The sequence below is a fragment of the Crinia signifera genome, chromosome 6, assembly GCF_055691185.1.
Source record: "Crinia signifera chromosome 6, ASM5569118v1, whole genome shotgun sequence".
Classification (NCBI taxonomy): Eukaryota; Metazoa; Chordata; class Amphibia; order Anura; family Myobatrachidae; genus Crinia; species Crinia signifera.
The window spans coordinates 30,011,532-30,083,387 of NC_139222.1; the positions used below are offsets into that span (position 1 = coordinate 30,011,532).

The 71,856-nt window shown below is 48.7% G+C and overlaps 3 protein-coding genes and 1 pseudogene across 7 annotated transcripts in view; 3 read left to right on the top strand and 1 right to left on the bottom strand.

Annotated features, from left to right (window-relative positions):
* The first annotated feature begins 7,757 nt into the window (after positions 1-7,757).
* On the top strand, positions 7,758-17,988 carry LOC146010211 (ornithine decarboxylase antizyme 3-like). 4 transcript variants are annotated; one of them, XM_083151242.1, is made up of 7 exons: positions 7,774-7,886; positions 11,923-12,030; positions 12,171-12,274; positions 15,956-16,074; positions 16,901-17,070; positions 17,589-17,674; positions 17,813-17,988. In XM_083151242.1, the coding sequence occupies exons 3-7, from the start codon at positions 12,268-12,270 to the stop codon at positions 17,962-17,964; spliced, it is 534 nt and encodes a 177-aa protein (XP_083007368.1). In that variant the 5' UTR covers positions 7,774-7,886; positions 11,923-12,030; positions 12,171-12,267; the 3' UTR covers positions 17,965-17,988. The 4 variants fall into 4 exon arrangements, with proteins under 4 accessions (XP_083007366.1, XP_083007368.1, XP_083007369.1 ...); XM_083151243.1 differs by lacking the exon at positions 11,923-12,030 and adding an exon at positions 10,036-10,190 and having other exon boundaries at positions 7,786-7,886; XM_083151240.1 differs by lacking the exon at positions 11,923-12,030 and having other exon boundaries at positions 7,758-7,886.
* A 139-nt stretch (positions 17,989-18,127) lies between these two features.
* LOC146010227 (tudor and KH domain-containing protein-like) lies at positions 18,128-47,679 on the bottom strand (annotated as a pseudogene). The gene is made up of 12 exons (XR_014444740.1): positions 47,575-47,679; positions 31,842-31,942; positions 28,176-28,343; positions 26,152-26,297; positions 25,841-26,052; positions 25,431-25,594; positions 22,773-22,945; positions 22,478-22,542; positions 22,229-22,380; positions 21,750-21,854; positions 21,595-21,670; positions 18,128-20,518 (listed from the first exon to the last, which is right to left on the bottom strand). The product of XR_014444740.1 is annotated as a tudor and KH domain-containing protein-like (transcript).
* LOC146010145 (uncharacterized) lies at positions 47,675-59,637 on the top strand. The gene is made up of 9 exons (XM_083151092.1): positions 47,675-47,785; positions 49,209-49,343; positions 49,464-49,655; positions 50,934-51,012; positions 51,133-51,254; positions 53,095-53,188; positions 53,754-53,845; positions 54,702-54,804; positions 55,720-59,637. Exons 1-9 carry the CDS (start codon positions 47,714-47,716, stop codon positions 57,192-57,194), a joined length of 2,364 nt encoding a protein of 787 aa, XP_083007218.1. The 5' UTR covers positions 47,675-47,713; the 3' UTR covers positions 57,195-59,637.
* Positions 59,638-63,534: 3,897 nt separating this feature from the next.
* LOC146010157 (uncharacterized) overlaps positions 63,535-71,856 on the top strand; it is a 9,695-nt gene continuing 1,373 nt past the window's right edge. The window contains exons 1-7 of the mRNA XM_083151118.1: positions 63,535-63,635; positions 64,484-64,618; positions 65,856-66,047; positions 67,142-67,262; positions 67,791-67,882; positions 69,509-69,611; positions 70,166-71,856. The exon at positions 70,166-71,856 is cut by the window's right edge and continues 1,373 nt beyond it. Of these exons, the coding sequence (XP_083007244.1) occupies positions 63,600-63,635; positions 64,484-64,618; positions 65,856-66,047; positions 67,142-67,262; positions 67,791-67,882; positions 69,509-69,611; positions 70,166-71,472 (1,986 nt within the window). The 5' untranslated portion in view covers positions 63,535-63,599 and the 3' untranslated portion in view covers positions 71,473-71,856. The remainder of the gene's footprint in view (positions 63,636-64,483; positions 64,619-65,855; positions 66,048-67,141; positions 67,263-67,790; positions 67,883-69,508; positions 69,612-70,165) is intronic.

Consider the following 71,856-nt stretch of genomic DNA (forward strand, 5'->3'; position numbering starts at 1 on the left):
AGTCTCACATGTCCCACCAGTCTCACATGTCCCACCAGTCTCACATGTCCCACCAGTCTCACATGTCCCACCAGTCTCACATGTCCCACCAGTCTCACATGTCCCACCAGTCTCACATGTCCCACCAGTCTCACATGTCCCACCAGTCTCACATGTCCCACCAGTCTCACATGTCCCACCAGTCTCACATGTCCCACCAGTCTCACATGTCCCACCAGTCTCACATGTCCCACCAGTCTCACATGTCCCACCAGTCTCACATGTCCCACCAGTCTCACATGTCCCACCAGTCTCACATGTCCCACCAGTCTCACATGTCCCACCAGTCTCACATGTCCCACCAGTCTCACATGTCCCACCAGTCTCACATGTCCCACCAGTCTCACATGTCCCACCAGTCTCACATGTCCCACCAGTCTCACATGTCCCACCAGTCTCACATGTCCCACCAGTCTCACATGTCCCACCAGTCTCACATGTCCCACCAGTCTCACATGTCCCACCAGTCTCACATGTCCCACCAGTCTCACATGTCCCACCAGTCTCACATGTCCCACCAGTCTCACATGTCCCACCAGTCTCACATGTCCCACCAGTCTCACATGTCCCACCAGTCTCACATGTCCCACCAGTCTCACATGTCCCACCAGTCTCACATGTCCCACCAGTCTCACATGTCCCACCAGTCTCACATGTCCCACCAGTCTCACATGTCCCACCAGTCTCACATGTCCCACCAGTCTCACATGTCCCACCAGTCTCACATGTCCCACCAGTCTCACATGTCCCACCAGTCTCACATGTCCCACCAGTCTCACATGTCCCACCAGTCTCACATGTCCCACCAGTCTCACATGTCCCACCAGTCTCACATGTCCCACCAGTCTCACATGTCCCACCAGTCTCACATGTCCCACCAGTCTCACATGTCCCACCAGTCTCACATGTCCCACCAGTCTCACATGTCCCACCAGTCTCACATGTCCCACCAGTCTCACATGTCCCACCAGTCTCACATGTCCCACCAGTCTCACATGTCCCACCAGTCTCACATGTCCCACCAGTCTCACATGTCCCACCAGTCTCACATGTCCCACCAGTCTCACATGTCCCACCAGTCTCACATGTCCCACCAGTCTCACATGTCCCACCAGTCTCACATGTCCCACCAGTCTCACATGTCCCACCAGTCTCACATGTCCCACCAGTCTCACATGTCCCACCAGTCTCACATGTCCCACCAGTCTCACATGTCCCACCAGTCTCACATGTCCCACCAGTCTCACATGTCCCACCAGTCTCACATGTCCCACCAGTCTCACATGTCCCACCAGTCTCACATGTCCCACCAGTCTCACATGTCCCACCAGTCTCACATGTCCCACCAGTCTCACATGTCCCACCAGTCTCACATGTCCCACCAGTCTCACATGTCCCACCAGTCTCACATGTCCCACCAGTCTCACATGTCCCACCAGTCTCACATGTCCCACCAGTCTCACATGTCCCACCAGTCTCACATGTCCCACCAGTCTCACATGTCCCACCAGTCTCACATGTCCCACCAGTCTCACATGTCCCACCAGTCTCACATGTCCCACCAGTCTCACATGTCCCACCAGTCTCACATGTCCCACCAGTCTCACATGTCCCACCAGTCTCACATGTCCCACCAGTCTCACATGTCCCACCAGTCTCACATGTCCCACCAGTCTCACATGTCCCACCAGTCTCACATGTCCCACCAGTCTCACATGTCCCACCAGTCTCACATGTCCCACCAGTCTCACATGTCCCACCAGTCTCACATGTCCCACCAGTCTCACATGTCCCACCAGTCTCACATGTCCCACCAGTCTCACATGTCCCACCAGTCTCACATGTCCCACCAGTCTCACATGTCCCACCAGTCTCACATGTCCCACCAGTCTCACATGTCCCACCAGTCTCACATGTCCCACCAGTCTCACATGTCCCACCAGTCTCACATGTCCCACCAGTCTCACATGTCCCACCAGTCTCACATGTCCCACCAGTCTCACATGTCCCACCAGTCTCACATGTCCCACCAGTCTCACATGTCCCACCAGTCTCACATGTCCCACCAGTCTCACATGTCCCACCAGTCTCACATGTCCCACCAGTCTCACATGTCCCACCAGTCTCACATGTCCCACCAGTCTCACATGTCCCACCAGTCTCACATGTCCCACCAGTCTCACATGTCCCACCAGTCTCACATGTCCCACCAGTCTCACATGTCCCACCAGTCTCACATGTCCCACCAGTCTCACATGTCCCACCAGTCTCACATGTCCCACCAGTCTCACATGTCCCACCAGTCTCACATGTCCCACCAGTCTCACATGTCCCACCAGTCTCACATGTCCCACCAGTCTCACATGTCCCACCAGTCTCACATGTCCCACCAGTCTCACATGTCCCACCAGTCTCACATGTCCCACCAGTCTCACATGTCCCACCAGTCTCACATGTCCCACCAGTCTCACATGTCCCACCAGTCTCACATGTCCCACCAGTCTCACATGTCCCACCAGTCTCACATGTCCCACCAGTCTCACATGTCCCACCAGTCTCACATGTCCCACCAGTCTCACATGTCCCACCAGTCTCACATGTCCCACCAGTCTCACATGTCCCACCAGTCTCACATGTCCCACCAGTCTCACATGTCCCACCAGTCTCACATGTCCCACCAGTCTCACATGTCCCACCAGTCTCACATGTCCCACCAGTCTCACATGTCCCACCAGTCTCACATGTCCCACCAGTCTCACATGTCCCACCAGTCTCACATGTCCCACCAGTCTCACATGTCCCACCAGTCTCACATGTCCCACCAGTCTCACATGTCCCACCAGTCTCACATGTCCCACCAGTCTCACATGTCCCACCAGTCTCACATGTCCCACCAGTCTCACATGTCCCACCAGTCTCACATGTCCCACCAGTCTCACATGTCCCACCAGTCTCACATGTCCCACCAGTCTCACATGTCCCACCAGTCTCACATGTCCCACCAGTCTCACATGTCCCACCAGTCTCACATGTCCCACCAGTCTCACATGTCCCACCAGTCTCACATGTCCCACCAGTCTCACATGTCCCACCAGTCTCACATGTCCCACCAGTCTCACATGTCCCACCAGTCTCACATGTCCCACCAGTCTCACATGTCCCACCAGTCTCACATGTCCCACCAGTCTCACATGTCCCACCAGTCTCACATGTCCCACCAGTCTCACATGTCCCACCAGTCTCACATGTCCCACCAGTCTCACATGTCCCACCAGTCTCACATGTCCCACCAGTCTCACATGTCCCACCAGTCTCACATGTCCCACCAGTCTCACATGTCCCACCAGTCTCACATGTCCCACCAGTCTCACATGTCCCACCAGTCTCACATGTCCCACCAGTCTCACATGTCATTTTTTGGCATCATATATTTCATATACTTCATTTCTTCTGTAATGTATGAGCTGCAAAAGAGAAAGTAAATTACACAAAAATATTGCATAGGCCTGCTTAACTTGTGCATTAATACTTTATGGTTCTTGTCCCAAATTTCTACACGCATATATAAATGGTACGTCAGCTGACCAATCTTTCAGGCAGTGTTCTTCTTTGTGATAGTCCCTTACAGATGGGTGGTTTATTCGCAAGACTGCGAATTCGCAGCCTTGCGAGTCCACCAAACCCCGCCCGGCGAAAGCGCCCCCCACCCCCCTTAAACTGAGTCTTTGTCCGATCAGCTGCGAATTTATGTTTTGCATAGACATCAATTCGCATGGCTCGGGTAATGATAGATGTCAGCTACCCGCCCCCTACACCCGCATCACTGCCTCATTACCATGAGAACGCCCAGCGTTCTCATGGGAACGCCCATGCCCCCGCCCATCACCGACCCCCCCCCCCCCCCCCCCGCATTATACGCCTGCACATGCGCAGATACCCGCAGACGACCATCATTGGTACTGCGTGTGAATGCACGCAGTACCATATTGATCTGAATAAGGCCCATTATCCTGTCTGGCACTAGACACACACCACTGTATTTTAATTTTATCACTGGTTTTAAAAATTAACATTAATTCCCTTATTCAGATCTGATTTGAGTGTTTTGGAAATGCCATCTAAATTTTGGATTAAAAATAATGCAGTCAGCATTTACCCTGCACAGAAACAAAACACCAATATAAATCTATACATGTTACATATGCCCCAACGGCAATGCACATGCTTTTACCCATTTTTGGAAAAATATTGTACTTTGATCAGATCTGAATAAGGCCCTAAATGTGCTCACATTGATATATATATATATATATATATATATGAGAATGGGCTCCCCTGATGACAACTGGCATAAGCCCAGTAGAAACAGCTGTCGGGACAGCTGCTGTTTGTTTCTGATGTACTTGAAATAAACCTTCGTTTTTCTTCACTACTACATTGAGTGCTGGTCTGAACTCCTTCACCCTGGGGGGGTAAGTGTTTATATATATATATATATTAGTAATATTGGCCTAATGTTTTTTACCTTTCTTTTGGGATTAGATAGATAAATTCTGTCCCTGCAGGATCTGGGAACTGGTAGTGGCCACTTATCATCTGTGAATTAGCTTTAGTGCATAGCAGGGATACTGAGAGATGGATGTAATATTAGGTAACATCCTGCCTCAGAGCATTGTCCCCTACAGTCGTGGCTCTGGTAATGGTGGCTTCCACAGGACTGCACTGTGGTTCTGTAGCTTATGCCCCAGGTGGGCCTCAGACCATGTGCAGTAGACGGGTGTATTGGTCAGGGGAGGTCTAACACTCTGCTTCTGTCTCTACAGTCCAGCTGTCTCTGGAGAAGACCCACACAGCAACTCTCGCCCCCCTGTACATTATGGAATAGCTTCCTGTCCTGGCAGCGGTTGGGAAGCGGAAGCTTGGCATCTATGGATATGGCATATACTGACGCAGAACACAAACTATAAGAAACAATCTGCTGTGTAACTAATAAATATGGTCTTGAACTCCTTGTGGTGTCTGGGGTGAGCTTGTATAATAAGATTCTCCTCCATCATACTGGTGTTCTGCACTGTGGTCTCACACCGCTGCAATGTCGGAGCTCCCCACTGTCCAAGAACTATACCTAGCCAAGGTCAATAAGCGTGCAGGAAAGATCGTGTCGGACAAGCTACACCCTGGCCACAACCTGTTTGAACCCCTTCCGTCAGGCAGACGTTTTAGGTCCATCCTAGCAAAGACGACAAGAACTACAAAAGGCTTCTTCCCAATAGCTGTCCACCAACTAAACCGTATTGAACATACCAAATACTAACTCGAACTTTTCTAGATACATGTGAAATGTATGTGATGTATGTTTATGCCTCTCTTCCCACCCCTGATTGATGCTGCACTGTTACCACAAAAAATTCCAAGCATACGCAAGTATACCTGGCCAATAAAGATGATTCTGATTCTTAGTGTAACCTCTGCTACTGGTAAGGGATGTATTAGGCTTCCTCTCAGTGCTCAGATTAATACGGACTCTGTGTCACAATGCCACCAGTACAGAACCACTAAAGGTTCAATCTCACCATCGGGTCCCAGTCTCTAGCATCCTATCTCTAGTACCAGACATGCAGCCTTCATCCTCCTGTACTACTGGTTGTCACTCAGCCCTGAGGACCAAGAATGGGTCATGTTTCCAAGTGGCTTAATGTGTGACAGTGGGTGGTCCAGTGGTGGGATCTGGGAGATGGTTAGAGTCCTGGGGATAGAGGGGCTATAGCCGTAAGATTGCATGGACAATGTTATCTGAAGAGTAGGATCACACTGTAATATGACACCAACAGTGGTATAGATCTCGCTACAGGGGCGCTGAAAACCGGCACATGACGCAGCTGGATGGTGGGGAGTCTGTGCAGGCCTGGTTAGCACTGCCTCGCAGGTGGTGCAGTCTATAGCACATAGACTACAATGGGCTACCACAGTCTCACAATGGTAGTAGCCCAGGGACCTACAATTTAGTGGCAGTAGCGCAGCCCTAAAAAAAAACTATGGGAGGGGGAATGGTAGCAGTTCCCAGACTCCTGCTATGGTCCTCTTGAGACCATTGGGGATTCTTAATATTTGTGGTTAATTTCTGGAAGCCTGTGTTTTGGGGATGTACATATTGGAAGAATCATAATCTAGCTTGATGGTTTGTCATTTTAGATATTTTTGGAGCAAATGACAAGACAGTACGGGGGGGGGGGCAGTACAGATGGTGTAACAGTTAGCATTACTGCCTCACAGCACTGAGGTCATGGGTTCAATTCCCATCATGGCTCAAACTGTGCGGAGTTTGTATATGCTCCCCATACTTGCGTGGGTTTCCTCCCACAATCCAAAAATATACTGGTAGGTTATTTGGCTCCTAACAAAATTAACCCTAGAATGTCTGTGTGTGTGTACATGTGGTAGGGAATATAGTGTGTAAGCTCCACTGGGGCAGGGACTGAGGTGAGTGTTCAAATATTCTCTAAAGCGCTGCAGAATATGTGTGCGCTATAGAAGAAACTGTAAATAATAAATAAATGACTATTTGCTCCTAAACATGTCAAACGGACAAAAAAATAGTCATATACACAAATTGGTAACACACAGGGGCAGATGTATTAAGCCTTAACCAGGGATACACTCAAGTGTGATAAGGAGAGATAAACGTCCAGCCAATCAGCTCCTACCTGACTTTTTACAAACACAGGCTGTAACATGGCAGTTGGCAGGTGATTGGCTGGACGTTTATCTCTCCTTATCACACTTACATTCATCTCTTGTTAAGGGTTAATACATCTGCCCCAATGTTTGTAGATGACTGTTTCTGTCCATTTTCCAGCTGTTGGGAGGAATGGTTGCTTGTCATTTGTTTCAGCAGATTATCATTCCAAAAAGCCATATTGGAAATAATGTAATAGTGTGTATGGGCCGGAGAGTGGGAATTGCTGCTCTGTATGGAAGTCATTCATTATCTAATGCTAAACATATGAACCTGTGGAAGTCTAATGATCAGTGCACCACTGATCATTAACACAGGTGTACAATAACACAGGTGTATCGCACCTGATGAAGGGCTGTATGTATACCCTTACCTGTAGAACCAGTGTTGGGCAGGTAGTACAGAGAGGCGCTTGTGGGGAAAACTGGTGCTTTGAGCACAGAGTACAAAGATATTAATCCTTGTTCTAAGCCCAGCTGTCTGATACTTGTGATGTCATCACTGACCTCACAAAGGGAACTCCCATATATGGAAAAACTATGTGACTTAGCTACCATCTTACCACAGAAATATCAACTGAATCACAACAATGGAATTTTTGGATCCCCCTCCCTCTCAATTTAAAACGGCTTTTCTTTTCTCTTATATTTTCTTTTTTTAAATTATATATATATTTTTATTTTTTTTTCATTTCTTTTTTGTCTCTTTTCACTTATTTTTTATTAAATTTGTTCTTTTTTTTTTTTTTTAAGCCAAAAAAGTGCTGATCCTTGAGAGGGGGATTTAGAAAAAGTATCACTTACCTTCTTCGGACCATGATTTTGGTGGTAACTGCCAATAAAAGAAAATATTGGTCAGCACAGCTTACCTACACATGACTGTCCTGTCTGCCTGTCTGTTCCAACTGATTGTCTGGCTGTCAGGTTCTAGAATGCAAGTGTGCAGCTTGTGATGTCATAGAGGGCAGATTGTGATGAGGTCAGTGATGATATCACAAGTATCAGACAGCTGGGCTTAGAACAAGGATTAATATCTTTGTACTCTGTGCTCAAAGCACCAGTTTTCCCCACAAGCGCCTCTCTGTACTACCTGCCCAACACTGGTTCTACAGGTAAGGGTATACATACAGCCCTTCATCAGGTGTGATACACTGTGTTATTGTACTTTCAACCTCAATACACCACACAGCGCAATATACCTGTGTCAGTGATCTGCAATGCCCCATGTAACTCTGCTACTGCGTATGGTGACTCTCTCTCTCTCTCTCTATATATATATATATATATATATATATATATTATATATATATATATATATATATATATATATATATATATATATATATATATATATATGAAGCTGGATGGGGGTAGATCCCTTGCTGGGGGGAACACTCACAACCACACGGCACTCCAAGGACTGGATAAATAGTACTTCATTTATTTGCAACGTTTCGGAGCACGTAGCCCCGTCGTCAGGCAAAAGGGTTCACACTTCCTTTGAGTATTTCTAACAAGGGCACCCAGGCAGCTGAACCCCATAAGTTTGGGAGTGCCGGATCATTTGCAAGGATACTATTTGTTGATTTCAGCTTGGCATTCAACACTATCATCCCTCACATCCTGGAGCCAAAACTCCGTTCACTAGGAGTCCCAGAACCTACATGCTCCTGGATCACTGACTTCCTGACTGAAAGGAAACAGGCGGTGAAAGCAGGCACATTCATGTCAAACACATGCACAATTAGCACCGGTGCCGCTCAAGGATGTGTCCTCTACCCCCTGCTCTTCTCCCTCTACACAAACGACTGCACCTCAGCAGAACAGTCAGTAAAAATTATAAAATTTGCAGACGACACAACGGTTATCGGAGGGGGAATGGTAGCAGTTCCCAGACTCCTGCTATGGTCCTCTTGAGAACATTGGGGATTCTTAATATTTGTGGTTAATTTCTGGAAGCCTGTGTTTTGGGGATGTATATATTGGAAGAATCATAATCTAGCTTGATGGATTGTCAGTCTAGATATTTTTGGAGCAAATGACAAGACAGTACGGGGGGGGGGGGGGGGTGCGGCAGTACAGATGGTGTAACATCTCTCCTTTATCAATGGTTACAGCATTAAGATCATAATGTAAATGTGAGGCGATTAATATTGCTACCCCTCTTGCTTTTGAGTTAAAAGGAGCAGTTGCCACTACCTTTCTCTTCATCATATTTAACTTCCCTATTTCTTTTTCTGATAAATGAGTTTCTTGCAGGCAAACTATTTCTATATGTAATTTATTCAGATATGTCAGGACTTTTTTTCCTGGGGAGATTATGTAGCAAATTTAAGGCCCGACATATCAGAATTTTTTTGTTGATCTATATCGCCCCGACGCCCATCCTCAGAGCGAGGCTTGGGACGCTGCCCAGCAACGCCCCCCGCCTCCAGCCTCTGAGCCACAACCGCTGTCCGTCTGGGTGCAGCAGATCCCGGACGGCGGCATGTAACAGATGTATGGCATGCGATACAATGAAAAATCATTCGACTAATTATCGTGGGCGCCGTGAGAATACACAAGTAGCGCGGTATATTTACCCAGGTTTGGCAGGAGGAGGAGGGGAGACAGCGGTGTAATTACCCAAGTGTGGCAGGAGGAGGGGAGACAGTGGTGTAGTTACCCACGTGTGGCAGGAGGAGGGGAGACAGGGGAGACAGCGGTGTAATTACCCAGGTGCGGCAGGAGGAGGGGAGAGAGCGGTGTAATTAGCCAGGTGTGGCAGGAGGAGGGGAGACAGTGGTGTAATTACCCAGGTGCGGCAGGAGGAGGGGAGAGAGCGGTGTAATTACCCAGGTGCGGCAGGAGGAGGGGAGAGAGCGGTGTAATTACCCAGGTGTGGCAGGAGGAGGAGAGACTGAGGTGTAATTACGCAGGTGTCAGGGGGGAGGAGGAGAGACAGCGGTGTAATTACCCAGGTGTGGCAGGGGGGAGGAGAGACAGTGGTGTAATTACACAGGTGTGGCAGGGGGGAGGAGGGGAAACAGCAGTGTAATTACCCTGTTGTGGCAGAGGGGAGGAGGAGGAGAGACAGCGGTGTAATTACCCAGGTGTGGCAGAGGGGAGGAGGAGGAGAGACAGCGGTGTAATTACCCAGGTCTGGCAGAGGGGCAGAGGAGGAGAGACAGCGGTGTAATTACCCAGGTGTGGCAGAGGGGAGGAGGGAGTATACAGACTACAAGCTGCCACACTTCTCTAGCTGATCCCCACTCCATCCAGTTTTGTCTGTCCAGTGACTCTGGCAAGGGAACAAGTCACCCAATCTCCTGCCACACATTTCTCATCAGCCCTGACCAGTGACCCACCAACAGGCTTGTACAGTAGTGAGATGAAGCTGCCACCAACAAAGGACTCCAAAGACGTCGGACCCTCATGTGAGTGCTCCCTTCACCTGGCTTTAGTACATGAAAGTGGGACAGCAGTCAAACCTCATACCAGAGTCGTTCAGCCTCTTCCTGGCCTCCGGCTGCGCTTGGCCTGCCTCATCCTCACTGTCTGAGCTTATGATGACGTCCCCTGAGGAGCTGGTAGACACTTTATCCTTCATATAATAGAAGCAGCCACGTGGGGAGTAGACACTGCTGTCCTCACAGGATGAAGACACAAGGCTCAGCTCCACGGAGGCTGTGCAGGTGGAGGATAATGAGGTGGATGATGAGGTGGAGGAGGAACCACAGGCTGGCGGGAAGGTTAGTCAGCATGTAGGTCACAATATATAGAAGAAAACCAACTCTAGATGCCCCGGAGCATAACCGGCCACCCACCCACCCAAGTTGTGCCAACACAGGAGAAATAAAACACATGATAGAAGCTTCTTGCTCCCAATATACACTGCCTACCTCCCCCTATTTACACTGCTCTCCCCCAATATACACTGCCTACCTGCTCCCCTCCCCCAATATACACTGCCTCCCTGCTCCCCTCCCCCAATATACACTGCCTCCCTGCTCCCCTCCCCCAATATACACTGCCTCATTGCCCCCCCCCCCAATATACACTGCCTTCTCGCTCCCCTCCCCCGATATACACTGCCTACCTGCTCCCCTCCCCTGATATACGCTGCCTCCCTGCTCCCCTCCCCCGATATACGCTGCCTCCCTGCTCCCCTCCCCCCAATATACACTGCCTCCCTGCTCCCCTCCCCCAATATACACTGCCTCATTGCCCCCCCCCCAATATACACTGCCTTCTCGCTCCCCTCCCCCGATATACACTGCCTACCTGCTCCCCTCCCCTGATATACGCTGCCTACCTGCTCCCCTCCCCTGATATACACTGCCTCCCTGCTCCCCTCCCCCGATATACGCTGCCTCCCTGCTCCCCTCCCCCCAATATACGCTGCCTCCCTGCTCCCCTCCCCCCAATATACGCTGCCTCCCTGCTCCCCTCCCCACAATATACCCTGCCTCCCTGCTCCCCTCCCCCCAATATACGCTGCCTTCTCGCTCCCCTCCCCCAATATACGCTGCCTCCCTGCTCCCCTCCCCCAATATACGCTGCCTTCTCGCTCCACTCCCCCAATATACGCTGCCTCCCTGCTCCCCTACCACCAATATACACTGCCTCCCTGTTCCCCTAATATACACTGCCTCCCCTAATATACACTGCTCTTCCCCTATATACACTTCCAGCATAAGCTCTCCCATTACTCGGAGTACTGGTGCCGTAGTGTCCATCCAGTGCTACTACCCAAGGTTAGGATGCTTCCTACAGTTGATGGGGTAATCTGGATGTCTATAGGAAGTGTGTCCTGTTTGGCCCAATGCAGACCCAGGCATTGTCCCATTGGGTCACGTGTAACTGCAGAGCACCCAAGACTGGCTGTGTCGGGGTGTTGATTGTAGGTTTCTAGACGTAAGACACTAAATAATTGGTTTGAGGGGCTCATAACCCTGTTATGGGACTGTACACCTTATCCTACCCTCCCTTTGAGCACCAAGCCCCATACATGATGGCGGGGTAGGTGGGCTATGGAAGGCATTTACCACTGAGATGGGATCTCAGGTTTGTACCAACATTACTAAGTTTTAAAGTCATCTAACTCCTGATTTGTAGCAGAACATAATCTCCTTCAGTGTTGTGACATCATTATCTGACTCTGTGTAGTGGCCAGGCCCTGGAGAGAACTTATGGAGGACTAATGGATCATTAGATCTGAATGTGGCAGCTCAGCTGCTACTTGGTAATCTCCCATAAGGTCACCTGAGCATTCCTGTAAGTACAGATAATTGGACTACTGATAATGGTCTCACCACTCAACATCAAGTGATGGGTTTCTCTGCAGTAGATGTAATGTTGTGGGTCCCTTCTCTCCATATTATACTACATAGTAATGAGACTGATTCTTCCTACAGACATGGTAATGTGAGCAGCAAAGCCATCCAGCCAACGTGGATACCCTTCAGCTCCACTGTATCCACAGAGGAGAGGCTGCCATTCCTGTTCCAGATAATGAATGGTAAGGCTGTTCCCATTGGGGTAATACTGGAAGTTCAGGCTCGGACAGATTCCCGGGCCTGTAGTGGTGATGTTCCAGTGCTTGCAGCCCACGTAACCTAGGATGGTCCTTGTCCATCCAGTTCTTAAGCAGTAGAGCTTTTAAAGATGTGTTGATAATAGGCATCCCATTGTCTTTTTTCACATGAGATTAAGGATAGTTGTCCTAATGAATACTGTGACTGATAGGAGGCTGGGATATGCCCCCGGTGAGTCCTGGGGATAGAGGAGCTATAGCCGTAAGATTGCATGGACAATGTTATCTGAAGAGTAGGATCACACTGTAATATGACACCAACAGTGGTATAGATCTCGCTACAGGGGCGCTGAAAACCGGCACATGACGCAGCTGGATGGTGGGGAGTCTGCGCAGGCCTGGTTAGCACTGCCTCGCAGGTGGTGCAGTCTATAGCACATAGACTACAATGGGCTACCACAGTCTCACAATGGTAGTAGCCCAGGGACCTACAATATAGTGGCAGTAGCGCAGCCCTAAAAAAAATCTATGGGAGGGGGAATGGTAGCAGTTCCCAGACTCCTGCTATGGTCCTCTTGAGACCATTGGGGATTCTTAATATTTGTGGTTAATTTCTGGAAGCCTGTGTTTTGGGGATGTACATATTGGAAGAATCATAATCTAGCTTGATGGATTGTCAGTCTCTAGATATTTTTGGAGCAAATGACAAGACAGTACGGGGGGGGGGGCAGTACAGATGGTGTAACAGTTAGCATTACTGCCTCACAGCACTGAGGTCATGGGTTCAATTCCCATCATGGCTCAAACTGTGCAGAGTTTGTATATGCTCCCCATACTTGGGTGGGTTTCCTCCCACAATCCAAAAATATACTGGTAGGTTATTTGGCTCCTAACAAAATTAACCCTAGAATGTCTGTGTGTACATGTGGTAGGGAATATAGTGTAAGCTCCACTGGGGCAGGGACTGAGGTGAGTGTTCAAATATTCTCTAAAGCGCTGCAGAATATGTATGACATGTTTAGGAGCAAATAGTCATTTATTTATTATTTACAGTTTCTAATATAGCGCAAACGGACAAAAAAATAGTCATATACACAAATTGGTAACACACAGGGGCAGATGTATTAAGCCTTAACCAGGGATACACTCAAGTGTGATAAGGAGAGATAAACGTCCAGCCAATCAGCTCCTACCTGACTTTTTACAAACACAGGCTGTAACATGGCAGTTGGCAGGTGATTGGCTGGACGTTTATCTCTCCTTATCACACTTACATTCATCTCTTGTTAAGGGTTAATACATCTGCCCCAATGTTTGTAGATGACTGTTTCTGTCCATTTTCCAGCTGTTGGGAGGAATGGTTGCTTGTCATTTGTTTCAGCAGATTATCATTCCAAAAAGCCATATTGGAAATAATGTAATAGTGTGTATGGGCCGGAGAGTGGGAATTGCTGCTCTGTATGGAAGTCATTCATTATCTAATGCTAAACATATGAACCTGTGGAAGTCTAATGATCAGTGCACCACTGATCATTAACACAGGTGTACAATAACACAGGTGTATCGCACCTGATGAAGGGCTGTATGTATACCCTTACCTGTAGAACCAGTGTTGGGCAGGTAGTACAGAGAGGCGCTTGTGGGGAAAACTGGTGCTTTGAGCACAGAGTATAAAGATATTAATCCTTGTTCTAAGCCCAGCTGTCTGATACTTGTGATGTCATCACTGACCTCACAATGGGAACTCCCAAAATATATGGAAAAACTATGTGACTTACCTACCATCTTACCACAGAAATATCAACTGAATCACAACAATGGAATTTTTGGATCCCCCTCCCTCTCAATTTAAAACGGCTTTTCTTTTCTCTTATATTTTCTTTTTCTTTTTTTAAATTATATATATATATATTTTTTCATTTCTTTTTTGTCTCTTTTCACTTATTTTTTGTTAAATTTGTTCTTTTTTTTTTTTTTCAAGCCAAAAAAGTGCTGATCCTTGAGAGGGGGATTTAGAAAAAGTATCACTTACCTTCTTCGGACCATGATTTTGGTGGTAACTGCCAATAAAAGAAAATATTGGTCAGCACAGCTTACCTACACATGACTGTCCTGTCTGCCTGTCTGTTCCAACTGATTGTCTGGCTGTCAGGTTCTAGAATGCAAGTGTGCAGCTTGTGATGTCATAGAGGGCAGATTGTGATGAGGTCAGTGATGACATCACAAGTATCAGACAGCTGGGCTTAGAACAAGGATTAATATCTTTGTACTCTGTGCTCAAAGCACCAGTTTTCCCCACAAGCGCCTCTCTGTACTACCTGCCCAACACTGGTTCTACAGGTAAGGGTATACATACAGCCTTTCATCAGGTGCGATACACCTGTGTTATTGTACTTTCAGCCTCAATACACCACACTGCGCAATATACCTGTGTCAGTGATCTGCAATGCCCCATGTAACTCTGCTACTGCGTATGGTGACTCTCTCTCTCTCTATATGTATATGTATATATATATATATATATATATATGAAGCTGGATGGGGGTAGATCCCTTGCTGGGGGGAACACTCACAACCACACGGCACTCCAAGGACTGGATAAATAGTACTTCATTTATTTGCAACGTTTCGGAGCACGTAGCCCCGTCGTCAGGCAAAAGGGTTCACACTTCCTTTGTGTATTTCTAACAAGGGCACCCAGGCAGCTGAACCCCATAAGTTTGGGAGTGCTGGATCATTTGGAATATGTGTGTGTGTGTATGGCTGGATGCAAGGGCAGGTGCAGATATCGCTATTCAGTGATTTCCACACTAAAGGTGCTCATACACGGTACAATAATTGTATGCAATTTGGACTAGATGGTATCACATACGTTATACAATGAGATGAGATCTTGTACAAATAGTATGTGCAGCACTTTCTGAGCTGTGAGATGGGAGCGCGCATCTCATCGCAGCCGGCAAGTGTACCGTGTATGGGCACCTTGTCTGTAGTCTTGCTGTGACCACTATATATGTTGTGATGGGGGCGGTAACAGTGGTGTGGGATTGGTCTGGCACATGCAGGCATGTCTGCACCACTTGGGGGAGGGTTATGATGGCTGACATCACATCCGTCGTCACATTGGTAGGCGTGTTCCTCGTCTGCACAGGCCCCTGTGATGTTGCTCACTCCAATACATTACAGTCCAGTGTTTAAGGAGATCAATGTTTGAGAACAGGTGACTGAACGTGACACCTCCGTTAAGGGTCAGGACTCGCTTCTGTTTGGCCACATAGATAATGACTGGCAGGCACCAGCGCTGGTTTTGTCTATTACATTGTCTATAGATAATTTGTACCTGGTACTACCCCAGGTCACCCCTGCACGTGTCCCACCACCCCAGGTGCCACGTAACCCAGTAGGGGACCCACTGACAGAGTACTGTGGTATTTCCACACCACGTACCCCTATGCTGACTGCAATAAGCATGTGACTGGTACAGCACCGGGTATATTACTATGCTAGGGTAACAGTGCGTATAAACCCTTTCTAAGTGCTTGAATCCCCAATTACTGCACCCCGAGGCCCAGATACAGCTTTATAATTCCTGTAGGACTCAGGAAGAGTGCTAGCTCTGCAGCACCATTCGCATGACCGCCGCCTTCCCTTCCTGTCTCCCTACAGCATGTCGTCTGTGGCACCTGCAGTGTGTGCTGCCCAGTGCTGCCCCTGGCATTCATGAGTTGAGGCGCCAGCACCAGAGAGTGGAGACCAGACAGTCGCATCTCACACAGCTGTACGCGGTAAGGAACCTGGGCCTCTGTGGCTAATGGTGGGGTGCTCTGCCTTGGGGATAAGGGGGTACACCCAGCGCTGCAACCATAGAGCACATTTGACGCAATGTCTGATAAATCTGTACACAGCGTATGCTGCAAGGTGATAGGTATACAATGTGACATTGTTATGGACACGTAGGGTACACATAGCAGCCACTGGGAAGCCTGTGGGATATGCGGAGACAATGAGCAGATGCACGAATGCCATCTCTATTACACCACGGAACCATGGCTCCTGTAGTGTGAATAAGATGGCTCTGACCTCCGCATGGGCTGCCTGGGTACCGCAGATGTCATCCTGCCAATGGTGTGCCCACCCCATCAGGGACCCGTAGGTAGTCAGGCTCATAAGTGTTACATTGTTGTCTCTGGGGATTCCGCTCCGTCCTCAGGGCCTGGTCGGTGCCATTACTCGATGTGTAGATGTGAGCGTCCTCTCACTTAGAAGCCAGGGACCAGCTGTGCCACCCTATTATGTGACGTGTGGCTGCTACAGAAGGCACAGCGTTTCCATATGAAAGGATGGGTCCTGGGCAGACAGTAAGATAGTGGAGGATGTATGGGTCAGTATTCCCCTCTGTGGCCCCTCTGGTTACATGTAACGAAGCAGTGTGTGATCCATATCACAATCCAGTGCTACTAGTGAGGAACTAGGGGAAGTACAGCGGCACCTGCTGATTGCCAGGGGGTGCAGGCGGATATTACTAGAAGAGACCCTCCAAGCTCCCTCACTACCCGGAACATCACGGTAATAGAGGATAATTACCTATAAACACTGATGCTGTCCCCACAGGCTGGGAACCTCTCGGTGCTCGCAGACTCATCCCTTTCCGCAGCACCAGCCTTTCTGGAATTCCAGTATAACCGGGGACAGGACATGGTCAGCTGGCACGGACTGCTGACACACCGCCACCTGATGCTGGACTCTGCAACCATTCTCTGGGCGCACGCCAACCAGGAGAGGTGAGAGTTCTGGGGGGTGGGAGCTTCAGACAACCAGGAGAGGCGAGGGCCCGGGGGGAGCTTAAAACAACCAGGAGAGGTGAGGGTTCTTGGTGGGAGCTTCAGACAACCAGGAGAGGTGAGGGTTCTTGGTGGGAGCTTCAGACAACCAGGTGACGCAAGGGCCCAGGTGGGGGGGGAAGCTCCAGCCAACCAAGTGAGGTAAGGGCCCAGGTGGGGGGGGGGGAAGCTCCAGACAACCAGGTGGGGCGAGGGTTCAGGGGGGGGGGAAACTTCAGACAACCAGGCCATTGCACATATCAGAGGCTGCCTCCCTGCTCACAGACAGGCCCACGGACCACCTTCCCCTACACACATGTAGGATGTGCCCACAGACCACCTTCCCCTACACACCAGACGTGTACAGAGCCCCTCGTCCATGTCATGTACAGAGACCAGTCTCCACAGATATCATGTATACATCTACTAACATTTCATTGGATGTTTTATAACCACCCTTGGCTTCTCTCCCCCACCAGTCTCACCGCCACACTGGAGTTTGTGGAACGGAAGATGGACGTAATTTGGGTTCTTGTCGGTATCCCCAAAAAGCAGAAAGACAGAGGTAAGTCTGGGATCCGGCTGTGACCAATCTAATCCTGGGGGTCAGAGGGCAGGGGCGTGTGGGTGGCAGACTGGCAGGGCATAGTGATGGGGTGATAAAGTGACTGCCGCGTAACTGTCCCTGTGCCTTTGTTCACAGGTCAACTGCTCCGGGCATTCAGCTACCTGGGGTTTGAAGTAGTGCGGCCCAATCAGCCCTTCCTTCCGAGCTGCGCTGAGCACATCTTCTTGGTGTATACCATTGACAGACTGGCGACAGACATGGACAAAGATGTGTCAGTAAAACGATAATCAATAAACCACAATCAACCAGAACCTGGCGTTAACAGAAGCATTTAATAACAAGAAAATATATACAACAGGTAAACATACATCTGAGAAACTGTGAAGTAGAGCCAGGTGGCTGATGGCTATGGATCATCATTGCTGGACGGAATCCAAATCACATCTGGGGAGAGAGACAGTGGTGTAATTACCCAGGTGTGGCAGGAGGAGGAGAGAGGGCGGTGTAATTACCCAGGTGTGGCAGGAGGAGGAGAGAGGGCGGTGTAATTACCCAGGTGTGGCAGGAGGAGGAGAGAGGGCGGTGTAATTACCCAGGTGTAGCAGGAGGAGGAGAGAGGGCGGTGTAATTATCCAGGTGTGGCAGGAGGAGGAGAGAGGGCGGTGTAATTACCCAGGTGTGGCAGGAGGAGGAGAGAGGGCGGTGTAATTACCCAGGTGTGGCAGGAGGAGGGGAGAGGGCGGTGTAATTACCCAGGTGTGGCAGGAGGAGGGGAGAGGGCGGTGTAATTACCCAGGTGTGGCAGGAGGAGGGGAGAAGGAGGGGAGACAGCGGTGTAATTACCCAGGTGTGGCAGCAGGAGGAGGGGAGACAGCGGTGTAATTACCCAGGTGTGGCAGCAGGAGGAGGGGAGACAGCGGTGTAATTACCCAGGTGTGGCAGCAGGAGGAGGGGAGACAGCGGTGTAATTACCCAGGTGTGGCAGGAGGAGGGGAGACAGCGGTGTAATGACCAAGGTGCGGCAGAGACAGTGGTGTAATAACCCAGGTGCGGCAGGAGGGGAGACAGCGGTGTAATTACCCAGGTGCGGCAGGAGGAGGAGACAGCGGTGTAATTACCCAGGTGCGGCAGGAGGAGGAGACAGCGGTGTAATTATCCTGTTGTGGCAGGAGGAGACACAGCGGTGTAATTACCCTGTTGTGGCAGGAGGAGACACAGCGGTGTAATTACCCTGTTGTGGCAGGGGGGAGGAGGAGACACAGCGGTGTAATTACCCTGTTGTGGCAGGGGGGAGGAGGAGACACAGCGGTGTAATTACCCAGGTGTGGCAGGAGGAGGAGGAGAGACAGCGGTGTAATTACCCAGGTGTGGCAGGAGGAGGGGAGAGGGCGGTGTAATTACCCAGGTGTGGCAGGAGGAGGGGAGAGGGCGGTGTAATTACCCAGGTGTGGCAGGAGGAGGGGAGACAGCAGTGTAATGACCCAGGTGCGGCAGGGGGAGGAGGAGGGGAGACAACGGTGTAATGACCAAGGTGCGGCAGAGACAGTGGTGTAATGACCCAGGTGCGGCAGGAGGGGAGACAGCGGTGTAATTACCCAGGTGCGGCAGGAGGAGGAGGAGACGCAGCGGTGAAATTATCCTGTTGTGGCAGGAGGAGGAGGAGAGACAGCAGTGTAATTACCCTGTTGTGGCAGGGGGGAGGAGGAGACACAGCGGTGTAATTACCCTGTTGTGGCAGGGGGGAGGAGGAGAAAGCGGTGTAATTACCCAGGTGTGGCAGGAGGAGGAGGAGAGACAGCGGTGTAATTACCCAGGTGTGGCAGGGAGGAGGAGAGACAGCGGTGTAATTACCCTGTTGTGGCAGGGGGGAGGAGGAGACAGCGGTGTAATTATCCTGTTGTGGCAGGAGGAGGAGGAGAGACAGCGGTGTAATTACCCTGTTGTGGCAGGAGGAGGAGGAGAGACAGCGGTGTAATTACCCAGGTGTGACAGGGGTGTAATTACCCTGTTGTGGCAGGGGGGAGGAGGAGGAGGAGGAGGAGAGACAGCGGTGTAATTACCCAGGTGTGGCAGGGAGGAGGAGGAGGAGGAGAGACAGCGGTGTAATTACCCTGTTGTGGCAGCGGGGGAGGAGGTAGTATACAGACTACATGCCACACTTCTCTAGCCGATCCCCACTCCATCCAGTTTTGTCTGTCCAGTGACTCTGGCAGGGGAACAAGTCACCCAATCTCCTGCCACACATTTCTCATCAGCCCTGACCAGTGACCCACCAACAGGCTTGTACAGTAGTGAGATGAAGCTGCCACCAACAAAGGACACCAAAGACGTCAGACCCTCATGTGAGTGCTCCCTTCACCTGGCTTTAGTACATGAAAGTGGGACAGCAGTCAAACCTCATACCAGAGTCGTTAAGCCTCTTCCTGGCCTCCGGCTGCGCTTGGCCTGCCTCATCCTCACTGTCTGAGCTTATGATGATGACGTCCCCTGAGGAGCTGGTGGACACTTCATCCTTCATATAATAGAAGCAGCCACGTAGGGAGTAGACACTGCTGTCCTCACAGGATGAAGACACAAGGCTCAGCTCCTTGGAGGCTGTGCAGGTGGAGGAGGATGTGGTGGAGGAGGAACCACAGCTACTGGTGTTCTGGTCTGAGGAGTCACTTGACAGGCTGGAGGAGGTGGTGGATTGGACTCTGCTCAGCTGGATGTTAGCCATGCTCTGCTCCAAGCTCTCCCCTTCTCCTACAGACTCCAGACAGTATGGCGGGGAGGAGATGGGGGCCGGTTGGTGCTCTGGACTGGGGTCTGCATCTGCTCGCATTATCTCTGTAGACTCCCCTGGCAAGCGGGTAGGTTATATACAGGTTGGGTGTAATTGCACAAGACTCGTGGATTGTAGTAGGAAGATGTGCTATAGGGGTGTGCTACCACTGACAAATGTATTTTATTCAAGGAGAGAAAAGAATTTGTAATGGTGTGGTGCACCAACAAGAAATTACATACATAAAACCTGGCTTTTATTAATTTATGTTTAGAAGCAAGTGAAAAATTATTAAAAAACACAGATGGACAAACAAAAGACAATGAAGTGTGTTAAACACTTAGCACGTGCGGGCGTGTTGTGTGTGTTTAAACCGTACGTATATATAGTCCACTGTCAGACAGGCTCCTGTTTTAATTCAATCTGGGAATTTATAAGATGCTGTTCAAGGGAATCTTATAAATTCCCAGATTGAATTAAAACAGGAGCCTGTCTGACAGTGGACTATATATACGTAGGGTTTAAACACACACAACACGCCCGCACGTGCTAAGTTTTTAACACACTTCATTGTCTTTTGTTTGTCCATCTGTGTTTTTTAATAATTTTTCACTTGCTTCTAAACATAAATTAATAAAAGCTAAGTTGTATGTATGTAATTTCTTGTTGGTGCACCACACCATTACAAATTCTTTTCTCTCCTTATTCTCCTAGGCGGGTAGGGTAGTCAGCATGTAGGTCACAATATATAGAAGAAAACCAACTCTAGGTGCCCCGGAACATAACCGGCCACCCACCCACCCAAGTTGTGCCAACACAGGAGAAATAAAACACATGATAGAAGCTTCTCGCTCCTATCTGGGGAACCAAAGCATTGTGGCCATCACCTGCACTCGTTACCACTAGGCAGCGGTAAAGCCGACACTCGCTAACTCAGCGTCACTGCTGCCATGTCCAGCTTCTCCTGTGTCAGAGCAGTAATCGGTGGAAGTGTGGGGCAGAGAGGTGCACGTGGCTTCACAGCGTACTCACTGACTGCAGGAGTGGGGGCAGCTAACATCCCAGAACAGCCATAATTCCAATACCGACCCCATGACAGTAATAAATCACCAGTGCACGATATAGGTCAGTGTGAGGAGAGACCGTCACTTACCGGACACAAGGAGATTCTCCTGCCGGCTGGCGAAACTGCAAGCTGCCGGGTCCAGGGACAAGTTGGCGACTTCCTCCTGCAGGGACAGTACGATAAGTCATGTCCGGAAACTCCTTGCCGTATGGTTTAAGTGCAGGCCAGGTTCGGTTACTCACCATGAGACGCGACACCAGGGACTCGTCTTCATCCACTCTCTGGGGACTCACCCTGCTCTCCACCGCAAAGCCTCGGCAAATCAGCTCCTTGCCGATGTCCAGCATCTGTTATATGGTGGTGAGAGAGTATGAACAGTGACATTGCCATACTCAGATGACAGCACTGCACCCCAGAGGTTGGTAGAGGAACAGCTGGTGTTCAGAGGGGACCACACATCACCCAAAAATGCATCTGAACTAATGAAACATTAATATGGCTCATAGGCTGGGTAACAGTAGTCAATATGCTTTAAGGCACCAAAGGGAGGGAGCAGTGCTGAGTGGGTGGGAAGGGGAAGGGGGAGGGGGGGTGTACTGTATGGAAATGGAGGGGGAGCAGACCAACACTGAATATTACAGGTGTAAAAAGGAACAGAAGTGTAACCCTTTCTGTAGGGGAGGGCACAGGTAGTACAGGGGGAAGGGCTTCTCAGACGCACCGGTTCGGTGAAGGGATCATACAGCCGGATCTGGTAGTAGCGGGAGATCCCAGGGGAGGGGAAACTAGAGATTTTTGCCTGCAAAACCTTCCATTGAGCACAGTGCGACAAGACGTCAAAGGCGCACAGTGCTGCGTCCGACCATGTTCCTCCTGTTGGAGAGAGAAGTTCATGATTGAGAATTAGTTACTTGGAAGTTGCAATAAAGCTTCTGAAACCGTTTCAAAAGTCCAGTCCTGCATGACGCACCTGCGGGGGAAACTTCGGAGAGGCCGCATTCCACTGCCTGGAACGGGAGGCTCAGGAAATCACTCCTGGGGAGAGACGCGTACATGCAAGATGACATAGGTGTAGCACATATGTACATGACCTGGATACGAGGTACAACATCCCTACCAGTCCCAAGAGAAGCCAACGCTCTCCGTATTACCTTCCTCTGTCATTACATTCTATACATTACATTTACTGGCACAGAATATAGAACCGCAAGAGCCATGTATATCAGACACTGGTCCTCAGGCCAACAGGTGCCATGGTCACTCACCTGAGAAGGAAGAGAGTCTCTTGTGGGGTGTCCCAATTATCACCATAGTCCACATAGTATAGATCCACATCCCCATTCTCCAGAAAGCCCAGTACCTCCGCTCTGTACCAGAACTGATCTTGGTGGAACTGGGCAGCCACAATGTCACCAACCTGAATCTTTGCCATCTCTCCCTGACAACAAACACAAAAAGTATCCTTTACCGACTAATCTCTCCGGTCCATCCCAGACCCCAGAGGAACGTCCACCCTTCTCCGTAATCACCCCTCCTGTCCAAAAGTACCTCCCAGACCACCAAGAAAGTGTCCACCATTCTCCTTTACCACCCGCTCTCCTGTCCTTTTACAGACCTAGGAGTCTCCTTTCCCTCCTTCACCATGGACATGTCCCCAGTAACCACCCCTCCCCTTCATAGACACCACACATCTCCACACATCCCGTAACCACCCCTCGCCTTCACAGACCACCACACATCTCCCATCTACACATCCCGTACGCACCCCCTCCTTCATAGACCACCACAGATCTCCCCTCTACACATCTCCCGTAACCACCCCTCTCCTTCATAGACCACCACAGATCTCCCCCTCTACACATCTCCTGTAACCACCCCCTCCTTCATAGACCACCACAGATCTCCCCTCTACACATCTCCCGTAACCACCCTCTCCTTCATAGACCACCACAGATCTCCCCTCTACACATCTCCCGTAACCACCCCAGATCTCCCCTCTACACATCTCCGTTAACCACCCCCTCCTTCATAGACCACCACAGATCTCCCCTCTACACATCTCCCTTAATCACCTCCTCCTTCATAGACCACCACAGATCTCCCCTCTACACATCTCCCGTAACCACCTCCTCCTTCATAGACCACCACAGATCTCCCCTCTACACATCTCCCGTAACCACCCCCTCCTTCATAGACCACCACAGATCTCCCCTCTACACATCTCCCGTAACCACCTCCTCCTTCATAGACCACCACAGATCTCCCCTCTACACATCTCCCGTAACCACCTCCTCCTTCATAGACCACCACAGATCTCCCCTCTACACATCTCCCTTAATCACCTCCTCCTTCATAGACCACCACAGATCTCCCCTCTACACATCTCCCGTAACCACCCCCTCCTTCATAGACCACCACAGATCTCCCCTCTACACATCTCCTGTAACCACCCCCTCCTTCATAGACCACCACAGATCTCCCCTCTACACATCTCCCGTAACCACCCTCCTCCTTCATAGACCACCACAGATCTCCCCTCTACACATCTCCCGTAACCACCTCCTCCTTCATAGACCACCACAGATCTCCCCTCTACACATCTCCCGTAACCACCCCCTCCTTCATAGACCACCACAGATCTCCCCTCTACACATCTCCCGTAACCACCTCCTCCTTCATAGACCACCACAGGTCCCCCCTCTACACATCTCCCGTAACCACCTCCTCCTTCATAGACCACCACAGATCTCCCCTCTACACATCTCCCGTAACCACCTCCTCCTTCATAGACCACCACAGATCTCCCCTCTACACATCTCCCTTAATCACCTCCTCCTTCATAGACCACTACAGATCTCCCCTCTACACATCTCCCGTAACCACCTCCTCCTTCATAGACCAACACAGATCTCCCCCTCTACACATCTCCCGTAACCACCCCCTCCTTCATAGACCACCACAGATCTCCCCTCTACACATCTCCCGTAATCACCCCTCTCCTTCATAGACCACCACAGATCTCCCCTCTACACATCTCCCGTAACCACCTCCTCCTTCATAGACCACCACAGATCTCCCCTCTACACATCTCCCGTAACCACCTCCTCCTTCATAGACCACCACAGATCTCCCCTCTACACATCTCCCGTAACCACCCTCCTCCTTCATAGACCACCACAGATCTCCCCTCTACACATCTCCCGTAACCACCTCCTCCTTCATAGACCACCACAGATCTCCCCTCTACACATCTCCTGTAACCACCCCCTCCTTCATAGACCACCACAGATCTCCCCTCTACACATCTCCCGTAACCACCTCCTCCTTCATAGACCACCACAGATCTCCCCTCTACACATCTCCCGTAACCACCCCCTCCTTCATAGACCACCACAGATCTCCCCTCTACACATCTCCCGTAACCACCCCCTCCTTCATAGACCACCACAGATCTCCCCTCTACACATCTCCCGTAACCACCCCCTCCTTCATAGACCACCACAGATCTCCCCTCTAAACATCTCCCGTAACCACCTCCTCCTTCATAGACCACCACAGATTTCCCCTCTACACATCCCATAACCACCTCCTCCTTCATAGACCTCCCGTCTACATGTCCCAGTAGCCACCCCCCTCCTTAGGTTATGTACACATTGGAACGATGGTATACGTTAAGATACTGAATTCCCTTGCTCTCCTGGACACACACTATCTTATATATATATATATATATATATATATATATATATATACACACACACACTATACAACATGGCAAAAGATCAGAAGATATCATACGTTGTATACAAAACCAAAACAACCATATAGTAATTAAAGTAAGTTTACTATACCCCTGTCTCTCACTAAAGCAGTGACGTCCCCAGATCGGCCCATGCACCCACCAGATGGGACCATGCCCTTACCGGGGTCTGCCTCTGGTAGTGCTCACTCATCTCCGTGGTCAGTTTGTCCAGCTGGGATGACCTAGAGCCCAGAATCTGTATCCAAAAGTGCTGCGGGTTCTCCACTGCCGACACGTAGACATTGACATACTCGTCAGCATGGAAGTTGAAATCTGGGCTGGGGACTAAAGGACAGGAGGAGGCATAAACAGGCTGGTGGTGGGTGCATTCAGACCCTGTGTACCCTGACATCATGGACAATATGTATTAGCCTGCGACCAGCGAGTCTGCCCATATTTATCAAGCAGCAATAGTTTATAAAGCAAGGCCAGGTTGTTGTTGCCTTGTAAAGGATTGCCGGACAGCCCACACCTCGCAGGCGGTCACATATTGCCCAATGTCTAAGGATCAGGTGGTTTCCAGCTCCTTACCCTCAAATTTACAAATATTGTGAGTGTAGTCAGCAATGTGATCTTTGCCGACTGCACTGTCCCCTGCAGAGTCCTCCGTCTGGGGGCTTGACTGAGAGCCGGGGCTGCTCTTTTCTCTTCACTGCAATAATCTCCTTCCTGCTACAGCGGAAAGTGTTGGAATTCGCTCCTTGCTGGATGGTGACTTCTTCTGATGCTTTCTGGAGGAGGGTCTGTTGTCCGGGAAAGGGAAACAGAGAGAGAAGAGGCAGGGGATAACCATGGGGGTAACACCGTAACTGCCACAGCCAATAAGACAGCATCACAAGCACCTTGGCTGCCTCCACCTGCTCCGGAGACCCGGTTACAGTGATGCGCCTGGTCACTGCCGCTGTATCGCTGGTCACCGGTTTCTCTTCACACTGGATCTTGGCTCCAGAGGTTTTACTGATCTTCCGAATCCGATCTCCACCTTGTCCTGTAGAGGAAATAACCTAATTATGTATGCTGGCAGGAAGCAAGAAGGACCTCCTATGTGCGGCGGCCATACTTCTCTTCCCTCCAGAGAGACTTTGAAAATGAGGTAGGCATTTGTGAGGGTACGGCATAGAAGGTACTTATCTAACGTAATTTACAAGAAAAAAGGGTACTTGTGTATTATCCGGGCACTCATCGCATACCACTAATTAAGGCAGGGGTGTCCAAACTTTTTGCAATGAGGGCCAGATTTGGTGAAGTGTAAATGTGTGTGGGCCAACCATTCAGCCTGAGATTCTTTGAATCATTAATCACATCAGAATGGGCCCCCATTCACTCTATGTCCCCCAGCCTGCCCCCATTCACTGTATGTTCCCCACTCTGCACCCATTCACTCTGTCCCCCAGCCTGTCCCCCCTTCTCTTAATGTCCATCAGTGCCTCCATTCATTGTATGTCCCCAAGCCTGACCCTCCTTCACTGTATGACTCCCATTCACTGTATGACCCCCATTCACTGTATGACCCCCCATTCACTATGTAACCCACTCTGCCCCCATTCACTGTATGTCCTCCAGCCTGCCCCTGCTCCCCCTTTTCTGAATGGCCATCACTGCCTCCATTCACTGTATGTCCCCCAGCCTGACCCTCCTTCACTGTATGTCCCCCACTCTGCCCCCTCCCTTCTCTGTATGTTTCCCAGACCCTTGTGTGAGCCAGAGGAAGGAGAGGCAAAGCAGGCACTGCAAGTACAGGAGATGCTTGGGCTCCCGCTGCTGCCCTCCTCCACTCTGCATGTTACGGGAGCAAGTTTCCCCCTTGCTGCCCCCTCCCCAAATACTGCTGTCACTGTGATTGCGGAGGAGGGTGAAATACGATTGCAGCAGCAGGGGTAGGACGCCAAACACATCTGACACTGGCGGCCGGCACCTCCTCACTGCAGCAGGCAGCAAGGTAAAAGCACGCTCGCCGGGGCCCCACCTTAGCGTCCTGTGCTGTGCTTCCCACATCTGATGCTCTTCCCGCTGGAGGCTGCGGGCCGCTTGAAATGAGAGCCTGACTTTGGACATGCCTGAATTAAGGTATGCAAAGGCATGCGATGGGACCCAATTGAGGGTTTCCAGGACCGACTATACAATTTTAATATCGCGTTGCATCGCATGCCATTATAATTGTACAGGCACCCTGATGCCTGATTCCTATGTTAAATGCACCCACAGACCCGATTGTACACCCACCCTGATGGGTGATGACTATGTGAAATGCCCCCCCCATTGTTAACGCCACCCCAGTACCAACACAGCGAGCCCGCGAGGGGCGGTACACGTCCTCCGACCTTTTCATACCCCCACTATCCACGTCGGTGTGGAGTTGATTCTATATAGTGTGGCGAGCGGACGCGGAATAAATGGTAAGTAATCCGCGTCTGCTCGCCACGCTTCGGGCTCGGTGGCTCGCTGCACTCGCCACACTATCTAAATTCAACTCCACGCCGACGTGGATTGTGGGGGTATGAAAAGGTCGGAGAACGCGTACTGCCGCCCCTCGCGGGCTCGCTGCGCTCGCCACGCTTCGGGTTGGCGTTGATACTGGGGTGACATTAACAATGGGGGGGTTAATTTCACATAGTCATTACCCATCAGGGTGCCTGTACAATTGAAAATCGGGTCTCATCGCATGCAATGCGACGATTTTTGATTGTACAATGCCCTACGATGGAAATCTTGGGCGCCCAGGTAATACACAAGTGCCGAAAAAAGTTGACTATTGAATTTGTTCTTTTTAAATATTGGGAGAAAACTCACCCTTCCAGTATCCTGTATCCCTCAAAATTGCCCCCACACCCAGTACCCTGTGTGCGATGCCCATGCTGCTGCCTACCTATAATGTGACCCATAGACCTGGTTGGCAGGTAGAGCTCCACCTGGAGGATGGTGTGGTCTTGTAAGGCCCCATACAGCAGCTGCTGGGCCTGGTGTACATGTGCGGGGCTGCCTTCGCGCTGGGTGCTGTGCTCACCTCGATATGCCCTTCTGTCTGTGATCCGAGCTGTGTAGAGATGGGTCGTTCGTGAACGATCCGGTTCTTTTGAACGGATCTCTTCAAAGAACGAGGGAGCCGCTGATCCCAAAATGGCGATCCGGATCAGTTTCGTTTTACATTACACACAATACAATGCATTGCTTGAGCTCAGCACTGCCACCTTTGGCAGCTGAGATATTTTCTTCTAATTGGAGACTGTGAGTGAATAGAAAAACAAGGCTGCTTGTGCTGCTGCTGTGTCATGTGCAGATCTAGATTCTTCTTGAAGCCCTGAAGGAGACTCAGCAGAGGCATTGCAAGATTGCTTCTCCATCTTTTACTAGTACAGTATCATAGAAAGTTGTGTAGAAGTATGAACACACATTCTCACAGACACACAGACTTTAGTTAGGCAGTGCACAAGTTTTTTTTTTTTTTTTAAATAAATCTGTGTTTGCTGGGCTGTGTAGTACTTTTAACTTTAATTTGGAGGGGGAGGGGGCCTTCTTTTAACTTTCATTTGGGGGGGGGGGGGGGGGGGGGGGGCTTGGCAATGAACAAATTTAATCCCCCTTGGCAATAAGCAAATTTAGTCTCCCTTGGCAACGAGCAAAATTAATACCCCTTTTACACCGCCGCAAAACCCCGGGTCTTCAGCGGGTCAGACCCCAGTCAGCGGCAGTGTAAATGGGACACGCCGTGTCCCTTTACATGGGACTTCTACCCAGGTCCTGGGAACTGGATTGTTCGTCAGACAAGCGTTGGTCAGACAGTCACTAGGTAGACATGGGAAAATGTCGACATGGGAAGAGGTCGACATGGAACAAGGTCGACGTGGTTTTAGGTCGACATGGACGTTAGGGTGACATGAGGAAGGTCAAAAGGTCAAAAGGTCGACATGGGGTTTTCGCTGTTTTTTTACCCGAATGTCAACACAGTTGGAAGTGAAATCGGACCCTCGCATCGCTCACAATGCTTCGGGCACAGTGGCTCACTTCGCTTGCCACACTATTATAATCTCACTCCATGCCCTAGTGGATGGTAGGGCATGAAATACCGCCTGTCGGCACATGTCGGCTCAAAAAACAGTGAAAATCCCCATGTCGACCTTATGACCTGTCGACCTTCCTCATGTTGACCTATAACCATGTAGACCTTGTTCCATGTCGACGTAACCACGTCGACTTTTTCAACACACCCTGTATGTTACCTTGTCATTTGTTTTTTGTTTGCTATGTACGGCGCTGCGGACACTTTGCGGCGCCTTATAAATAAACGTACTACTACTACTACTAACCACGTCGATCTTGTTCCATGTCGACCTAAAACCATGTTGACCTTTCAGCATGTCGACCTAGTGTTGTTGAACTAATGTCGACCTAGTTCAGTTGACCAAACGACCGTTTCCCCAGGTCCTGACCTGGGTAGAACATGACTATGACCTGGGTAGAGGGCAGTCGGTGTAAATGGGTACACTGGGTCATCCGAACCGGCTCCCATTTACATCAATGGGGGACCGCAGCATCCGCAGGTTGGACAGGGGGGCACAGACAGCCTGCGCTGCTGTCTGCTATATTCAGCAGACAGCAGCGGAGGAGGTGAATGGATGCCGGTGTGAGGCATCCATTCACCTCCAGGACGATGGCTGGAGGGGTGCACGGGGGCTGGGGGCAGCCCAGCAGCTTACCTTGGTGCTGGGCTGTCCCCAGCACGGCGATCAGTGGTCCCGGCGGGGATCACCGCGGGCCTGGCGCTTGGAGATGATGTCATTACATTTCTCTAAAATGTAAGCTCCTCTTCTCCTTCTGACACCCTCCGTGTACTCCCTGGCTAGCAGCTGTACATGTACCAGAGACATGGTATCTTCTACTCTAGTAAGCCAGTATCCCCTAAATGTATCATCGGGGAACCGCAGCAGGAATCTCTGATCCCTGCTGCGATCCCCCTTTCAGCGCCGCCGGCCGCATCCCCATAGGTTTCTATGGGGGATGTGAAGCTGCCCGATGTATCAACATCGGGCAGCCCGGCTTCGCACCACTGGGCTACCGCCATTCTGAGATGGCGATAGCCCATTGTAGTCTATGCCTACACATCGCACTGCCCGGCTCGGATGAGAGGGGTCAGCGGGGGTCTGACCCCACGGCTTCCAGGTTAGGGCTTCGCAGGGACGGGCTCCTTTCGGAGCCCTGTCCCTGCGCCCTCAAAATTGATAAATTGCCCCAATATGATCAATACCCCAGGACACCACCTCACAAAGGATTATTCCCTGTATTTGTCATTGTACAAGTATATAGGTAGGCATGAGGGAAATGGTTGTATTTAATGGGTGAGTAGACACTTTTATTTTTATATCATAGGGACCCCCTCCTCCCTCCCGAAACTGGCAATGAAAAGGGGTCTTCAAGAGGGAGGTCTGATTTGTACAGTGAGCCACAGAATGTCAGACTCCACCTCCCCCTACTGCCGTATCCGGCGGCGTGTATGCCTGAAATGCTGAGGGCCTATTGGGGAGATATTCAAGGGGAGGGGCTACAGGCTAATTGTAGTAGTAGTACAGAGACCGGTAGCCCCACAGGAAGGGACCCTGAAATATATAAGGGGGCAAACCCAACGTATTCAATATTCAATTATCTACTGTGTTTACCACGCAGGGCTATTCAATTATTAGTCAATTTCCCCTGTGTGTAAAACCATAGATTCTACGGGCTAATACTGTGGAGAACAATCTATGTTAAGTGCACCACCTAGGTCAGGGTTAGAGAACCTTTGGCCCCAGCTGTTGTTGGACTACACATCCCAGCATTCTGTGCAACAGTTTTATCATGGCCAAATAGCAAATTCTAGCAGGGCATGCTGGGATATGTAGTCCAACAACAGCTGGAGGGCCAAAGGTTCCCCATCTCTGACCTACGACTTTGCTCTGTTTCTGGACTTCCCTCTTAACGAATGATTGCTATTACCTGTTCTAAACAGGTAAATGGGTAAGAAAGGTGTTTCCACACAGGTAATAACAATCAAACATTAAGAGGGAAGTCCAGAAACAGAGCATTGTGTCCCTCCTGGAAAGGGTCATGTTGGGAGGTATGGTACACTATCTCAAACCATAAACAACTGTCTTTTTTACACAAACTGAGCCGCAGAGCCGTCCAAAGGATCTAGATCTTTTCACTGACCGACCCGGGTCGAACCGGGTCCGCTCAGTGAGCCGTTTTGCCCATCTCTAGAGCTGTGGGAAGGGTAAGGACAGGTTATACCCAAGTATATGTCCTACACCCATAATGCAGCGCTCCGCTTCCCGCCTCATAGCAGGCTTTACTAGGAAGTCCCAGACTTATTGGCTGCCAAGCTGGACAAAGAGGTGGCGCTGAAACAGAGCCGCCCAGATACAGCCCACTGTGATTGCAACCAATAAGAGAACAAGGCAAATTCTTCCACATTAGCTATAGGACACAGGAGGGGGAGGCACGGAACCTGCAACCGCTACAGGTTCACTTACTACTATTGCAAGGAATTAAAGATCCTCACCAGCTTCCTGACTGCCTCATCTTGTTCCATGATCAGCTTCACAGCGTGCTGGGGGATCCTCACTCGTAGCTCACAGCTGTCCTGTCCCGGGGCACTCGGCTCTGCATGGTAGGAGACACGCGTGTTTCATCATTGTCATATTTACATACAGCTTTGTGCATCGCTTAAAGCCAAGGCCGTCCCGATCAGAGTACCTCTGCACAGCAGGCAGCCATGGCGATACTGCTGGCACCTTCCTTGAGCCAATCGTGGATCAAGAGTAGCCACAGCGGTGGCTTCTGATTGGCTGCCGGCATCCCGGTTAATGCTCTTGAGCAGCCAAGGTGTACATGCCAAAGCAGTCAGATCCAGTTGTCCCCTTGGGATTGATACACATTGATAAGTGCGTACCCAGCATAAGATCCCCAGTGGTAGTCATATCCAGGCTTGAGCACAGGTGAACTAATTAGCACCTTATATTGATGTAACCACCTGTGCTGCAGCTGGATATCACACACACCCGAGGTTCCAGCTTGGCAACACCTGAAAATCATATCCCTCCTACTGTATAATCCTATATAATTATATAGGGTCATAAATTAATGATATAATAACACCCACCCCCAGGTAATTTATTTCAAATCCAATCTTTGCACCACTTGATGCCCCACCCACAATGTAGCTGCACCCACAATCTCCACAGTGAGGGGCACCAAAATCTATATTCAATTGCTTAACTGAGCAGACACCTAAATATGTAGTCTGTTACTGTATAATAAATACATCGCATGGTCTGCACCTGCAGCAACAGTGTACTCACAGCCGGTAAGGAACACAAAGTCATATGGTGGAGAGAGAGTGATTAACCGCCAGTCTATAAGCTGCCATGCTACAGACATGGCAAAAACAACAGTTAGGAGCGAATTGGCTGCATACACGCCATTTTAGAATAGTATGGCCGCCATTTTGGTTCGCAGAGTTGCGCAAATAAAGTATAATACCCAAGTTCTGTGTAGCGAAGCGAACCTTAAGCGCCGCCATACTAATACACATAAATTCATATCCCACTCTGACACAAAATAAAATAAAATTAATTAGAGGTTTAGTGCACAACACTAAGTTTAACCCACATTACGCAACTGTTTTTGTACATGTTTAGTATCATTATGTTCCGTGTCCCATGCGCAGCACTCCGGTCGTAGCGAAACGTTCGCAAGTCCAAAGGTTTGATTATTACGGACAAAATCCATAAACCATGTACTTTTTCCATATGAACTGAGGAAGACAAAGGATCCAGTCGTAACCGGTTCTTGTGGTTGATTTACGACCCCTATGACGATGCCAAAGGACACCAAAGTACACTCCCCCTGCACCAATCCACTTTAAGTTCATTCCCTTTGTTCCAATCCACGAGGACCTAACATTTGAACTCTTGACCAATGGAAATCCCCTTTGACTCCCCTTTGTTTGAACACTATAAAGGTAGCAATCCCTGAGCTGGCTGGGTCACTTCGTCACTGCTTCTTTCCCTCCATCCTGACCGGGCTAAGTTCTATTTGAACCTAGCGAGTTTGACTGGACTGCGCTGCGCATTTTAGATGAGACGGTCAACGGTTGCATTCCTTTTTGTTTACTTATATTATTATGGCTTATTGTATTCTGTATCTGTTTTCTTTCTCCTAGTAGCGTTTAATGCATATTTAGTATTGTTAAACTAACTGTATCACGTGTTATACTGTGTTCCTTCTTTCTGTACCCCCCTGCTGTCCGCTAGGGACTAAATACATTATTTGGAGACTCTATCTCCTTACTTTGAGTTAATCCCTTGTCTTGACTCTTATTCGCATATAGCGACAAAGGTGTAATACGGACATTGTCCTTAAAAAGGTGTACACTGTTTTGGGTACTAATTACTGCGAAGGGATACCAAATTATAGGTATCTGTTTAGCGTGTATAATACACGCGTAAGGTTCGCTACGCTTTGTTCGCACGTAGCTAGGAGTAAAAGGTATTAGTTAACGGACACAGTATTTATCGGTATTGATACACCCTATAAACAAGAACGGGAAACTTTAATTGCTCAAGTAGGTCTATGGCTATGCAGACTGGCTGTAACAATAACAACGCAGACTCCATGTATTTATGCTGATGTCAGATGCATGCCCTGAGAACAGAAAAGACACGTCTGCATTTTTTCCAACCACTCCCCGCTAACATCCTCAAATGGTCCCTTTCTTTCATCCGTTTACGGAAGCATTCTTCTTTGTTCCTCGGAAGGCTTCCCCCCAAGCAACAGCCGGTGGGTTAGGCAGCAAGCCTCACGAATTTGCTGAGTGAGAGAAAAGTGAAGAAATTTCACGTACCTCTCCCTGCACAGCTCCAGCGCCACATCAAGTAGCAGGCAGCCTGAAGGTACCCGCTCCCAGTACAGAGGGTCATTCCCATAGGGAACATAGGGGTAGTTGTATGAAGCGGTGATAAGAGAGGAGAAGTGATAAAGTGCCCGGTACTTTATCACCGACCTAACTGTCCTGTTTTAAACCCAGCCTGTAATTTAACAGTCAGAAGCTGATTGGCCGGTGATAAAGTGCCAGGCACGTTATCACTTCTCCTCCCTTAGTACTGCTTCATACATCTACCCCATAGTCTACCACCCTCAGTGGATTGGAAGTCAGAAGAAGTAACCAGAACATCAGCTTATTTTCAGCGTGGCGAATATAGTGGCATACAAATGGCTAGAGTGGGCACTAAAACACAAATCTGAGGTACAAAAGTTTGCCCAGCTAGCATTTAGGGCAACACTGATTAAAGAAGATGAGCTAGTGTTGCGCTCTAATACGTGGCTACCAGATGTACCCACTCTATTTGCGCCTGGTATCGGCCCAGCTTTAACATCCATAGTAGGCGAAAAGAGATCCCACTGACCGTAAAAAAGTAAGTTGGCCCCCTTTTATACATATTGGACAAAGCAGAAAGAGAAGGGGAATCTAGCGTCTCCCTAGATTTACTGGTAGCATCCAAACATGCTTTACTAAGCGTATTATAAGCCAGACATTTAATCATATACTAATACCCGTAGATCCAGATGGCTCACTACCGCAGGCCTAGCAGACTTCGCTCCAAAGTCGCTAGAATTCTCAAACCTAGATAACGCCAACCTTTTTGGTCCCCAATTTATAGAAAAAGGTAAAAACATGTCAAAAAGCCCGTAAATCCTGCAAATCCTTTTCTGACCTCAAAAAAGGGAACAAGCAGTTTAAAAGGCCTATTCCCCAAGGGGGCTAGACTTCGAGAGCCACAGGTCCATCCTGAGAATTTCACGGCACAAGAAGAGCCCAGACTGGAGACTTCGGTAACAGATCAAACATTAATATCCCACCTGCGTCAGCAGAGCATCATCTACCTAGACAACATATTACTGATGCACCAGGACATAGATAGGTTTCTGTGTTTTAGAATGGTATCAATTTCCCTGCTATCCACATTGGGCTTCACTCTAAACACTCATAAGTCCATCCTCAACCCAACCAAAATTCTAACATTTCTGGGGTTCAATCTGGATACCCATTCTTTCTCCCTCGAGGTACCTCCAGAGAAATGGTTAGACGCACAAACCTACATACAGAACATTATAAACAAACGCAGGCTAACCCAATGGGATTTAGCGACAATCATCTGCAAGATGATCGCCATTTCCCCAGGCTTTCGACATGTCCCCCTTGTGCAGAGAGATGCAGGGTCTCCCCAGATCACTAATCCATGCACAATATACTTGGACAGATACAATATTCTTGTCCAGGAAAGCGAAGACAGAATTATCTCAATGGAACAGTCTTCCTATTCCTCCTTCCTCATAGATCTCCCACCATCAATTATAATAACCACAGATGTATCTCTAACAGGATGGGGAGGCTACTCACAAGAGACGGAGTCAAAGGAGTCTGGTTGGCTGAAAAAGCTTAGTTGTTTATAAACATCTTAGAATTATGGGCAGCGAAACTAGCTTTGAAAGCCCTAGTTCCCAAACACATAATGAATACTCGTATACAGCTATGTCTAGACAACTCTAGTGTTCCCGCTAGGCTGTTTTAGCGGTGCGCTGCGCCCTGCCCGATTTTTAAAGGGCAAAATGTGCCCTGCCCCTCTCGAAGCGCCCAGCTAAAACAGCCTCACGGGGAAGCCCAGCGTTGCCGCAGACGGCGATGCCCGGCGCTTCCCCGGCAGCACAGTGGCCTCTTTCATGACGGCGGTGGCCCGGGCACGCCCCTTTCATGGCGTCGACGGCCCGGGCAAGCCCCCTTCATGGCGTCGACGGCCCGGGCAAGCCCCCTTCATGGCGTCGACGGCCCGGGCAAGCCCCCTTCATGGCGTCGACGGCCCGGGCAAGCCCCCAGCTGTGCCATCGGCCTGCCTGGTTCGCCCACCGGCGCCCTGCCCACTGTCACTCCTAGAGTGAACACTAAACTTGACAGCGGTGTCTTACATAAACAGAATGGGAGGCACAAAGTCTATTTCCCTCTGCAGAGAAGCCCTAGAGATTTGGGAATGGGCAACCCAGAGGGATATTATCCTGGTGGCATCCTACATCCCAGGTCAACCAAACAATTTCCCTAGACTTAGTGGCACTAAAAAAGCCAACTTTTCCAAAAAATAATAGAGTCCTTCGGAAATCTAGAAATAGATCTCTTCGCCAGCCCTACAAATGCCCAAACTCCACGCTTCGTATCCAGGATATGGACAGAAGGGGTGTGGAGCATGTCCTTCCCTTGGACATATCTGCCTCACCCGTTTGCCTTTCCTCCTCCAGCACTCCTCCTGATTTCCTCTAGTCAACCAATTACGGATAGGCCCCATGATTCCCCTGGGACTATCCAGGGAATGCTTCCAGGGAACTCCAGACATACTAGAGACCCTTCCCCAGTGCATATGGATGGCAATATTACTGGGTGGCTAACCGGCCTTGCCCTAGCATAACCCAGAAGAGCGATAATTAATGCTGCCTTTAGCCCCCGCACTAGAGCCAAATACTGTGCGATCATTAAAGAATTTGATCTCTGGAGATGCCAACATATATCTAACACTCTGGGTTCACCACTCCATCTATTCTTGGATTTTCTAGCATCCAAATACCAATCAGGGCTAGCCTCAGCTACTATAAGGTAATACGGTTCAGCTTTAGCCATTATGATCCCTAACCTAACAGATAAACTTTTCCTCCACTTACTCAGAGGCATCCACCTCTCCAGGCCCATTATAGCTAAAAATTCCAATACCTGGGACATTGAGCCAATCTTATCTTTCTTGGCCTACCAGCAAACAGATAATTTACAGAAAAGTAAACTGATATCATTATCATCCTTACTAGCCTTGGCTATAGCAGCAAGAGGGGCTGAACTAACCCTCATCCACATCTCAGACCCATGGCTGTCACGCACCTCAACGGGATACCATATCATCCTGAAGGGACATACAAAAATCTCTTCCTTTAATACCCCAATAGTGGAATTAGATATCACAGAAGATCCCACAGAGCCTAATACAGGTGTACCCTCATGCTTAGTGGCTTACCTTACCTTAACGGCACCAGTTAGAGATAATGGGGGAAATTTACTAAAGGAAATTTGTAAAACAAATAGGTGTATTTGTATCCAGAAATACACTTATTTTTGACATTTACTATGCCGAAAATACGGCAATTCGTATTCGTATTGATGTGCTATCAATACGAATTGCCATATTTTCGGGATTGTAAATGTACAAAATAAGTGAATTTCTGAATACAAATACACCTTTTTTTTTTTTTTTACAAATTTCCTTTAGTAAATTTCCCAAAATATCTCACAACTTTTTATCACCTGTAGAAAACCTTATCGTCCCGCTAAACCCTCCCTCAGCAAATTCAGGAGGCTTGCTGCCTAACCCACCTGCTGTTGCTAGGTGGCAATCCTGTTCCCTAGAACAAATCCAGTTTACAGGTCATATATTCCTGCAAACCAGTGTTTGTGGGCAGCGGCACCTTGACACATGCACAATGTGAACGCAGCGCAACTGGGCACACAAATTAGGATCTCACAGCCAGCGGGAGTTGGGCGCACAAACAATTAAATAATGGAAGCAAGAATGTATGTATGTATGTATGTATGTATGTATTCCCGCAGAAACTATGTACAATAAACCATTGTGATATTTTCAAACATACATCCAGCTATGATGGCGATTTGCAACTATTGAAATGTTTTAGGCTACAAAAAAAAAAAAAAAAAACATATTTACATCAGTATTTAGAAATGTTATCAGATAATGTCTAGTAATATAATAATAATAAATAGCAATTGGTACATGTCACGGACTCACCGGTCGCCTGCTCCGATACGTCAATCTGAGCAGCTCCGGCCGTGACTGGGGTACTTAAAAACATACTAATCCAGTGCAAACACCTTTACCATATACAGGCACAGGGCATGCACAGCAGAGACAGGTTGGGTGTCCTGAGCATACCTAACAAATACAGTACAGGGGGTGTGATCCCTTATACATTATAATGTATATAAAGCAGAGCTGAATGTACCGTGCCATCCCCATACATACATACATACATACAGGGTTGCCGACCCTCCCGGAATTTCCGGGAGTCTCCCGAAAATCGGGTACCCCCTCCCGGCCCCCGGAAGGGTGGGCAACCCTCCCGGATTCAGGGGGGACCCCCGCTGACCCCCGGATCGCGGCATTAAAATGCCGCAATCCTCGGGTCTCAGAGGAGGGGGTGGAGCTAAAACGGCAAAATCACGTCATTTTAGCCCCGCCCCCTCCACGGAGATCCATGAATTTGCTGCTGTACCAGCATGGGGGCGGGGCGTAGTGATGTCACTTGTAAGCCCCGCCCCCTGAGTGGCTGCTGAAACTCTCCTCTCCGGGCTTCTCCCGGAGAGGAGAATCTTAAAGTCGGCAACCCTGACATACATACATACATACATACATACATACATACATACATAGATCAACGATGTGTGTTTATTTAACTATTTTTAATACTGTGGAACTACAAGTGCCAGCAGGCCCTTTAATGCCCTGCATGCTGGGACTTGTGGTTCTCCAAGTCACAGCATGCGGTGGAGGCTTGCTGGGACTCATAGTTCCACAGTATTGGACAATAGTTCATTCTATTTTTTTAACACCATTTTATCAGCCTGGGGACAGCACCAGGCTTCAGCCTGGCCAGGTAAGTCCTGGAGGGGGGCACCCCTTTATTGGGGGGGTCCCCACTCCCCCAGGACCCCTGGCCTGGCTGACTGGTCAGTAGGGTTAATGCTTTGGCCGCGGGACCTTATATAATAAATGTCCCCCGGCTGTGGCATTACCCTGCTGGCTGGTGGGGAACCCTACTCATTTTGGCCCCCGTATTTTGGGAACCAGCCCCGGCCCTGGAGCTGGTTTTAAAAAATCAGGGAACCCCTATTTGTCCGGTTTACTGATTTTTTTTTATTACCAGCCCCAGCTCTCTCAGCCTGGTGCTGGTTACGGCTGTGGGGGGGACCCCACGCCATTTTTTTCTTTCTATATTTTTTACACTGAAGCCTGCACGGATTTGACTGATCCGTGCAGGCGAAAGCCAAATATGACAGGAAAATGAAGTGTATTTTCCTGCCGTATTTGGCCGGCAATTCGCGGGCGTTTTACGCTAATTAGCGGACGTATTTTCATTGGTAATTCAGAAGCACCATTCTTTTGAATGGCATACCTCTCAACTCCTGTGCTGATGAAATAGGGACGAGCGCCCGAAAAGGGGGCGGGCGTATGCAAATGAGGGTGCGGCTTATGCTAATTAGCCGCCGCTTCATTTTCATACGAGAATAGACGATGTGTGCATGCGCACAGCGTCTATTCTATTAGATTGGGGGGTCTCCCAATTGCCACTCCCCGCAGCGGGACAATGCCTGCCGCGGGTGGGACAGCAGGACAGGACCCGAAAATCGGGACTGTCCCGCTGTAATCGTGACAGTTGGGAGGTATGGAATGGTGTGGAATGGTGATTCCTATTCGTATTCTATCGATGGTGTATTCATTCGTATTTGTAAGTACAAATACGAATGTCCCATCAATACGAATATGAATTGCCGTACTTTCAGGATAGTAAATCCCGAAAAGACGAATGTGTAAATAATAGGTGTATTTCTGATTCTGATTTAGTATATTTTGATTAGTATTTTTCCCCCAACATGTCTAATGTCCAGCACAAGGTGGTCTAGGGGGTATATTACTCGTGTCCAAGGTTGTCTCCTGCTACGTTGGAAGGGGCTTTAGTGGGGGTGCTTCATTTAGCTCTTTGCTTTGCACCAGCTGAAGCACTCTCCGGCCCACATCTGGATTTGTCCGCCACTGGCCCATTAATGACAGCAGCGACATCTTCAGCTCTTCAGGGGACATCTGCTTCAGATAACCGCTGTCGTCAAACTGAAGGCTCCGCTCATTGGCGTCTAACTTAAAATGCTGAGAGTGGGCGGAGCTTTCATGCAGAAAGCAGTGATTGGCTGCCTGTTTGTGAACTGTGATTCGCTTGGGAACGGCTCCAGATTTAAACCGGCGCTCCCCGCAGCCCAGATCTTACAGTTAATGGTTGCAGTATCGAAAAATCTCAATTACAATGGACACCAAGCTCTGTACTCTGTACAATGGACCCCGCCCGGCGAACGACCGCCCCCCCCCCCCCCCAATCCCCCTCAAAGTGCGGCTTCGCCCGAACAGCTGCGAATGGATGTTTTGCATAAACATCCATTCGCATGGCTCGGGTAACCGCCCACATCTTTCGATGGTCACGACCATCGAATGATGTTTAGCGTGCACGCCTATAAAAATGATTTTTCAGTTGCGTACATCCAGTGACGTCAGCTACCCGCCCCCCCACACATGCGTCACTGCCTCATTACCACCGAAAGGTCGCCGTGGGTGCACGCACCATACACCTGCACATGCGCAGATACCCGCCTGCGCAGACGCGCTACATCGGTACTGTGTGCGAATGCACGCAGCACCGAATTGATCTGAATGAGGCCCATTGTGTGAAGAGCCTACAGAGAAGACCACAGGACAAACACATAAGGCCCCAGGGGAACATCATGCAACTCCTCAGCCACAACATCAACCAACATCGATGGCCAGCACGTATCTGGGCGACTTTGCAAAACTCCAGTTTGAATTCATGCACAAGCAAACCAAACAATTCCAGTGCATCGGCACACATCTCCGCAAACTAACACGGGCCACGGCCGCATCGCAGTTCACAAGAACCAGACAGACCAACACTTTAGAGCGTATTGACAGACGCCTTCATGACCTTACACAGGCCATCCGAGAACAAAGCAGCAGCCAGCTAGTAATAAGCAATCACATTTGTGCTGCAATAGCAAGCCTACACCAGGGCCAAAGCCAAAACTTACACCAAGCAAATACTTTTACAACCAGCGGCCGATCAGCTGGGGCGATTGCACAGCTGATCTTGTGTGGACGTTCCATGTGAGTCTGTTCATGCATTGGACGTCTAATGAATAGGGTCACATGACCGCAAGTTATGTAGTGCCCTATTGGTTGGAATCCACCAAGACGCCTAAATTATGAATGAACTCATAGTCCCTACCTCCGCTCATGTGACCTCTGAGTCACTGCTGGTAATCTGCACACAGACTCACAGGCCCATCCGGTGTTACACTGCTGGTAAACTGCACGCAAACTCACAGGCCCATCCGGTGTTACACAGCTGCTAATCTGCACGCAAACTCACAGGCCCATCCGGTCTTATGCGGGGTACACACCAGGACGACCCGCTCACGATGCACATCGTGAGCGGGTCGTCAGTGTCTCGTCCGACCCGCTCACGATGACGCGGGAGGGCACGACCCGCTCACGATGTGCACCGTGAGCGGGTCCGATCCGATGGCGACCCGCACCCGGTTCTATGGTCGTCATTGAGATCCTACCTGCAGCAGGTAGGATCTCAATAACGACCGACCGACCCGCGGGACCGCGCATCGGATCGGAATCGCTCCACACCAGGTCAGAAAAGGGCCCAATCAGCACACAATCTACATCCGATTGATCGGAATTGGATCTAGATTGTGCTGATCGGGCCCTAGTCGTCCTGGTGTGTACCTAGCATTACACTGCTGGTAATCTGTATGCAGACTCACAGGCCCATCCGGTGTTACACTGCTGGTAATCTGCACACAGACTCACGGGCCCATCCGGTGTTACACTGCTGGTAATCTGCACGCAGACTCACAGGCCCATCTAATGTTACACTGCTGGTAATCTGAACACAGACTCATCTGGTGTTACACTGCTGGTAATCTGCATGCAGACTCACAAACCCATCCGGGGTTACACTGCTGGTAATCTGCACACAGACTCATCTGGTGTTACACTGCTGGTGATCTGCACACAGACTCACAGGCCCATCCGGTGTTACACTGCTGGTAATCTGTACACAGACACAGAGGCCCATCCGGTGTTACTCTGCTGGTAATCTGTACACAGACACAGAGGCCCATCCGGTGTTACTCTGCTGGTAATCTGCACACAGACTCACAGGCCCATCCGGTGTTACACTGCTGGTAATCTGCACACAGATTCATCCGGTGTTACACTGCTGGCAATCTGCACACAGATTAACAGGCCCATATGGTGTTACACCGCTAGTAATCTGCATGCAGACTCACAGGCCCATCCAGTGTTATACGGCTGGTACTCACAGGCCCATCTGATGTTACACTGCTGGTAATCTGCAGACAGCCTCATCTGCTGGTAATCTGCACACAGACTCACAGGCCCAACCGGTGTTACACTGCTGGTAATCTGCACACAGACTCACGGGCCCATCTGGTGTTACATTGCTGGTAATATGCACACAGACTCACAGGCCCATACGGTGTTACACTGCTGGTAATCTGCACACAGACTCATGGGCCCATCCGGTGTTACACTGCTGGTAATCTGCACACAGACTCACAGGCCCATCCGGTGTTACACTGCTGGTAATCTGCACACAGACTCATCTGGTGTTACACTGCTGGTAATCTGCATGCAGACTCACAAGCCCATCCGGTGTTACACTGCTGGTAATCTGCACACAGACTCACAGGCCCATACGGTGTTACACTGCTAGTAATCTGCACACACAGACTCACAGGCCCATACAGTGTTACACTGCTAGTAATCTGCACACAGACTCACGGGCCCATCCGGTGTTACACTGCTGGTAATCTGCAGACAGCCTCATCTGCTGGTAATCTGCACACAGACTCACAGGCCCAACCGGTGTTACACTGCTGGTAATCTGCACACAGACTCACGGGCTCATACGGTGTTACACTGCTGGTAATCTGCACACAGACTCATGGGCCCATCCGGTGTTACACTGCTGGTAATCTGCACACAGACTCATGGGCCCATCCGGTGTTACACTGCTGGTAATCTGCACAGACTCATCTGGTGTTACACTGCTGGTAATCTGCATGCAGACTCACAAGCCTATCCGGGGTTACACTGCTGGTAATCTGCACACAGACTCACATGCCCATCCTGAGTTACACTGCTGGTAATCTGCATGTAGATTCACAAGCCCATCCGGTGTTACACTGCTGGTAATCTGCACGCAGACTCACAGGCCCATCCAGTGTCACACTGCTGGTAATCTGCACACAGACTCACAGGCCCATCCGGTGTTACACTGCTGGTAATCTGAACACAGACTCACAGGCCCATACGGTGTTACACTGCTAGTAATCTGCACACACAGACTCACAGGCCCATACAGTGTTACACTGCTAGTAATCTGCACACAGACTCACGGGCCCATCCGGTGTTACACTGCTGGTAATCTGCACACAGACTCATCTGGTGTTACACTGCTGGTGATCTGCACACAGACTCACAGGCCCATCCGGTGTTACACTGCTGGTAATCTGTACACAGACACAGAGGCCCATCCGGTGTTACTCTGCTGGTAATCTGTACACAGACACAGAGGCCCATCCGGTGTTACTCTGCTGGTAATCTGCACACAGACTCACAGGCCCATCCGGTGTTACACTGCTGGTAATCTGCACACAGATTCATCCGGTGTTACACTGCTGGCAATCTGCACACAGATTAACAGGCCCATATGGTGTTACACCGCTAGTAATCTGCATGCAGACTCACAGGCCCATCCAGTGTTATACGGCTGGTACTCACAGGCCCATCTGATGTTACACTGCTGGTAATCTGCAGACAGCCTCATCTGCTGGTAATCTGCACACAGACTCACAGGCCCAACCGGTGTTACACTGCTGGTAATCTGCACACAGACTAACGGGCCCATCTGGTGTTACATTGCTGGTAATATGCACACAGACTCACAGGCCCATACGGTGTTACACTGCTGGTAATCTGCACACAGACTCATGGGCCCATCCGGTGTTACACTGCTGGTAATCTGCACACAGACTCACAGACCACTGCTGGTAATCTGCATGCAGACTCACAAGCCTATCCGGGGTTACACTGCTGGTAATCTGCACACAGACTCACATGCCCATCCTGAGTTACACTGCTGGTAATCTGCATGTAGATTCACAAGCCCATCCGGTGTTACACTGCTGGTTATCTGCATGCAGACTCACAGGCCCATCCAGTGTCACACTGCTGGTAATCTGCACACAGACTCACAGGCCCATCCGGTGTTACACTGCTGGTAATCTGCAGACAGCCTCATCTGCTGGTAATCTGCACACAGACTCACAGGCCCAACCGGTGTTACACTGCTGGTAATCTGCACACAGACTCACGGGCCCATCCGGTGTTACACTGCTGGTAATCTGCACACAGACTCACAGGCCCATATGGTGTTACACTGCTGGTAATCTGCACACAGACTCATGGGCCCATCCAGTGTTACACTGCTGGTAATCTGCAAACAGACTCACAGGCCCATCCGGTGTTACACTGCTGGTAATCTGAACACAGACTCACAGGCCCATACGGTGTTACACTGCTAGTAATCTGCACACACAGACTCACAGGCCCATACAGTGTTACACTGCTAGTAATCTGCACACAGACTCACAGGCCCATCCGGTGTTACACTGCTGGTAATCTGCACACAGACTCATCTGGTGTTACACTGCTGGTGATCTGCACACAGACTCACAGGCCCATCCGGTGTTACACTGCTGGTAATCTGTACACAGACACAGAGGCCCATCCGGTGTTACTCTGCTGGTAATCTGTACACAGACACAGAGGCCCATCCGGTGTTACTCTGCTGGTAATCTGCACACAGACTCACAGGCCCATCCGGTGTTACACTGCTGGTAATCTGCACACAGATTCATCCGGTGTTACACTGCTGGCAATCTGCACACAGATTAACAGGCCCATATGGTGTTACACCGCTAGTAATCTGCATGCAGACTCACATGCCCATCCAGTGTTATACGGCTGGTACTCACAGGCCCATCTGATGTTACACTGCTGGTAATCTGCAGACAGCCTCATCTGCTGGTAATCTGCACACAGACTCACAGGCCCAACCGGTGTTACACTGCTGGTAATCTGCACACAGACTCACGGGCCCATCTGGTGTTACATTGCTGGTAATATGCACACAGACTCACAGGCCCATACGGTGTTACACTGCTGGTAATCTGCACACAGACTCATGGGCCCATCCGGTGTTACACTGCTGGTAATCTGCACACAGACTCACAGACCACTGCTGGTAATCTGCATGCAGACTCACAAGCCTATCCGGGGTTACACTGCTGGTAATCTGCACACAGACTCACATGCCCATCCTGAGTTACACTGCTGGTAATCTGCATGTAGATTCACAAGCCCATCCGGTGTTACACTGCTGGTTATCTGCACGCAGACTCACAGGCCCATCCAGTGTCACACTGCTGGTAATCTGCACACAGACTCACAGGCCCATCCGGTGTTACACTGCTGGTAATCTGCAGACAGCCTCATCTGCTGGTAATCTGCACACAGACTCACAGGCCCAACCGGTGTTACACTGCTGGTAATCTGCACACAGACTCACGGGCCCATACGGTGTTACACTGCTGGTAATCTGCACACAGACTCACAGGCCCATATGGTGTTACACTGCTGGTAATCTGCACACAGACTCATGGGCCCATCCAGTGTTACACTGCTGGTAATCTGCAAACAGACTCACAGGCCCATACGGTGTTACACTGCTGGTAATCTGCACACAGACTCACCGGCCCATACGGTGTTACACTGCTAGTAATCTGCACACACAGACTCACAGGCCCATACAGTGTTACACTGCTAGTAATCTGCATGCAGACTCACAGGCCCATCTGGTGTTACACGACTGGTACTCACAGGCCCATGCAATGTTACACTGCTGGTAATCTGCAGACAGCCTCATCCGGTGTTACACTGCTGGTAATCTGCACACAGACTCATAGAAACATAGAATTTGACGGCAGATAAGAACCACTTGGCCCATCTAGTCTTCCCCTTCTAGTCTGGCCCATCTAGTCTGCCCATCCGGTGTTACACTGCTGGTAATCTGCACACAGACTCACAGGCCCATCCGGTGTTACACTGCTGGTAGGTAGTCTGCACACAGACTCACAGGCACATCCGGTGTTACACTGTTGGTAATCTCAACACACATGGGACATTTCAGACTCGCTCACTGCAGGCCGAATTCACTCCCCTGTCTGATGGTCGGGGTGTGTGCATGTGCAATCCCCATTCGCTCAATGGTGGGCGGAAGGGGGTGGGTATGATGAGATGTTAGTGTAAACTTAAGCCCCCTACACACCGGGTGAGCCGTTCTCCGTGCTGAGCGACGTGCTTAAGCAGCATCACATCCCCCATTGAAACCTATGGGTGATGCAGCTACCAGTGGAGCAGGAGGGATCGCAGCAGGGATCGGAGACTACTAATGCGTCCCATCCTGATACATTCGGGGGATACTTAAAATTTGCAGCTAACCCCCAAAAACAGGAAGTGGATGTCCGTCTGATAGTATCACAGCTGATTGAATGGTCTCCAAGCAAGGAGAGAGTGCAGCTCTGTGTAGCGCTGGGTCTGGTGTCCATCCAGTAATAACCGCAGATGCTCCAGTGGACTCTGGGAAGGAGGCAAGGCTCCAGAGGAGGGCCCTGCTCCTGGAGGAGCCCGCTTACCACTGACCCACCAGTGGCTGGGAGCAGTTCCCAAGAACAATGATGATACATAGATGCACTCTTGGGAATTCTATCACATAATGTTTTCTTCATACGGTCTCTCACTGGCATCACTAGGGGGCTGCGGAGAACAGCGGGTAAGTGCCGGCTCCACCTCAGTGACCATGTGCTGCACTCTGACAGTATCGCACAGCACCAGGCTCCCGTCACTGAGGAGCAGGCAGTGCAGGGAGTCACGTGGGGGGGGCCGGGGGGGCAAATCAGCATCTCCAGGATTGCTGGGCACCTCCCCAGATGGATAAGTTAGGGGGCGTGCGCAAGGTCAAGTAATGCCATTGCTTTCTATACCTCCATCAGGTGCTGCAGAGCCTTTGTGGCATAATATAAAAGGATGATAATAGTACTAACTATGCCAATTATTTTATAGCTTTTCTAAATTGCTCTCTGATGCTGCTAAATACCTGGGCTGGGACATTACTATCATGCAAAGTTTAAGAAAATATTTTTACATTAAAGTAATTGTAAAATAATAGTATTGCTAAAGTATTCTCACCCATACAAATACTTTGAGCTAGTTGCAGAAGGACCTGGATGTCTATTTCCACAGCATCCTCAGCAGCCTCTCACTGACTGGTACACCAAGGACGCTCTGCGCCTGCGTGGAAGAAGTGGCTGTAAGTGCGCAACTGCGCATGTGCAGAACACCCCCTCTTGTGGACGCTCGGAGCCTGCGCAGGAGCAGGCGGCTGCCTCGCACCGTTCAGGTATTTCGCGTCTCCCGTGATGCTCCGGGCTCCCTTGTGTCATATTGTCTGCGACGTACTAATGGCGGCTGAGTCGGGGGAGAGAAGGAGTAGGGAGCAGCATTCCCCTGAGTAACCTGTGGGTGAGGAGCTCAGTCTGTATGTTGGTCATGTATGTGACTCCCACAGGGCTTCTGCATGCTGCTACTGGGGATATCTATGTGTATGGGCATAATAGTGTATCCTCAGCAGCGCTACTCCATGGCTCAGCTAAGTGCAAGTAGCATGTAATGTTGTAATAGCTCAGCCCCAGTGCTGTCTGCATTATTATACACACACACACACACACACACACACACACACACACACACACACACACACACACACACCTCTGCATATAGACCAGTTATGGGAAGCCTCTGTGTGTATACCATATGTTCTCTCTCTGCTGCAGTAGCTATGCGCGCTTTGCTCTATGACAAACACATGTCAGTGTATTAGCATGGCACCTGATTTTACTGCGTACGCAAATGTAGTGAAATTGCATCGCTTGCCGTTATGGAATGGTATGCGATGCGATTTTGACATTATATGTCATTTTACCATTAAATGGCATTATTCTAGGTTTCATCGCATCGCATGCCATACAATTTTTTATCACATCCTATCTTTTTTAATGGATTCACTAACACAGAGCAGTGAATACATTAGATAGGAAAATCGCATGCCATACAATATGGCATGCGATGCAATTTCACTACCGTGAATAGCCCTCTAAGCAAATGGAGTAGTGGGCGCCGTGATAATACACAAGTACCCAATAGGGCAACTGGCCATCGATTGTGGCAAACTATACAATGGATGACCATTGATGTTTTATCTATCGATGGTCATCCATTTTCTTTGACTGATTGGCCCGTGGGCCAATCAAAATATGGAGGTGGGGCTTCATGGGTGTTGGGGGCGGAGCTATGCTCCGTGTCCTGGCCCCTTGGGGGGGATAAACTATTTGTTTATGCTTGACGTCGGTGGGCAGAAACCATCTGGTTCTCCCCCTTCCGCCACCCCTCGCGGGGCTCGCTGCGCTCTCCACACTTCGGGTGGCGTGGATAGTGGGGGGGTGCCTAAAACCTCATTGTATGTCATACAATGCTATTGTATACCTAATGTCATGGCATTGTACACCCTATAAAATCGCATCGCATGCGATTTTGCGGGAGGTGCGATGCGATCCCCCGGGGCTAAGAGAGCAGTGAATAAATTACATAGGAAAATTGCATCGCATGCAATGCGATTTCACTAAGTAACCATACGTATGCTAATTGGGCGCCCAACTAACATATATGTAACTTCCAAACTTTTTTTTATTTCATTTTTTAAATACACAAAATTTTAAAATTGGATGCAAATTTCTACTTAATTTCTTTACTTTCTTTACATACAGGGAGCATCTTCTATCAGTCACCCCACCGGGATCCCATTCCATCCCCAGGTGTTCAGGATGGAGAGTGACAGGAGTCACATGACTGAGAGGATACTGAACCTCACCCTGGAGATCATCTACCTGCTGACCGGAGAGGTGAGGGCTTCTGGGAGTGTCATCACTACTCTCAGTTACAACCATAGGAGCCTGCATAACATTATATGTAGTGACTCATCTTTCTCTGTGATATTTAGTATTTCCTCTCTCCTCACTAAGGATTATGTACCACTGAAGAAGGACGGTGAATGTGAGACACCCAGCAGCAGCCGTCCCTATGTGTTCAGAAGAGGGATCAGGACCCAGGATTCCAAGACTGTGCCTTCACCTCACTCACTGATACATGGGAGAGACAATGAGCTGAAGATCCTGGAACTCACCAACAGGATCATCCAGCTGCTGACTGGAGAGGTGACTGCTGGGAATGGGACATTATACAGTAACACCGGGGGATGTGACCGGAGAGGTGACTGCTGGGAATATGACATTATACAGTAACACCGCGGGATGTGACCGGAGAGGTGACTGCTGGGAATGGGGCATTATACAGTAACACCAGGGGATGTGACCGGAGAGGTGACTGCTGGGAATGGGACATTATACAGTAACACCAGGGGATGTGACCGGAGAGGTGACTGCTGGGAATGGGGCATTATACAGTAACACAGAGGGATGTGACCGGAGAGGTGACTGCTGGGAATGGGGCATTATACAGTAACACCATGGGATGTGACCAGAGAGAGGTGACTGCTGGGAATGGGACATTATACAGTAACACCGGGGGATGTGACCAGAGAGGTGACTGCTGGGAATGGGGCATTATACAGTAACACCGGGGGATGTGACCAGAGAGGTGACTGCTGGGAATGGGGCATTATACAGTAACACCGGGGATGTGCCCGGAGAGGTGACTGCTGGGAATGGGGCATTATACAGTAATACCGGGGGATGTGACCGGAGAGGTGACTGCTGGGAATGGGGCATTATACAGTAACACCGGGGGATGTGACCGGAGAGGTGACTGCTGGGAATGGGACATTATACAGTAACACTGGGGGAGGTGACCGGAGAGGTGACTGCTGGGAATGGGGCATTATATAGTAACACTGGGGGATGTGACCGGAGAGGTGACTGCTGGGAATGGGACATTATACAGTAACACCGGGGGATGTGACCGGAGAGGTGACTGCTGGGAATGGGGCATTATACAGTAACACTGGGGGATGTGACCGGAGAGGTGACTGCTGGGAATGGGGCATTATACAGTAACACCGGGGGATGTGACCGGAGAGGTGACTGCTGGGAATGGGGCATTATACAGTAACACCGGGGGATGTGACCGGAGAGGTGACTGCTGGGAATGGGACATTATACAATTACACCAGGGGATGTGACCGGAGAGGTGACTGCTGGGAATGGGACATTATACAGTAACACCGGGGGATGTGACCGGAGAGGTGACTGCTGGGAATGGGGCATTATACAGTAACACCGGGGGAGGTGTCTGGATGATGACTGTCATTGTGTGTGACAAGTTTTTAAAGGCTGGGGTATTTTACAAGTTGAGGAACTATACATCCCAGCATGCCCTGCCACAGTTTTAACATGCCTATATAGCAAAGCTTTTTTAGGGCATACTGAAATTTGTAGTTCCACAGCAGTTGGTGTATCGTCTATCTATGCACACAGGATATGCAATATTTGGAAGAAAAAAGAGATCTCTACAAAGAAGTGAAGGTGGAGAACAAGCAGCAAGTAATATCAGTGGGTAAGGTTAGATTTATTGTTTTCTATATAGATTTGTAGTTACCAATACACATGAGCATAGCTGTTTAGGCTAGACACTACTATACAGACCCTGTGCTCAGTTACTGCTTGTGTCCTACAGATGCAGCCACCAGCATCAGACCAGAGAGATGCCCCAGTCCTCATAGTGGAACGCAATGTGCAGTAAAAGAGGAGGAGGAGGAGGAAGATGAGGAGGACTATGATAGTACATCAGACTGTGAGGTAGGAAAAGCTGTATATTAACATCACTCTTTGCTTTGGTGCTTCTAGCACATGTGTGGTCTGTAAATCAGTGCTGAAATACAGACCACACTGTGCTAGAAGCACCATAGCAGAGCGCAACACTCCGGGGGGGGGGGGGGGGGGAACTGCACGGGTATTGAAAGATGCAGGGTTGTGAACATTACACCCCGTTTGGCTGTACAGCTGCTGTGCTTCCTACAGTGGTGACTGCTTTCAGGCACGCCATTCATATCGCTGTAGAACAGGGAAGAGATGAGCGAGGGGACCAATGACAGGTCAGTGTCCGTGACGGTGGGCCGGTCACCTAGAGTAAGCGTGGGCTATCCACTGTTCTCCTGTAATACATGCAGTAAGATTGGAAGCACTGTCTCCCTACAGCTATTCTGCCTTCCTTTACAACACCTGGGTTTCAGACCACACTACAGATGCCTGCCTTTGTGTACAGGAGGTAATCGGGGTCCAGGAAGACCCTGGGGCCCTCATTCTGATCCATTCGGTCCTTCGCACGTTCGTATGGGGGACCAAAGTTTGTTCACTGCTCATAACTAGTTATATGGTGGGATGCGGTGGGGCGATTTGGCGGGCTTTGTAGCTTACCGAGCAGATCAGAATAAGGGCCTAGGTTGCATCCTGCTTGCCTGTTGCTTTACTGCAATGCTGTGAATTGCAGTCGCTGGCCATGAATAGTAGATTGAGGTGGAGAAACAATAGTATCTGTGATCTGCAGAAGCAGAGAGCTGATAAAGAAGTCTATATACAGTAAGGTTGAAGGCTTGAAAGCAGAAAAAAAACATTGTTTGGATGAATGTGTTAAATCAAACCAATATGACCGACCATTGTCTGTTCAACAGCGTTTGGGAGCAAATGCGTGATTGTTATTTGCTCTCATACCTGACCAGAATTTTGTTGCCAGTAGACCGATTGGACAGACACAGTTTTAGGTGTGTACCCAGCTTTGAGTGTGGTACAACACAAGAGGCGCCCATGGAAAGTCAGGCAGACCTGGGGAATCTTCTAACCCACCATGCCACTGGATTGGCCACCACATCTTGTCAGCTGGACATGCAGGTCAATTTTAGCTATGTAACCAATGACCTGGAGGGGGGGGGGGGGCATAATCTGCAGTAACAGCTCAAAACTGGACCCTTTTTTTTTTTTTTTTTTTTTATCAGCCGATTTAAAACCGGCTATAATTGGATAACCCGATAATGACAATCGATATATGACTAGGAAGAGAAGTACAATGTGAGGTAAACAATTAGTTCTTCACTAGCCCTCAAAATGACATCATCTACAATATACTTTCACTTTGAGCTGCGACCGTTTTTACTTTCGCTTTGAGCTGTGACAGTTTTTAGCCCATGAACTCTCCATTCCCAACCCCCCAGTCCCTATCTGCTCCTACCTCCTATCTATGCCTTCACAGCTCCCTCTCCATATCTAGCAAGTCTGAAACAGATCAGCGTCCATTTGCTTTCACATTCTGGTGTGACATCTTTTGGCACACAAAGGAGTAGTTTGGTCCGTCTGATGGCCTCTAGCTGTCACTGGTGGTAGAGAATCCAATAATCCGTACGACGTTGGCTTGTGAAATCTAACTTCTCAAGAGACAATAAGACTTTAATAAGTTTATTGTTTGAAGTATAGTATGGAGAGGGAAGAATTGCGTCATTACGTGTGTCTGATGCAGCAGTGATTGGTCTGGGGACGTGTTGTATAATCCGTACCATAAATGATGATAAACTTGTTGACACAGCGTGTGATTGTAATATGTAGCATATGGAAATACTATTGTATTATTATTCATTGTACTATTTAGTGGGACAGCTCAGAAGCCGTGAAAGGTGAGCTCCTATCTGACAGCGATGATGCTGAGGAAATGTACGTGAAGGTGAAAGTTGAAGATGTCCATGGTGAGTAATAAGCACTAAATACAGAAGCATGCGTTTTCCTTCATCATCTCTTACAATGAAACGGCATCAGGCGAAAACACCCCTGTTGAATACTAATCAGTGAATCATTGCTGTTTTTTTTGGCCTGGCAAAAAATTTGCCAGGATTGAATACCTCCCTTAACCGCAAATATAAAGTATCTTCCTAATACACAGGTTCTCCAACTCGGTCCTCAGGACCCCACACAGTGCATGTTTTCCAGGTCTCCTCACAGAAAACAATTCGCTCCACCTGTGCGTCTTCTTAAATGTGTCAGTGAGTAATGAATGCACCTGTGCACCTGCCCGGTAAACTGTTTGGGGTCCTGAGGACCAAGTTTCAGAACCCCTATCCTAATGTAAGTAGAAGGGACCGCATCGGGAACCTTTTCTTATGTTACAAGTATTCCCGTTAATGAAATGACGGTGAATTATTATTAATTGCCGCCGTTACACAGATTCTGCATGGAAAAGGAAAAACGACGGCCTGCTTGCAACCGAGGCCCACAGGTCCTGTAATCGCTGTGTCTCTCTCTCTCTCTCTCCAGATACACCCGGCAATGTCAGCTCACCAGGGAGATGCAGCAGCCCTCTCTCCGCAGCGCTCTGTAAGGAAGAAGAGCCTGACGTCTCCCTGCAGGTGGGAGTTACCTGGCTATACCTTACTGTAAATGGCATCTACACGGAAATGACAGCAGTTATGTTACCAATCCATGTGACCTATCTATACACAGATAGAAATGGTAGAGCTGTGTTACAGTGATTTGATTCCAGTGTCAGCCTCCTCTGAGAGGCAGCTGTAATAATGAGGTCACACACAGCGGGTGCTGGTGCAGCTGCCTTATAGACTATTCCTCTTATTTAGCTCTGACTGTCACCCTGCCATGGGTGTACATTGAGTGGTGTAATGAGGTGACGCTTGCTGTGGTCGCCTGATTGGCTGTGCAGGGGCCACCGCAGACACTCTGCCATTTGCCGGATTTGTTGTTCCGATTCGGCCCGAAATGACAAATTGTGCCGATATCCACTCAGCGTGTACCAAGCTTAAGATATGAGGACGTTCTTAAGTATGGTCCTAATTCAGAGATGTTAGCAAGGTTGCAATTTTTGCAGATGGACAAAATCCTGCAGCGCTGCAGGTGGGCAGATGTAACTGATGTGCAGGGAGAGTTAGATTTGGGTGAAGTGTGTTCAAACTGAGATCTCTATTGCAGTGTAAAAATAAAGCAGCCAGTATTTACCCTGCACAGAAACAAAATAACTCACCCAAATCTAACTCTCCTTGCACATGTTACATCTGCCCCCCTGCAGCGCAGTAAGGTTTTGCCCATCTGCAAAAATTGGTGTAGACAGCACTTAACCACATAGACCATGTTGGTTCTTCCCTACCTTTGGGTTTGTACGTTTACTCAGGGCAGTCCCCACTGGCATTAAGTGTTGCACTGTACTTGCCTATTGCTGATTGACCCATTTTGTTTTTGTTCCCTGTGTATCAGACGAAAGACCTAAACATTATAGAAGTGGGTATTAATTCACAGTCTGAAGACGAGATGATGATGAACATTAAAGAGGAGGAGATTGCTGTAGAAATCAGTGAAGGTGAGTGACAGACATGAAGCACGGAATTGTCAGTCTCCCTGATCAGTCACTACATAATCTCCTATACTAGCTCCATGTCATCAGGCCAGGAGGAAACCTTTGCCGTAATCCTATCTCTGGCAACCTTCTGTCTGTGTACATCAGTATTAAGATCATTTTGAGGTGTTTTACAGTTAAAAAAAGATGATATTTCTCTTGCATGTAATCTGGTAGACACTGCAGCAATCGTGTGTGTAGACAGGTGGAACAGGATTATGGCCACTGAAAGGTTGTGTTAATAGTGTTCCCGCTAGGCTGTTTTAGCGGGTCGCTGCACCCTGCCCGATTTTTAAAGGGCAAAATGCACCCTGCCCCTCAGTCCTCCTCCTCTTATGGTGATACCGGGGAAGCCCGGTGCCGCAGTATAGAGCGGTGCCCGGCGCTTCCCCAGCAGTGGAGAGCCTTCAGTGCGGCCGGGCCCGCCTCCTTCAGTGACGATGGTGGCTGGGCCCGCCCCTTTTCTCGATAACGGAGGCCCGCCCCTTTTTGTCACGGCGCGGTCCAGGCACGCCCCTTTTGTGACGTCGGCGGCCCGGGTCCGCCCAAAACAGTGACGTCGGCGGGCCTGGTCCGCCCCCTTGACGCTGCCCCCGTGCACTGGTGCCCTGCCCACCCCTGTTCCTAGAAGGAACACTGTTAAGCTCCACCCCCCTAATTCATAAGCCCTCCCATATACACAAGTCATTGCTGCAGTGTTCCACAGATGGGAGTGATTTTACCGTATATAATCAGTGTATACAAATCCACTTTTATCATTTTACACATCCCAAGAAATGCTTTAAATCGCACTACTTGCTTATTCGTGTATAGCTTCTTTATAAAGAAGTTCAAATATTTTGATTGTAAATTATTATTTTTTTTTTTTTTTGCTTCCAGCCGCTGTATACAGTATAAACACCGCCGGGATGTATCAAGTTCAGTCTCCAAAGCGTGAAATGAAGGCTGATGATTTACACTATTCTCCTGGAAAGTACCCAGATGTCCCAAACACACTTCCAAGTTCTGAGGCGGCAACTAATGGATCCGTGCACTCGAGTTTCTTTTACAACCGGGACAGCGGAGCACCGGGGACAGTCAGTGCTGAAACAGAAAACTTTATTTGCAGCGAGTGCGGAGACAGTTTTCCCACCAAACCGCAGCTTACGTCGCACCAGAAGATTCACACAGGAGAGAAGCCTTTTGTCTGCACTGAATGTGGAAAAGGCTTCACCCGTAATACAATTCTCGTGGAGCATATGAGGCTGCACACAGGGGAAAAACCGTACGCTTGCTCTGCATGTGGGCAAAGGTTTATTAGCAATGGGCAACGCATAAGACACGAGAGACTTCACACAGGGGAAAAGCCTTACGTGTGCAACGTATGTGGAAAAGGCTTTACACGTAACACCATTCTTGTAGAACACAAGAGAATTCACACGGGAGAGAAACCTTATCCCTGTACAGAATGCGGAAAGCGCTTTACATCCAACTCTCAGCTCGTAAAACATATAAAATATCACAGAGGGGAGAAGCCTCACGTGTGCTTAGATTGTGGGAAGCGGTTCATTAGCAACGGATTGCTTGTTATACATCAGAGAATTCACACAGGGGAGAAGCCGTTCGCCTGTCCGGACTGTGGAAAGGCTTTTGCCCGTAATGCCATCCTCCAAGAGCACATGCGAATTCACTCCGGGGAAAAACCATTCGAATGCAAGGATTGTGGGAAAAGGTTCACAAGTAATTCCCACCTGGGCAAGCATCAGAAAAACCACAGGGGCGAGAAACCCCACGCGTGTCCCGATTGTGGGAAGAGGTTCATCTGTAACGCCCTTCTCATAATACATTACAGAAGCCACACTGGGGAGAAACCGTTTGTGTGTAATGAGTGTGGAAAATGCTTTGCCAAAAAAGGAAGCCTTGTCACGCATCAGCGAATTCACACCGGGGAAAAGCTCTTTGTCTGTGCCGATTGTGGGAAAGGCTTTGCCCAAGGCTCGGATCTAGTAGCTCATCGGCGGATTCACACGGGAGAAAAGCCTTTCTCCTGTCCTGACTGCGGCAAACGATTCACCCAGAACTCCCAACTGGTCGTTCATCAGAAAAATCACACGGGAGAGAAGCCTTTTGCCTGTTCCATATGTGAAAAAAGCTTCACCACTAAGGGAAGTCTCGTTACTCATCAGAGAATTCACACCGGAGAGAAGATGTTCATATGTTCTGACTGCGGCAAAGGCTTCACCAGTAACTCAAAGCTCGTTATCCACCAGCGAACTCACACTGGAGAGAAACCATTTATCTGTTCCGATTGCGGGAAGGGATTTGTTAGTAACTCCGTCCTGATTGTTCATAAGAAACTTCATGAGGAAAAATAATAATTGTGTACGGACGCCGAGCGCAGATTTGCCAAAGGTGGAAATGTCTGTTTAAAAATCAGATTATTATAAGCAGGTGCTTTTTAAACTGAGCGTTCACTGGTTTGTTTGCCATAGTAGAATTGGCGTAGGTAGGATTGAAGAGATAGGAAAATGGGGTTGTCAGGTCAATGACAACAGATACACTTGGGACTGAGACAGAAACTATATGGAGTCCATACGTATGACATACGCTGCAGTCGGCCATCTTGCTGTGTGAGTAAGTGGCGCTAGTGCTGAGTATAGCATTGCATTGTTGTCTCTTGGAGGAGTGTGTATCAGAAACCCGTTAGTATAGGACACAGGTTCGGTCTTTAGGACCCCGCACAGTGCATGGTTTGCAGGTCTCCTCGCAGAATCAAGTAAAATAATTAGCTCCGCCGCAATGCTAATTTTAGTCAGGGTTTTTTAATTTAGTTTTAGTCTTCGTCACTTTGACGAAAATTTGACGAAATTAAATGTCACATTTTAGTAAAAAAATTTTAATTTCGTCTTAGTCAAGTTTTAGTCAGTGCATCTTGACGAGCATTTTCGTCTAAATTTAGTCATTGATTTAGTCATAGTTGTGCAGTTTATTTATACTGTAATGGATTTTACTGAAGATAATTTCTCTATCATTCCCTTGTATACTTTGTATACCTTTCAACTATGGGAGTTATTCAATGTGCCACCGCTATTTCCGACGGGGGAAATAGTGGTGGCTCCCTAGTCAATGCTGTCTGTAGCAACCAGCATTGAAGCGGAATCACAGCAGAACGAGCCGACTTTAGAAGCTGTCGGGGCCGTTCTGCCGATAACCGCCGTGGATTATCGCGATCCCGGCCGCAGATCGACAATCCACGGCTGTTTTCCGGCCATGCCCTCTTTGCGCAGATCGGCAGGTGAATTGAAAAATTTTCGGCTGGTTAATTTTAGTCATGACAACATGGACGAATATTTAGTCAACATTTTCATTATTAAAAATTCATTTTTTCGTTATCGTCACAGAAAAAAACCTTTGCCGAAGAATAGTTTTAAGCTGTGTACACACGGGGGCGATAGGGGCTGAAATCGCTGGGAATATGGTTGCTGGCGACCATATTGCCAGTGATTGGAGTGTGCCCCAGCGATAAATCGCCGGGTGCGCGCTCCCGTTTTCAGCCCCATTCTAATCGCTGGTCACAGGAGCTTGCTCCTGCGACCAGCTGATTACCTCTGCGTCTCCCCCGGCAGAGGTTCCCTTTCATCAGCTATCATCTCTGGTCGCTGATGAAAAGGAGACACTGAGCAATATATCTCCCCCATGTGTACGTACCTTTAGTCTACGTTTTCGTTGATGAAATTAACACTGCACCTGTGGATCTTTTAAAATGTGTCAGTCAGTAATGGACACACCTGTGGGATGACCTGGAAAATGTGAACTGTGTGGGGTGCTGTGGACAGAAGGCTTTATTCTTGTTCACTCCTTCTGGCAAATTCCTTCTTAGCTGGAAAAAACCATGTGCACTGCAGGTGGGGCAGATGTTACTTGTGCATAGAGAGCTAGATTCGGGTGGGGTTTTACTTCTTCAAATTGAGATCTATATTGCAGTGTAAAAATAAAGCAGTCAGTATTTACCCTGCACAGAAACAAAATAACTCACCCAAATCTAATTCTCTCTGCACATTTTACATCTACCCCCCTGCAGTGCACATGGTTTTTTCCATTTAAGAAGGAATTTGCCAGAAGGAGTGAACCAGAATAAGGTCCTGTGTTTCAGAACCCCTGATATAGGAGGTTCTTCATATACAAGTACTTTGGATATATAGAGTACCTATCTAGAAATATAGATCTGTATTGCGTGTCTTAGAGCCCATGTTTGCTTTTAACTGTATGGATGGTGTATGATGAACTGGTAAGTGGAATCAGGATCCCTGTGTATACCAGTAACCATAATGCAACTGTAATGCAGCCATGGCCAAACTGTGGCCCTCCAGCTGTTGTGAAACTACACGTCCCAGCATGCCGTGCCACAGTTTTAGCATTCTCTAATAGCAAAACTGTGGCATGGCATGATGGGACTTGTAGTTTCACAACAGCTGGGGGGCCATAGTTTGGACATACCTGCTAATGTGCATCTGTACACATCTCCGTCGTGCAGCTCTAGTCGTAAAGCTGAGATTGGGTTCTCCAAATGTGCGAAACCTATACATAGTGCGAGGACCCCCTGTAGTAGACGGCTCTTATTAAAAGGAATTTGCATGTTTTAAAAGCGTTTAACCAACAATCATTTTATATGCTAAATTACAGTTCTGCATATGTATTCTATATATTTATTTGTTATACAATATGCGCCTACTGTACTTCTTCCATTCATTATTGCCTTTATTCTAAGTAGCAGTAAAATCGGCCACATTTTTGGGCAGAAATAAATATTCCTAGGAAGGTCCTGTGTTGGCTTTCTGTTTTAGAAGGACAGAGATGAGTCTATTGGTTCTACTGAGCAAAGTAACTACATGGGATAATGGGACAACGTTGCAATGTTCAGGCAAATCACACTATGACACACACATTCAGACGGGCTGCGAATTCCTCTTGTGGCTTTTGAATGTGGTTGATCTGGAACAATGTCAGTGCCAACGACACATATAAAAACTTAGATAACGCCGTAGCACAAGCCTTCCAACTTTTCCTGAAATCCCATCAGGACCTGGCAATTTCCCAACACTAACACCTAATAAACTGTTCCTAACCACACACTCGTATTGCTGACTGCGAAAACCTGCAAGTCTGGGATGAGGTCAGGTCAGGAAGGCAGCATGGTCCAGTGCTGTTGCCCTCAGTTGCAATGGCAACTTCCCCCTTTTCACTTAATAAGGTGAAGCCCTGAGGAAGATTACATGACTCCCTCATCATTTACACTGCAAAACCAGTTTGATTTTGACAGGTAAATGATTGCTGCTTTAAAAAAATTGGGAGATTTCTTACCAAAGCTCTCATTCTGTCCAGGAGAGAGAGGTGTGATCTCTGAATACAGACTGGGAGTTACCCTGAGTATATAGGACTGGGTACAGCAGGAACGGTACTTATGTAATATCTGGGCTCCCGGTTTTCTTATGAGACCGTGTCCCCTCGCAGGGCTCGCCACGCTTCGGGCACGGTGGCTCGCTGAGCTCGCCACACTATATAAAATCAACTCCATGCGTAGTTGGATAGTAGGGGTATGAAAAAATCGTGTGCATTTAACATGGGAGTCCAGATAATACATAAGTACCGCAGGAACTGTACGAGAGAGAGTGAGGAGTTAACCCTGAAGAGAGACTGGATGTTAGCCTGGGAATATATGCCTGGGACAGCAGGACCTGTCCAAGAGAGAGAGAGGAGTGAACCCTAAAGAGAGGCTGGTAGTTACCCTGGGGATATATGATTCTTGGGCAGGTCCTGCTATAACCAGTCATATATTCCGAGGGTAACCCTCATCCTCTATTCAGGGTTCACTCCTCTCTCTCCTGGACAGGTCCTGCTGTACCCAGTCATATATCCCCAGGGTAACTCCCAGTCTCTATTCGGGTTCACTCCTCTCTCAAGGCTAAGAGGTACCCTGGGGATATATGATTGGGTACAGCAGGACTTGTCTGAGAGAGAGAGGAATGAACCCTGAATAGAGGCTGGGAGTTACCCTGGGGATATATGACTGGGTACAGCAGGAACTGTCCGGGAGAGAGAGAGGAATGAACCCTGAATAAAGGCTGGGAGTTACCCTGGGGATATATGACTGGGTACAGCAGGAACTGTCCGGGAGAGAGAGAGGAATGAACCCTGAATAGAGGCTGGGAGTTACCCTGGGGATATATGACTGGGTACAGCAGGACCTGTCCAAGAGAGAGAGGAGTGAACCCGAATAGAGACTGGGAGTTACCCTGGGGATATATGACTGGGTACAGCAGGACCTGTCCGGGAGAGAGAGAGGAATAAACCCTGAATAGAGGCTGGGAGTTACCCTGGGGATATATGACTGGGTACAGCAGGAACTGTCCGGGAGAGAGAGAGGAATGAACCCTGAATAGAGGCTGGGAGTTACCCTGGGGATATATGACTGGGTACAGCAGGACCTGTCCAAGAGAGAGAGGAGTGAACCCTGAATAGAGGCTGGGAGTTACTCTGGGAATATAGGACCTCTACCTCAGCAATTTCCAGGAAATATTTCCTTATTCTGATGAATCCACAAAGGTGGAAAGCTGAGAAGGGGAATTAACTGAAAAAAGACCCACCACTACATGACTGAATTCTTCTTGTGTTACCCACCCAGAGTGGTCCTTGTGGCTTGCTGGTTCTGTTAGTACATCTAGTACATTATTTCTACCAATAGTGCCAGTCTAGAGGTGTGGGGAAATTGAAATAAAATTTTCTGAGGTTAGATTAAGTTTATATGTAATTGTATTCCTCGTAGCAGATGTAATACATTCTCAGACCTGTGTACCCATGATAAACACGGGATCCAGAATACCGACAGTCATCATCCCAAAGCGCAATTATGCTGGGGACTGTTAGTAGGGTTACCACCTAGTCCCTTTAATTCCGGACACATGTTAATTACACAGGTTCTGTGGCAGTTTAAAATCAGGTGAAGTGGAGTCTTGAAGTCAGCCAGCCACAGAACCTGTGTAATTAATATGTGCCCGGAATTAAAGGGACTAGGTGGTAACCCTAACTGTTAGGGTAAGGCCAGGGGCAGTGCTAGGGTTAGGCACCAACAGTTTAGTATAAGGGGGGGTTTAGGCATCAGGTAGGGAGTGGTAGTGAGAGGGTATGTATATTCACAGAGCTTCTGTTGATAATTGCCTAACAAGGGGGGTAATGCCAGCCATGGCAGAGCCAGCACAGGGGGCAGTGCGCTTACCCCCACCCTAGTTTCTGGGGGTTTTCTTTATTCTTCAATGACATACTAGCAGGAAGTTCTCACAACACACGACAGCTCTTAGCAGGGGCAAGATGTACTAGTACTAAGCCTTGACAAGTGGTAAAATGGAGAGTGATGAACCACCAAAGAATCAGCTCCTACCTGTCATTTTTCAAACAGCCTGTGACAAGGAAGTTAGGAGCTGATTGTTTGGTGGGTTGTCACTCTCGATTTTATTACTTTTCAAGCTTTGCACATCTGGCCCGGGTGCCAACCTTTGCATTTTTAGTTCCACTTATTCATGTGCATGGCATTAATAAACACCGCTATGCAGGGCTGTATTAGAGAGGAGGGGGGCCTATGTGCAGCCTCTGTTCGGTGCCCCTCCTCTCTAGCAGGTAAACCTGTGCCATAGGTGGTGCTTAGGTCTCCAGTAAAATGTTGCTGTGGCCATTTTCCCAGTGACTATTCCCTACTGAATATGCAAAAAATTGCAAGTAAAATGGACACAGAGACACTGTGTTTTATAGAATATAGAGTAAGTATTTATTTAAAAAAAATGCATTACACCCATACATATGCCAGTGCTGCTATACATGCGGGATGTTGCATGCAGGATACCCTGTAAGGCAGGGCTGGGCAACACCGGCCCTCCTGAGGGTGATGAACTACACATCCCAGCATGCCTTGCATCAGTTTCAGCATGGCCACATAGCAAAACTAATGCAAAGCATCCTGGGATGTGTAGTTCACTAACATCTGGAGGGCCGGTGTTGCCCAGCCCTGCTGTAAGGCAATGCAAAGTCTTTACAGCACCATATAAAGCATAATAATTGAAAAATTATAAATGCTGCTATAGCTTTTCTGACTCGCTCCCTGACAGTATAAACTTATGCAGACACATTATTTATTTGAGGTTTACAGTATTTTAGGATAAAGTAGAAAAAAATAAATGTATAAATGCAATAAATTCAGGAACGTGCTTAATTGCTAACCCACTCTCATCCATATAAAAGAAGACACTGAGCAAGTGGCTGCAGGGCCTGTATTGATTCTATATACTGGTATATGTGTCCATATTACTTGCTCCACCCAACCAAGTTTGTAGCTGGACGTTGTCCCTTAACAAAGATGGCCGCCCGCAATACAGCAGCCCGGCCTGTTACCATAGCAGCAGCAGACTAGCGACGCATGGAGACTATTGCCGCATGCGCAGTAGCAGTCAAGTTTAAACGCGCAAAGAACACATGGCAGCAACCTTATATGCGCATGCGCGTCTCACTGACGCCTACAGCGCTACGTCTCACGCTCGGCAGCGTCATAGAATCCGCGACGTAATGGCGGCTGAGATGTGGGAGAAGGAGTAGTAGTGAGCGTTCCTCTGAGCAGCCTGTGGGTGAGGAGCTCAGTGTGTATGTTGGGGACTCCCACAGGGCTACTGCATGGTGTTACTGGAGATTTCTATCTGTATGGACACCTCACAAGTCTATGCTCAGCAGCACACTCTATGGCTGCTCAGGATGTCTGCAAACATCATGCAATTGTAAAGGATTAGCTCCCTAGTGCTGTCTGCATCGTTATTTTATTTATTTATATATATATATATATATATATATATATATATATATACATACATACTACATTTAACTCATTTTGCTTTTACTTTCACTATGGCAGCAGTCCTGGCTCCATTGTAGGCCAGTTTGCTCATATCCCTGTGTGTGTGTGCGTGTGTGTGCAGAATGGGCACTGCACTGCCCTAAACACAGGCCCCTGCCAAGCAGACAGGCCATCCATCCCAAATAACCTCATCCGATGCAGGTGTTTTGGGAAGCAGCAGCGAATCATGAGAGGCGGCTATTTACACAAGGCGCCTTCTGCTTATTTGCATATTTTTCGCATTTATATATTATCGCAAGTATAATGCAGCACCCAATAGCATACAAAATAAAGAATTTAAAGCTCCTGATTTAAATGGGCAGTCTGATGTCTGGAGTGTGCTGCTTACACAATCTAGATTTAGCTAGTTCTCCTCGCTCCAAGATGCGGCTGACTAGTCCTAAAAGTTATATTATTTGTCCAGAATTGGGTTGTCTGCTGGTGGTGCACAGAGGAAGCATGAAGTGTGGATTGTGTATTGGTGGTACCCTGTATGTGTAGGTCGATTTTTTTTTTTTTTTTTAACGTATATGAAATAAAAAAATTAAATATTTATAGGTGGAGAAAAGTTACGTTTTGATATTGCGTACGGAAATGTTGATAGTGGATTTGGTACATCCAGGTTGTTGCTCAGAAAAAAAATCACAAGTTAATGGGAAATAAACAAATTTTCAAAAACTTCAAAAATTCTACTGGCAATGTCTTAATGTACTTCATTTTCTATACATACAGGGAGCATCTTCTATCAGTCACCCCACCAGGATCAGAGCCCATTCCCAGGTGTTCAGGATGGACAGTGATAGGAGTCACATGACTGAGAGGATACTGAACCTCACCCTGGAGATCATCTACCTGCTGACAGGAGAGGTGAGGGCTTCTGGGAGTGTCACCACTACTCTCACTTAACACAGGGGCCTGCGTAACATTATAAAGGGTCTGTCTGGAAAGTAATGAGTGATTTTTTTGCATGCCACACAGAACAGGTGCATGGTATCGCTGTAGGGCGGGATGGGTGGAGGTATGTCTCAGCTACACATTCCCATCAACGGAAATTGCCAGTGATCCTTTACAGTGTACAGATCAAGTTGTAAACAAAGTGTCCTTTATTACCCTGGTTGAGGTTCGAGATGAAGCGCACCATCGAGCAACGATATGCGATCAAGTTTTGTGTTAAACTCTGGAAATCAGGTAACAAGAAGCTTGTCATGCTTCAAAAGCCCTTCAGGGAAGCATCCTTGTCCAAGCAAGTTTACTGCTGGTTTAAATTCTTCGAGGAGGGCAAATAAGATGTTGAGGAGGAACCACGCTCTGGACGTCTTTCAACTAGCCAAAATGAGAAAAACGTGGTCAAAGTGCGAGACACTGACCGTCATCTGAGTGTGAAATTGGTAGCAGAAAGGTTGGGACTTCCAAAAACTACTGTGCAAGAGATCGCAACAAACTAATTTGTGATGCCAAAAGTGTGAATCCGATTGGTTCCTAAGGTTTTGAAAAATGTTTAATACATGTTGCCTCAACCCAAAAAGGTCAGAAAGAACAATTAACCAAAGACCAAATCCATGTTCGTTGTCTTTTTGAACTTCGAGGGTGTGGTCCACAAGGAATTTCTACCTACCGGCCAAACTGTCAATGGTGCATTTTACCCTGGAATGCTGAAATGCTGGATAAACAGGGTCCTCCATGTCCGCAAGGAGATTGACGCTACCTGGGTCCTCCATCACGACAATGCGTCGTCACACATCGCTCCAAGTGAGGGAGTTTTTGGACAAGTACAATAGGACAACGCTGACTCAACCACCCTACAGTCCGGATATGGCCCAAGCTGACTTCTTTTTATTCCCCCGGATCAAACGCTGCCTGAAAGGACTCAGTCTTCAGAACATAAACAAATGAGTTTGGGCGCGACAAGGGAACTCAAGGACGTTAATGCCTTTTAGGAGCTTGGAAGACACGTTGGCTTCAGTGTATCAATGCTGAAGATTATTAACCCTATGTATCTGAATTTTTTTTTCATCATTTACTCTCATAACTTTCCGGACAGACCCTGTATGTAAGTGATCCATCTCTCTCTATGATATATACTAGTGCCTGTCTCCTCATTTAGGATTATGCACCACTGAAAAAGTACAGTGAATGTGAGACACCCAGCAGCAGTTGTCACTATGTGTCCGGAGAAAAGAGCAAGACCCAGAACCTCATCCTGGTGCCTCCATCTTATTCACTGATACACGAGAGAGACAATGAGCAGAAGATCCTGGAACTCACCAACAAGATCATCCAGCTGCTGACCGGAGAGGTGACTGCTGGGAATGGGACATTATACAGTAACACCGGGGATGTGACCAGAGAGGTGACTGCTGGGAATGAGGCATTATACTGTAACACCAGGGGATGTGACCGGAGAGGTAACTGCTGGGAATGGGACATTATACAGTAACACCGGGGATGTGACCGGAGAGGTGACTGCTGGGAATAGGACATTATACAGTAACACTGGGGGATGTGACTGGAGAGGTGATTGCTGGGAATGGGACATTATACAGTAACATCGGGGGATGTGACCGGTGAGGTGACTGCTGGGAATGGGACATTATACAGCAACACCAGGGATGTGATCGGAGAGGTGACTGCAGGGAATAGGACATTATAGAGTAACACCGGGGGATGTGACTTCTGGGAATGGGACGTTATACAGTAACACCGGGGGATGTGACCGGAGAGGTGACTGCTGGGAATGGGACATTATACAGTAACACCGGGGGATGTGTCTGGGTGATGACTGCTGGGAATGGGGCATTATACAGTAACACCAGGGGATGTGACTTCTGGGAATGGGACGTTATACAGTAACACCGGGGGATGTGACCGGAGAGGTGACTGCTGGGAATGGGACATTATACAGTAACACCGGGGGATGTGTCTGGGTGATGACTGCTGGGAGTGGGGCATTATACAGTAACACCGGGGGATGTGACCGGAGAGGTGACTGCTGGGAATGGGACATTATACAGTAACACGGGGGGATGTGACCGGCGAGGTGACTGCTGGGAATGGGGCATTATACAGTAACACCGGGGGATGTGACCGGAGAGGTGACTGCTGGGAATGGGACATTATACAGTAACACCGGGGGATGTGTCTGGGTGATGACTGCTGGGAATGGGGCATTATACAGTAACACCGGGGGATGTGACCGGAGAGGTGACTGCTGGGAATGGGACATAATACAGTAACACCGGGGGATGTGACCGGAGAGGTGACTGCTGGGAATGGGACATAATACAGTAACACCGGGGGATGTGACCGGAGAGGTGACTGCTGGGAATGGGACATTATACAGTAACACCGGGGGATGTGTCTGTGTAATGACTGTATCATTGTCTGTGTCAGGTTCCTATAAGGTATCAGGATGTCACTGTCTATCTCTCCATGGAGGAGTGGGAGTATCTAAAGGGACACAAGGATCTGTACAAGGATGTGACAGAGAATCCCCAACCACTCACATCACTGGGTAAGAGGAGACTGTCCAATTAGACTTGTAGGTGATCAAGGCCAATATATATGAAAATGATTTGTATTCTAAAACCGGTTGGCATGTAAGGAGGGGTGAGGTGGAATAAGGAGGGGAAGGGGCTTATATAGAAGTAGTGGTAACAGATTAGGATACCAAGGGTCATGGGATACATACATTGAAGTGGGAGATGTTCTGGGTATATTAGCTAGATGAACATTGATGATGAGATTGAGAAGAGAAGTCATTGCCTGAAGGGGAGTTGGTCTGTTTGAGCTAAATAGAGAAGTCATCCTGCAAGGCCATATAATGGGAAAGCTGCGTTGCCAAGGGTGGTTACATGATTGAGTGGACTTAATAGCCTTCCCCTAGTGTAGTCACAAAATATTGATTTGGGAGGACACTGTGTCGTATTATGTTCTATGTAATCATCACAGGCCTCCCCTAGGTGGTTTTATCATTATGTCTCAGGAAACCCACAGGTCCTCTAATCCTCTAATTGTGCTCTCTCTCTCTCTCTCTCTGCAGATACACCCGTCACTGTCAGCTCACCAGGGAGATGCAGCAGCCCTCTCTCCGCGGCGCTCTGTAAGCAAGAAGAGCCTGACGTCTCCCTGCAGGTGGGGGTTACCTGGTTATAACACAGAAATGACAGCAGTTATAGTGAAGGCGGCAAAGGGGTATTTTCTGATGCTTCTACTGGTGTCAAACTCCCCTGAGATGCAGCTGTAAGGATGAGGTCTCAGAGAAGGGGGGTGGGGGTGAGCTCTTGTATTGATTTATCTGGATTAATGTCTATGTTCACGTGTCAGCATTTTTATCTGATCCCAATAATTCTGCTTCTCTAATTGTAAATGCAAAGGGATCAAATATAGCCAATGTGAGAGTCTTACGGGTCACCGGATTGGACAATAAGGCTGGTTTCACACACTCCGGCTCCTGCCAGACGGTGAAATCCCGCACGGCCAGGGAGCCGTGCCGCACACATTAGTTGTGAATGGACACTATTGTGTCCATTCACACGGGACAGCCACGGCCCGGCCACACGGTTGCAGCCAACTTCCCCCGCCACTGGAAGGGACGGCTGCCGGGCTGTGGCCATCCCCTCCATGATAAACTAGTGTGTGCGGCACGGCTCCCTGGCCGTGCGGGATTTCACCGTCCGGCAGGAGCCGGAGTGTGTGAAACCGGCCTAAGTGACCAATGGGAACATCCGTGCTCTTGAGCTATCACGTTCTAAAGCAGAATTTTCCAAACTCCAACATTACAGTCCATGTTTTCAGGATATCCATGCTTGCACACAAGTGACTTTCTACCTGATTTATATCACTTCACCAAAACGCGGGTCACACCTGGGTTTTTGGACCTGGGTGTGACCCGACGTTTGATCCCTTTTACACTGCGTCCCCACCCGGCATAATGTCGGGCAGGTGATGCCAGCGGAGGCGGGTCCTGAGCCGGTGCTTGGAGATTATCATCTCCAAGCGCCAGAAAATCTACCAGTCGGGACCCCTGCAATTCCAACCAACATGCTGGGGGCAAGCCCAGCACCCGGGAAAGCTGCCCCCAGACTCCATCTGTGAGGTGAATGGACGCTGCACACAGCGCTGTCTGCAAAGTACAGCAGCAGAGGCTGTATGCGGCCCCTGCCCAACCTCAGGACTGACCGCAGGACGCTGCGCTCGGGAGGTATGGGCTCCCCCATTAGTTGAAGCGGGTGCCAGGTCGGATGACCCGGATTACCTGTTTTCACTGCCCCTTAACCCGGGTCTCACCTGTGTTCAAACTGGAAATGCCGGGTAACAGGACCCAAGTTTTTTTTTTTTTTTTTTTTACCCCTTACCCCATTTACACCAAGCATTGACCCGTTTGACTCAGTAAAAACCCGGGTTATTGCTTTGGTGTAAAATGGTTATTAGTTTGAAGTAACCTCTCAAGCACGGCTATTCTTACACCTGGACTATAATGGTGGCGTTTGGAAAACTCTGTGCTGGTGTTGTGGTTATGTTGCTGTTTGGTATCCTACTGGCCTGCCTGCCCGCCATGTTACACTTAGATATATGTAAGGAAGTGTGTGAAGATCGGCAATTGGTGCAGACAGCACTCATCCACATAGACCATACTGGCTCTCCCCTGCCTTTGTGTATTTACTCAGTAATTCCCAATGGTATTGTTAGTCTCTACTTACCTGTACCTGCTAGATGCATTGATGGTGTCTTAGTCTGTGTATTTCCCCCTTGTATTAGGAGAAAGACCCGAGCAGGGTAACAGCAGGGATTGGATCACAGCCTGAAGACCAGGTGATGACGAGCGCTAAAGATGAGGAGATTCCTGTAGCAATCAGTGAGGGTGAGTGACAGACATGAGGTACGGAACAGAGACAGATTCCCCCTGATCAGTCACTACATAATCTCTTATACCAGCGCCACGTCACCAGGCCAGGAGGAAACATTAGCAGGACATGATTGGTCAGGTTTGGCAGCCATCTTGTCCTGGTGCTATTCCCGGAGTAAATAAATCTATTACCAGGTTATTGTTCTTTGTAGCATCCACCTACTATGGATCGTTTATGAAGTATCCTACTGGGAAACGGGTTACATCACCCGTGTACAGTACTGCTGTACAGTGATTGGTGCTGTTATACTGCTGCAGGTGCCTGAGGAGGAGCTTGCATGTCCACCAGCTAAAAGGAGACGTACGGTAGTCACTAACAAGGGGGAGGGGACTAATTACTAACCGCCTTCCCGGTATTACTAACAGGCCAGTGATGTGCAGAGAAGGGAGATCTGTAATCCTATAGTCTCTTTACATAACTCTTGTTTGCTTATTCTTTTAATTTTTATAACATTTTTAAGAAAAAAATCCATTATTAAGTTTTCATTGTAAATATATTTTGCTTTCAGCTGCTGAATACAGTGGAAACACCGAAGGGATGCATCATGTTCAGTCACCAAAGTGTGAAGTGATGGCTGCCGACACAGACTATTCTTCTGGAAATTACCCAGATGCCCCCAACACACTTCCAGGTTCTGAGGCGGCAACTAATGAATCATTGTTCTTGAGTTTCCCTGACAACTGGGACAGCGGTGCATCGGGGTCAGTCAGCGCTGAAACTGAAAACTTTATTTGCAGCAAGTGTGGAGACAGTTTTCCCACACAACTACAGCTTACGTCACATCAGAAGATTCACAAAGGAAAGAAGCCTTTTGTCTGCTCTGACTGTGGAAAAGGCTTCACCCGTAACAATGTTCTTATAAACCACAAGAGAATTCACACAGGAGAGAAGCCATACCCCTGTACAGAATGCGGAAAGCATTTTACATCCAACTCTCAGCTCGGTAATCATATAAAATATCACAGAGGGGAGAAACCTCACGTGTGCTTGGATTGCGGGAAAGGGTTCATTAGCAATTGGTTGCTTGTTACACATCAGAGAACGCACACAGGCGAGAAGCCTTTCGTCTGTCCGCACTGTGGAAAAGCTTTTGCCTATAACGCCATCCTCCAAGAGCACATGCAGATTCACTCTGAGGAAAAACCATTCGAATGCAAGGATTGTGGGAAACGGTTTAAGAGTAATAAACATCTTGGGAAGCATCAGAAAAACCACAGAGGCGAGAAACCCCACGCGTGTCCCGACTGTGGGAAGAGGTTCGTGTGTAACGCCCTTCTTATAGCACATTACAGAAGCCACACCGGCGAGAAACCGTTTGTTTGCAACGAGTGTGGAAAATGCTTTTCCAAAAAAGGAACTTTGGTTACCCATCGGAAAATTCACACCAGGGGAAAGCTCTTCGTCTGTGCCGACTGTGGGAAAGGCTTTGAAAAAGGCTCGGATCTAGTAGCTCATCGGCGGATTCACACGGGAGAAAAGCCTTTTCCGTGTCCCGAGTGCGGCATGCAATTTGCCCAAAAAGCCCAACTGGTCGTACATCAGAATTATCACACGGGAGGGATTCCTTATTCTTGTCCTGTGTGCGAGAAAAGCTTCACGATGAAGGGAAGCCTCGTTACTCACCAGAGAATTCACACCGGAGAGAAGATGCTCCTTTGTTCTGAGTGCGGCAAAGGCTTCACCAGTAACTCAAAGCTCGTTATCCACCAGCGAATTCACACGGGAGAGAAACCATTTATCTGCTTGGAGTGTGGGAAGGGATTTGTCAGCAACTCTGACCTGGCTGTTCATAATAAACGTCATGAGAAAAAATAATGATGTCCTGGTGTGTACAGGAGACGAGCGCAGCTTTGCCGACAGTGGAAATGTCTGTTAAAAAACAGTTACTTTAGGCTGGAGCTTTTTTAAGCCGATTTGTTTGCCAGAATAGAATTGGAATAGACGGGTTGAAAGAAAGATCTAGAAATTGGGATGGTTCAAGATCAGTGACCTAAATTGAGAAACTGCAATTCTAGACACATCTATGCTGCATTTGGGTATGATGCCAGTCAAAGTATGAATTCGGTTTTGTAAAAGGGCAGTCATTTACCAGGCATGGTTTTACTGGAAATCAGCAGTTCCCAACCTTTTTTTGTCTCCCGTACCGCTTGCTTAGTCTTTTCATTTATGAGTACCCGCTCCTCTCAATTTGAAATATCC

What these genes read in the sequence shown, in the direction of transcription:
- LOC146010211 (XM_083151239.1), top strand. Translation starts at nt 10,411, where the DNA reads ATGAAGACACAAGGCTCAGCTCCACGGAGGCTGTGCAGGTGGAGGATA. An exon ending in AACCACAGGCTGGCGGGAAG is followed by an intron (nt 10,506 to 12,170) that starts GTTAGTCAGCAT and finishes TTCTTCCTACAG; the next exon opens with ACATGGTAATGTGAGCAGCA. An exon ending in ATCTCACACAGCTGTACGCG is followed by an intron (nt 16,075 to 16,900) that starts GTAAGGAACCTG and finishes CTGTCCCCACAG; the next exon opens with GCTGGGAACCTCTCGGTGCT.
- LOC146010145 (XM_083151092.1), top strand. Translation starts at nt 47,714, where the DNA reads ATGTGCAGAACACCCCCTCTTGTGGACGCTCGGAGCCTGCGCAGGAGC. An exon ending in TCCAGCTGCTGACTGGAGAG is followed by an intron (nt 49,656 to 50,933) that starts GTGACTGCTGGG and finishes CTATGCACACAG; the next exon opens with GATATGCAATATTTGGAAGA. An exon ending in AGCCTGACGTCTCCCTGCAG is followed by an intron (nt 53,846 to 54,701) that starts GTGGGAGTTACC and finishes CCTGTGTATCAG; the next exon opens with ACGAAAGACCTAAACATTAT.